The sequence below is a fragment of the Monodelphis domestica genome, chromosome 4, assembly GCF_027887165.1.
Source record: "Monodelphis domestica isolate mMonDom1 chromosome 4, mMonDom1.pri, whole genome shotgun sequence".
Lineage (NCBI taxonomy): Eukaryota > Metazoa > Chordata > Mammalia > Didelphimorphia > Didelphidae > Monodelphis > Monodelphis domestica.
In genome coordinates, this window is record NC_077230.1 from 48,166,396 (window position 1) to 48,238,484 (window position 72,089).

General features: G+C 35.8%; 1 pseudogene; it reads left to right on the plus strand.

The window, feature by feature from the left end:
• The first annotated feature begins 20,332 nt into the window (after positions 1-20,332).
• LOC103093581 (AP-2 complex subunit beta-like) lies at positions 20,333-44,380 on the plus strand (annotated as a pseudogene).
• Positions 44,381-72,089: the final 27,709 nt, after the last annotated feature.

Below are 72,089 nucleotides of genomic sequence, written 5' to 3' on the forward strand. Positions count from 1 at the left end.
GTGAATTAGAATCCAAAACCCTACCATATGCTGTCTACAGGAAACACACACAAGGAAGGTAGATTTGCAGAGAATCAAAGTAAGAGGATGGGGCCAAATCTATTGGGCATCAACTGACAAAAAGAAGGCAGGAGTCTCAATTATGATATCTGACAAAGCCAAAGTAAAAATAAATCTAGTTAAAAGAGATAGGGAAGGTAATTACATTCTGATAAAAGGCAGTATAGACAATGAGGAAATATCTGTACTCAACATGTATGCATCAAATGGCATAGCATCCATATTTCTAAAGGAGAAATTAGTGGAGCTCAAGGATGAAATAGAAAAACTATACTAGTGGGAGACCTGAACCTTCCTTTATCTAACTACATAAATCAAACTAAAAATAAATAAGAAAGAGGTAAGAGAAATGAATGAAATCTTAGAAAAATTAGAGGGAGTAGATATGTGGAGAAAAATAAATAGGGACAAAAAGGAATATACCTTCTTTTCAGCAGCACATGGTACATTCACAAAGACTGACCATGTATTAGGGCATAAAAACATTGCAAACAAGTACAAAAGAATAGAAATAATAAATGCAACCTTCTCAGATCACAATGCAATGAAAATAATAATTAGTAAGGGTACTAAGAGAGGTAAATAAAAAATTCATTGGAAATTAAACAATACAATTCTCCAAAACTGGTTAGTTAAAGAACAGATCATAGAAACAGTTAACAATTTCATTGAAGAAAATGACAATGATGAGACATCCTTTCAAAACCTATGGGATGCAGCCAAAGCAGTACTCAGGGGGAAATTTACATCCTCGAGTTCATATATTAACAAATTAGGGAGGGCAGAGGTCAATGAATTGGGTATGCAAATTAAAAAACTAGAAAGTGAACAAATAAAAATCCTCAGATGAAGACTAAATTAGAGGTCCTAAAAATCAAATGAGAAATTAAAAAATTGAAAGTCAAAGAACTATTGATTTAATAAATAAGACTAGAAGCTGGTACTTTGAAAAAACAAAATAGACAAAGTACTGTTCAGTCTAATTAAAAAGAAAGGAAAGAAGAAAACCAAATTAACAGTATCATTGATGAAAAGGGAGACCTCCCCTATAATGAAGAGGAAATTAAGGCAATCATTAAAAACTATTATGCCCAATTCTATGGCAACAAATATGGCAATCTAGGTGATACAGATGACTATTTACAGAAATATAAATTGCCTAGGCTAACAGAGGAAGAAATAGATTACCTAAACAACTCCATATCAGAAAAAGAAATTGAACAAGCCATCAAAGAACTCTCTAAGAAAAAATCCCCAGGTCCAGATGGATTCACAAATTATTTCTCTCAAACATTCAAAGAACAACTAATCCCAATATTATACAAACTATTTGACATAATAAGCAAAGAAGGAGTTCTACCAAATTCATTTTATGACATAAACATGCTACTGATACCAAAGCCAGGCAGGTCAAAAACAGAAAAAGAAAACTATAGACCAATCTCCTTAATGAATATAGATGCAAAAATCTTATATAGCAGAACCAGGAAAACATTGTACACTGAGACTGACACACTGTGGTACAATTGAATGTAATGGATTTCTCCATTAGTAGCAATTTGGAGGTATCTATGAGAAAAACCACTACCCATATTCAGAGGAAAAACTGTGGGAGTAAAAACACTAAAGAAAAACAAGTGCTTGAATACATGGGTTGAAGGGATATAGTTGGGTATATAGACTCTAAATGAATATCCTAGTGCAAACAACAACATGGAAATAGGTTCTGATCAAGGACACAAGTAATACCCAATGAAATTGCGTGTTGGCTGCGGGAAGGGTGGGTGGAGTGGAGGGAGGGAAATAATATTCTAAATTGACTTAAATATACTAATTTAAATGGAAAAATGGTAGTCATTTGAATATACTGAGTAGGGAGTGACATGGTCAAATTTACTCTTTAGGAAGATCCAATTTGGAAGATGAACTGGAGTGGGGAGAGCCTTGAGACAAGATACAAATGGCAGGTTATTGCAACAGGTCAGGCATGAGGTGATAAGGGCTTGTATGAGAATTGTGATAGTGTGGAAGGAGAGAAGGAATTATATAGGGGATATGTTACAAAGTGCAGGGCAACTGACTGGATGTGGGAGCTAAGAGTGAGGAGCTGAGATTATTACTTAGATTGACAGTTTGGGTAGCTGGGAATTTGGGACTTAATCAAATTCTCTTTCCAGTAGACCATAACTTTTCTTCCAGACTACACTATATTATAGATCCCTTCTATTCTTTAATTAATGATTACTTTTCATTTGAAGCATTAAATAAATTTTCTTTGAATTATTTCTGACCATATGAGCCAAAGTTTAAGATGGATGCAACATTTAGACACCAGTAATTTTTTTACAGTCTTAATTAAATTCTGACCATGTATGTTTTGTGTCAGAGTACTATCAAAAAAACTTAATGAGGTAGTTTTCTTTCAAAGTCTATAACTCAATACATGCATGAATGTTCTTATCTAAGAGATGACTCTAGGTTCCTGAAGATTATGCCAGTGGAATGGCACTACTGGAAGGTCCTAGAATGTTATACTAACATGATTATGGAAGACACATCACTGGAAGGATGGACTCGAGGCAAAGAAAATTTTTCCTTTGTTACTTCATGTATCCTGTCTTCTTTATTGTAAATAGGGTCTGATCTACATTGATGGAGATGGATGAAGTTATCCACTCAGAGGGTTGAAATCATGGCATCTTTGAAGTGCTGAAGAAAAGTATAAAGAGACAGAAGCAAGTTAACAGCAATTCTATAGGAAAGGAAACTTTTAACTCTGAGTAGGAAAGATTTTGTGGTGCTAGAGAAGATGTGCAAAGCTTGATGTGAGCTTTTGGGAGCCAGACAAACTGGAGAGATGTGATATTTAGGTGAATTCAAATAGTTAATCTGCTGGCTGGGCTAGTGGAGTTGTACTCTGTAGTTATAAGCAGGCACTTGCTTTAAATCTCAGCAATCCCAAGGTGGTTCTAGCAGCAACATCCTCTCTAATTAATTGCATGTGTATTTCAGTCCACTCAGGAGGCAGGTGATTACTTGCCTGTATGTTACTATGAGACATTACAATATCAATAGCACCACTAATTTTAATTAAAACTTCAAACAGTGTGCCTGTTGAAATATTCATTATTGCCCTTGATTATGTGTACATTTTAAAGTCTTGTAACACTGGGCTCACTATATAATACTAAAGCTATTTGAGAAGCTTTTACAAAACCATTTCCCCCTTTAGAGACAATGAAATGTGTATTACTTTTTATATTCCTCTGATTTAAAGTTTGGCTTAGATTTGAGGCAGATTTTTCTTCACCTTCAAAATCAGTAATCTCCACCCTCTCCATCCCAAATTAGAATAAACATGGTGGGAAGGTTTGGATAGCCATATTGTATTTATCTTTTGTGGAGAGGAAATTGAGTTCTAATTCTTTCTCAATGCTGGAAATGACTATAGTATTTTAGTCCTTTTTGCAATAAATATTGCTTTCTGTTGTAAATTCATGGCATGCTTGAGAATGAAGGCATGCATTGAAGCAGTATCTGGAGTAATGGAATATGATTTCCCCCCTTTATATCTTTAAATATTTTTATTTTTTCAGATTACACATCAATGTAATTTTTGATAATAGTCTTTCACATTTTGAGATTCATGTTCTCTCCCTCCCACCTCTTCCCCCTCTCTAAGATGGCAGCTAATATGACATAGGTTGTACACATGTATTATGTACTACATATTTCCATGTTTGTCATATTGTGAAAGGAGACATATTGCTTAAACTAGAGAAACATTCATGAAGGAAATGAAATGAATTATGGCATGATTCAATATGCATGCAAACTCCACCCCTTTATATCTTGAGCTGAAAATTATTGAAGAAAGCATGGGAGTATTCCTGTACATATGGGATATGTGTATGTTTGAGTATTTGCGTATATGTATACACATATATATATATATATAAAACAAATATACAAAGGGTATATCTATCTATCTATCTATCCATCTATCTATCTATCTATCTATCTATCTATCTATCTATCTATCTATCTATCCATCTATCTATCTATCTATCTATCTATCTATCTATCTATCTATCTATCTATCTATCTATCTATCTATTCATCTATCCATCTATCTATCTATCTATCTATCTATCTATCTATCTATCTATCTATCTATCTATCTATCTATCTATCTATTCATCTATCCATCTATCCATCCATCTATCCATCCATCTATCTATCTATCTATCTATCTATCTATCTATCTATCTATCTATCTATCTATCTATCTATTCATCTATCCATCCATCTATCTATCTATCTATCTATCTATCTATCTATCTATCTATCTATCTATCTATCTATCTATATCTTCCTGGGGCTGATTGGAGGCAGAAGTATCTCAAATTATACTTTAGGTGTTGGTTTTTATCAGCTAGTTTCTGGCCTAAATTGAATGCTAAATGAACTCTTTATTTTTATCTCTATATGAATTTGGAAACAACATGAATTAAAAGATGCATAAAAATTAAATTACATTATACACATTACTTGAAGGGAGAGAAAATTAGATTTTAGCCTTAAAGTTAATATTGTATACTAGTCAATCATTTCTATCATGTTAGTGGGGCACGCTCATCAACTAGAATTCTGAGCACATATTTAAATGCCCCTGGAAGTCTCTCAGTACACAAGGCAAGGAGTCTCTGGCAATATCAATTAGGTTTTCTTCTCTTTCTAATCACCATTTTCCCTTTAACTTTCTACTTTCTCAAATACCATAACTCCTTATTTCTTCAAGAGGATTCAGAGAGTTTTGATAGAACTTAAAACCATCTCCTCCCCAGATGCATTCAAATTGACTCTATCTTGGTTTTAAACATTATTGAGGAATGGCTTATCTAGTTTAGAATGATGGAATAAGATTCCTTCCCTGTTCCATTATAGCTTGGTCTTCATATTCAATTTTTTAAATTTATTTTTTAAAACCTTACACTTGGAATCTTTACTTACCTTACACTTTAGAATCAATACTATATATTGGTTCTAAGGCAGAAGAGTGGTAAGGGCTAGGCAATGGGGGTTAAATGACTTGCCCAGGGTCACACAGCTGGGAAATGTCTGAGGCCAGATTTGAAACCCAGAACCTCCTGTCTCTAGGCCTGACTTTCAATCCACTGAGCTACACAGCTGCTCCCAAATTCAATTGTTTAATGACCATGCTATTGGAAAGACTATTTGGATATCTGTTTTCATTTCACAGCCTAAAAAAGAAACCTCTAGATAAACTCCTTTCCTTTTCATTGCTGTAATGCTTAACTCAAGTTATATTCCTTGAAAAGTAAAATTAAATTTAGATTCATTTAGGGCTTTTTTGGAAGCTATTGTAGTCATAGCAATATGGGTGAAAAGCAGAGGCCAGTAAGTTCAACATGAGTCAAAAGTGTGATATAGCAGCCCCCCCCAAATTTAATTTTACACTACTCTGAGTGGCATAAACATGTGCTACTCCTGCTTCAGACCTCATTTGCATTATTATATTAAATTCCAGATGTTTACAAAGGACATGGGTAAATTCCAGAGGTGAGTAGCCAAATATGAAGGGCCTTGAGATGTTGCCATATTGAGACTTGTTTGAAAGAAATAGCTAAGTTTTATTTATAGAAAAGAATACTTAGGAGAAACATGACAGCTATCTTCAAGTATCTACAAGGTTGCAATTGAAAGTATAGTTGTTCTTATCTTCTCCATAAGGCAGACCTAGAAGGAATTAGTGAAATTACTAGGGACACATTTTGAGGAAAAACTGTAAACTGGAGCCTTTCACAAGAGCAACGGGCTGCCTCAGGAGGTAGTGGGTTCACTCCCACCCCCACACTCCACAAGAGTCTTTAAGCAAGTATTGAATGACCACTTTTGAATTATATTGCTTATGGGATTCTTGCTCAGGCAGTGGTTGGATGAGATGACCTCCATGATCTTGTTTTCTTCAACTCTGAGATTTAATATTTCAGTAACCCATGAACAGCATACCCCATGGTACCCTTGGTAGTATCCAGCTTCAATTCACCCTTTGACATCAAGGTATTGTGAGAGCTGAAGAGTTGAAGAGAAGGTTCGGTCCACTTCTGTCCATCAAAACACTCTCAACCTTCCCAACCTTCTCTTCAGCTCTTTGGCTCTCACAATATACATTCAAATAAATACCAGATGTTAGGCAAATAAACCATTCATTCTTTCTAAATTCATCTCTAATTTATCCCTAATTTAACTCAATTCTATATAATTGTTTGCATAGTTCCCTCAAATTAGATTGAGAGCTCTCTGAGGGCAGGAACTGCTTTTACCTTTCTTATCTCTTTAGCATTTAGCAATGGGCTTGGTACATAGGAAACAATAAATGCTTACTGATTCTTTATTCTCTATATCCCTATAAGCTCTGCAAAGACCCTTTTGTGATTTATCACTAACTTATTAACAGTAACTAATTTACTAGTTCTTAGTTTATAGGTTTGAAGTATTTAGAGCTAGAAAGTTTATTAAAGATTATTAAAACCAAACATTTTATAGGTGAAAAATCCAGAGATCAAGTAGTTTATCTAAGATCACATACATAAGGAGTAGCAAAACCAAAATTCTGACTTGGATATTCTGACTCCAAATGTCTTTGCCTTGTACTTACCAGACAATTCCTTGACTACCCCTTCCAGCAACCTTGAACCTTATTCTCCTTCTAGGTTTTTTGAAATTGACCTCTTTGGACAAAGACAGAGTCTGGTACCTCTGGCACCCTTTCCCATTGTCTATAAATGAATTTAGCCCATATGAGAATACCGTTTGGGGGATTTGTGGAATTTACAAAAGATTTTAGACAACACTTGTGATCTAATAGAGTTGATACACTTAACATACATATATATGTATATATACATATATATATGTATATATATATAAAGATATATATATGTGTATATATATATATATATATATATATATATATATATATATATATATATATATATATATAAAGATGGCATTTAGTTGATAGGGAGGGCAAAGGCATAACTGTTAATCCAACAGATATTTTAAATCAGCTCCTCATATACAAAATCCTGTGTCTACAGGATTTATTTTGGTGGGGAGAACCTCATAAAAGGAGGATAATATGTTATTGTTCCTTGATTAAGCAAAGAAGGAATTAATCATATCAATGGATATGAATTTTACTCTGCTCTTAAAATTTAATATAGTCTTTCAAAATGAACTTTGCTTTTTTTCTTCCTTGTCAGCATTTTTTCCTTTATTCTGACTTTTTGGTGGTCTTTGGATTGATAGATGAAGCAGGAATGTCAAAAAAGGAGCAGATTCTGAATTATCTGTCTATATAAGTAACCTCCCAGGCACCTGAGATCTGTTTATTGCTCTCAGGTCATCCAAGGTCTATATATCTGTCTCTATTACCTATTCAGCATAAAATAAAAATATCTTAAATAGCCAGTAGATTTCTTCCTCCGATTTTTTTTCTGAAATTTTCCTCAGACCATGGTTGTGATACTTTTTAGATGTCAGCTGAAAAAAAAATCACATTTAAGAATTGCTAGGACAGCTAACTCACTAGTCTGTTTCACTGGATTTTCCTATAACTGTAATGGGTGGCCAGATAGTCCTCTCAGTACTGTTATTTTATTATTTTTGTCAGTTTGATCTTGTTCCATTTCTCAATTGTCCTCATGTTCTTCAGAATGGACTTTATTTGTAAATGTCTGTCTTGGAGCTCATAAATGTCTCTATCTCAGACTATAGAATCTCAGTAAATTGGTTAGCATCACAAAATGGTTTATACTCCCAGAATTACAGGACTGATCAGATACCAGAATGGATTTCCTATGGTGTGGGCCTGAGGAGGTTTTTTTTGACCTCTCTCCTCCTTTGGAACAATGATGAATAAATCAATTAGTCCATTAATTGACATTTATTTTTAAGGGACCATTATGTGATATAGTGGGGTCAGAGGCAGTAAAAAAGCAGACCTTGTCCTTGCCTCTATGGCAATCTCATAGGTAAAGACAAAATCTATACAAAGGGAAAAAAAGCTATGAGAAAAATGAGAACTTAAGTGCATAGGTGTATAAAGTGTTTCTGGAAATATCTACTGACAGAGTGAAGAGGATGCTGGGCTTGGAGCCAGGAAACCCTAAGGTCATATTCTACCTCACTTACTAGCTCTGTGACCATGGCCAAGTTACTGAACCATTCTGTCTCTTTCTTCATCTGTAAAATGAAGGAGTGGAATGGACTCTAGACTGTGATCTTATGATAAAAGCAGATGAAGGAGTGATCACTCAGCTTAGAGAATCAAATAGGTTTTACCAAGTGACATTTGAACTGACGCTTGTAGAATGGGTAAAATGTCAAAAAATGGATGTAGAGAGATGTGAGACATTCCAGTTTTAGTGATTGAATGGAAATAGAATATAAGGAAAATGTGGGATCTGTTCAAGGAAAGTCCGATCAACTTATATGGACCATAGAATGTGTGAAAGTGGTTTGAGGGAAAAAGTGGGAAATACAGAATGGAGCTAGGTTTTGGAGGGCCCTGCATCATATGCCTTAACAGTTTGTCTTTTATTCAGATAAAAATTAGGAGCCATTAAAGGTTTTATTAGTTTTTGGCACTATAATAATTTTTGCAATAGGATGATTTATATCGAAGTGAATAAATTGGATGACATAACTGGAAGTGAAGAAACTTATTAGAAGACTAGTGTAATAGTCTAGGTGAGATATATAATAAGGAACTCAAAATTGGGCCAATGGGCATAAAGATAGACAGAAACAGATGTGAGAAATATTGATGAGGTAGAATGAACAAAATTGACAACAAATTGAATATTTGAGAGAAATAAGAAGAGCAGTCAAAGATGACTGAAATTACAAACTGGGAGAATAGTGGTGATCTTAAAATACCATATAACTCTGCAATTCTACTAAAGTAGGTTTAGATGAAAACATTTTTTATCAAAAGTTCAAAAACTCTTCTAAACAAACAAAATCCAACTCCAACTCTCACTGGAGTTCTCCTTTTGCCCCATGGAACAGGTGAGTGTCTATGAGATTATCATCATTTCTCTTTCCCTGATGGAGAAATAGAAGTGCAAAAAGAGAAAATACAACTTCCCCAAAGGTCATAGTACTATAGGCATGCTAAAAATAAAGCTTAAAGGTTCTAGTTTGCTTTTCTAACTATCAGTAAACTGCCAGATTATCTTTAAGATCTTTAAGCACTAACATCCTATAATTCTGACTCAATGAGTTACAAAATTGAAATTGGCTTTCTGTAATAGGTTAGACTTTTGTTTCACTAAAGCTTTTTTTAAAATTTTGAATAAATGGTCTTTTCTTTCAGTGGTCTATTGTATATCACTTCACTTTCTACCTTATCTAGGTCTCAGAACATTAACAATTTCCTCCCATACTCTTAATTTAATCTGCTGCATTTTGGACTTAATGTTTTTTATCTAACGTTTTACTCTAATCTATTCATGTTACTACCCTATCTATTTTATATGTAAGGAGAAGAAGGAAACTGACTTGCCTATAAGGAGACAGCATGGGGTGTGTGTGTGTGTGTGTGTGTGTGTGTGTGTGTGTGTGTGTGCATGTGTGTGGTCTTCAGTTTCCATCTCTACAAAATAAAGCAGTCTAATTAATAACTTCTTTGGTCTCTTCTAAGTCGCAGTCTATCAGGTTATGGTGTAAAGCCAATATTTTGATTCTTAATCACCATGTCCTCCCCCACCAAAACCCTAAAGTTGAGACTTCCCAGAAGGCTTCTTTCTCTTGGTACAGAATCACTAATGCGTTCATTCACCCTTTCCATATCTTCTGACCAACTGTGGAGGGAGGCTTTTATCCCCTTCTGTTTTCTATGTTCCCTTTTAACTTTATAGCCTTTTCCACAATCCTTGTGACCTTCTTTTCTGACATGGGGGAAAAAAAGGGTTCTGAGACCTGGTTGGAGACTGACCATGAAAAGTACTGCTGCTATTGCTTTTGAAATGCCATGATTGTGCCATGCCTTCCTGCCCCCAAAGCCTTTAATGCAAGGTCATATTTTCTGTGTCTATGAAGTGTCTGGTGGCTCTCTTAGGAACATTTCAAGTGAAACTGAATCATGTTCAAGATAGCACTCCTTTCTGAGAAAGAGCAGTAAAAATTATTGCAATGAAAATGTATACTTTGGAAAACAACAATAAATGGTGTTATCTGGATGGATATTAAGTGCTTAGAGTCTCATGAAGTGGAAAGGATAGGCTACAGTGTCCTCACAGCCCTGTTTTAGGTGGGAAGAAGAAAAAACAAGCAACTTGTCTTTTCAAATCCATGTTGGCTTGAAAGAACCTTTCAATGAAAACTCCCCCCCCCCAAATTTACAAACACTTTACAAATGTAATAACATATTTCTAGGATGTACCTCATGAAACAAGTAAAAGGGATGCTATCATATCCAGACTGAATGTGTGGAAAGCAGGCAGAAAACCCAAACTTTTTGCTTGTAGGCTCCCAGAGAAAATATGCACAAAGCTATAACTGGTGCTTTCATTATAGTATGTCAATAAGGACAGTGTGATCCAATGCACCGAACAATGACTCTTGACTAAAAAATATCACAATTATATTTCCAGCACTATTAATAACTTGCTAAATAACTTTGGGAGTCACTTTTATCTACATCATCCTCATGAGCTATAGAAAAGCTCCTCCTTCGGTCTCAACTCTCCTTCCCTCTATTGTCTTCTTTGAAACTGTCAAGAAAATTATTCTATGGAAATATCAACATTTGGTTAGGTAGTCATGGGGTTTGGACCCTTCATCCTCACAGTATATGGAGTTGTTCTGTCAGAATAAAGAAATGGCTTTTATGGTTTTCAGTTTTAAATTGAATTTGTCTGGTGAATCATTAGGACTGCCAGGCAATCACTATAGTTTGATTCCTTGCTCCAGAGTGTTTTTGGAGTCTTTCAGAGTATACTGAAATCAACTCCATCTCTTCTCCAGGGGTTTTCCAACAAAGGAAGGTGAGTGTCCTCTCTTTTGTGCTCCTTGACTTTCCCTGAAAGGGATCCAATTGGGGGTGGTAGAGATCAGCATTATCAACCAGATGTGTAGATGAAATGCCATTTTGGTCTGGCTCTGGTGTCTATCTTTGGAGTAGTATCCAGGTACCTACCTCAAGCAAAATTGGAGGAATCTCCAGACAGAGACTCTCTGAAATGACTCTGGAAGAGAAGGAAATCTGGGCCACAGTCCTGGTTGAGGAATCTACCCAATAGTTTTCATTTAGTTCTTCTCCAATCCCTGTCAAATCTTTTGCACCCATATTCTTTATTATTACTTTTCACAAAATCATTAGATTTTAGATTTGGAAGACACTCTGAGAGATCATGTAGCCTTTGCCCCTCTTAGTCAAGATTACATTTAATTTCTTGGGAGCAGCTGGGTGGCTCAGTGGATTGAGAGTCAGGCCTAGAGATAGGAGGTCCTAGGTTCAAATCTGGCCTCAGACATTTCCTAGCTGTGTGACCCTGGGCAAGTCACTTAATCCCCATTGCCTAGCCCTTATCACTCTTCTGCCTTGGAACCAATACAAAGTATTGATTCCAAGATGGAAGGCAAAGGTTTAAAAAAAAAAGATTACATTTAATTTCTAGTTCCTACATATAGAGATATGCACAGGAGTCTTTCAGAAAAACAAACTAACCAAAACCTACCTGATGATTGTATTTTCCCAGGTATATCAAGACTGCTAGTTTTTGAAGGACTCTTAGCAGCAACTCACTCCAATATTTAGCAAAATTTTCTTTCTTTTAGCTTACCTAAATAAGCAGATAGTGGTTTTGGTGCATTTCTTTCATGTTTTGTCTTTCAGTAGTAGCTTGTGGAGTTAGGAAGAACTGAGTTCCAATGTGACTTTACACATTAACTAGCTCTGTGACTCTGGACAAATCACTTACCTTTTCTTTGCCTCAGTTTCCTCAGCCATCATGAGGGAATAACTAGATGATGTGGTGGATAGAGATCTGGGACTTGAGTGAGGGAGAATCTTCTTCCCAAGTTTAAATCTGGCCTCAGACATTTACTATTTCAGCAAACTGTTTGCCTTCATTTCCTCATCTGTAAAATGAGCTGAGGGAGATGGCAAATCCCTCCAGTATCTTTGACATGAAAACTCCAAATGGGATTGCAAAGAGTTAGACTTGACTGAAAAATGACTAAGCAATAATACTTCTCCAAATGATGGGGATCGAATAAGAATAATACTGTAAAGTGCTTAGCACAATGCTTGGCCAATGCTAGATGCTTATCTACTCCCTTCTCTTCTGCAATGGAGATGGAAAGCTGGCTTGCACAGTTTTGGAATTCCCAGACACTGGGCTGCATAGGACAACCGTTTTGTTATACCGAGTAAAGGTTATCTAGTAAATGTTACTTATAAGTCCAAAAATAAATCTGAATGAAATCCTTTACGTGCCTTCTGGACATTCTCTGATATCTCACTAATATAAAAAAGCAATTTTGCTCACCAAGTCCAACGCAAGCAATTGGATTTGAACTTTAAATTGAAATAGTGCAATTCCCCTGTGCAAAGATAGCTTGGAGAGATACTGTGAAGGCATACAAGCATCTAAAGGATCACAAGTCTCGGGCAGTTTATTACCGACAGGCATGCAAATGTGTAGTTCAGTCATTGTACAGGTAGTGGTGCGCACCTATGCTGTGTGTATATGCACGTTGAGAGCCCATCACAAGGTAACACTCAGACCTAAGAGAGATCCAGAGCTCTGGGTCTCTTCCTTCCTATCTGATTACTGTTGCTGGGCAGATTGTCAGCAACTTGAATGGGAAGGGAATCTCAAGGGGAGTCCATTAGCAGGTGGCTTGGATGATGACTTGTTAGCATTTGTAATGTAATTTTGTTTGGGAGAGTTTGCTAAAATAATTGCTATGGGAGAATTTTGCATTCTTCACCCCAGAGAAGCTGATTAAACCAATTAATGGATACATCAGAAGTTCTTGGATTATGGAGGGGCCATCATTGGACACACATGGAGTCATTTCTTTCAGTTGGGACTTAACAAATAGGTCATTCCTCATGCTCTGAGAATTAGAGTTTTTTTAAATCTATAAGTGGAAAAATGTGTAGTGAAGCAGCAGTAAGTGGAGTGGAGTGAGCATTAGTTTTGGAGTTATAAAACCTAGGATTAAATTTAAGGTCTGGTCATTTAATCCCTGAGAGTCTCAGTTTCTTCAGAATTCTAATCCTACCTTCAAGTTAGTTGGGTGACAATGGTTAAGTCAGCCTCTCTAAGCTTCTGCTTGGTCATCTCTAAATGAGGACAATAATGCCAGACTACTTCTCTCACAGGGCAGCTAGGTGTTGCAGAAGATACAGGAATGGGCCACGAGTCAAGAAGACTCATCTTTCTGAGTCTAGCTGCCCTCAAAATGAGGTTAGCCTAGAGACCTCTGAGGTCCTATCCAGTTCTAGAGCTAGAATACTATGAGTTCTAAGACCCTTTCCAGGCCCAATTCTATGTTATTATTAACTTTTACAAATAGAAATGCTGGTAAAACATGAAAGAGCAATCTGTACCTTCATATAGCTTCTAAAAGAGTGCTTTGAATGATGTAGATTGTTTTGGTGTCCAATTCTTAAGTAAAAAAAAAAATTCTTTATATCTCTGCTAATCTCTATTTGGGACATCCACTAGAATGATAGGATTCTGAGAAGACCCAGTGATTTCCAAGCCCTTTGAAGATGGTCTTAGAAAACTTGCCCTGACTTAGAAATTCCAGCAATTTTCTGTGTTAAACTAGAATACACAGGAAGATAGTAAAACCAAGTTACCTTTATAAAACTCCTCTAGACGTTTGTAGACTTGAATTTGTGTTCCTGAATTAGACTAGGTCTTCTACATCCACTCACACCCAACACAGTTACCAGAGAGGCAAAAATTGATATTTAAACTTCTCGGGCATTTTTACCGAATGGATAGTACAGTCACACTAGAGGCACTAAGTTATATCTAATGGTCTAGGGAGTAGTTATCTAATGGATAGCACATGCTGATTGATATGTATAAAAAGAGTATTCAGGATTCCTGTTGGTCCTCTGACTCCCAGATTGGGAAATAGAATTGGAGGTTTCATTGTTCACATAGTGATTAGATATTGACTTGTGGAATATCTCTGCTGGTCAACAATATCTGTAGCTGCTTGGCTCTGCTCACTAGAGGAACATATATTCCAGACTAGTACATTTGGTTGATCTGTCTGAGCACAAGGGACTAAGCTCATCTAGTAATTGCAAATAGATGACTTGGAGACCATCTCTGGGGCTGCTTATCCTTATTTAGCTCTATTTTTTCCAGTGTGACTTGTAGTCAAGCCCCAGAGTAGTATAAGCACGGAATTGTGGATCTACACAGAGATAGCCAAGGAAAGGGAAGAGAAAAACACACTGATTAATGACAGCTCTTATTACTGTTATGTTACCATCTTGTGTTCTCATCTTACATTTTATGGAACACAACAGAAGCATTTCTGTTAACCCTTTTTTATATTTAATGATCTGAGGACCACTAAACAAGTAGATCACCTTTTTTATTTTTTTAACCTGTGCTACTGAACTATTGCAGTGAGGTGATATAATGGGTTAGAGTTCTGGACTTGGAGTTATAATGATCTGAGTTCTAATTCTGATTAAAAGACTTACTAGTTGTGTGACCCTAGATAAGTCCCTTAAATGCTCTCAGCTTCTGTCATCTGTAAAACTGGGATAATAATAGCCCCTCCCTGAAAGGGTTATTATGAAGATAAAATGAGATATAATTTGTAAAACTACTTACAAACCATAAAACACTATATAATGCTAGTTTGTTATTATTGCAATGGTTTTCTGGTTGGTCTCCCTCAGGTCTCTCTTCATTGCATTTCATTCTGTACTCAGCTGTCAAATTAGTCTTCCTAAAGCACTGGTCTGACCATGTTACTCTTCCACTTAATAAGTTCTACATGTTCCCTATTGCCTTCAAGATTAAGTTTTTTTTTTAATCCTATACTAGAATTCAAAATTCTTCATTACCTGGCCCCCTCTTGCCTTTCCAATCTTCTTATGCTTTACTAATTCTTATATATTGTGTAATCCAGTAACATTGGTCTCCTTGCTGTTCCTCAGATAAGATTTTCCATTTCTTAACTCTGGGTATTTTCACTATTTTGCATGCCTGCAGTCCTTTTTGTTTTCATCTCTGCCTCTTGGGTTGCTTCAAGTTACATCTGAAATCCCCCAAGAAAGTTTTTCATATCCCCCTGAATGCTAATGTCTTTCTTTTGTCAATTATTTCCAATTCATGCTATAAATATCTTGTTTGTTTATAATTGTGTACATTTCCTTCCCTATTCGACTATAAGCTCCTTGAGAATCAAGACTGTTTTTTGCCTTTCCTAGTATCCCCAGAATTTGCTGCAATGACTGGTACATAGGATATTCCTAACAAATATTGTTTGGCTGATTGCCTTTTTGCAACTGAACGAGAATAGTTGGATGTAAACTAATCTTCCAAAGGCTCACTGACAACACCTCTAGAACAAGTCTTCTAGCAGACAACAAGGGAAATTATATATATTTCATACTGTTCCTACATGGTTTTGATTTCTTCAATTAAGTATATCATAGTGATTTTCACACATTATTTCATTTAAGCCATGTGAAATAAGTTGCTGGCCAGCCATTTTCCAGTCATGTCTGACTCTTAGTGACTCTATTTATTGTTTTATTGGCAAAGATATTGGAGTTGTTGACCATTCCGTTCTCCAGTTCATTTTACAGATGAGGAAACCGAGGCAAATCAGATGATGTAACTTACCCAGAGTCACATAGCTAATAAGTGTCTGAGGCAAGATTTGAACTCAGAAAAATGAATCTTTTGTTTTCAGGTCTGGCACTCTCTCCATTGTGTCACCTAGTTGTGCAGTATAGATAACCTGATATTATTGTCATCATTTATAGATGAGAAAACAGAAATTTAGGCAAGCTGGCTTATTGTCCCACAGGTAATAAATTGGAGGTAGGATTGGAACACATGTCTTCATGAATCCAGTACTTTAATTCTTATATCACAATGCCTTAAGTTGACTTCTGATGAAAGGGAATACATTATCATTAAACCTGTCCATTCCATTGCTGTAAACTTTAATCATCACATCATTTTCCCTTTGAATCAGTCTTAAATTTGCTTCTGTAAAATTTTGTTTCTAGTTCAGTCTTCTGGGCCAAGCAAATACTTCAGTATAGCAATCATATCTCTTCTCTCCTATTCTCTTCTATCATCCTTTTTTGTCTTCCCCTTATCTCCTTTCTCCCTTCCCTCATCCAATCTCTGTAAAATTTTAACCTCTCTTAATCCAGTCTGTTACAAAATCTGTCATTTCTTATTGTCATGGAATATTAGAATTGAAAAAGACCTTTGAGCATCTGGCCCAAAATTAAATAATGGTGTATGTAGGAATCACTTTTATAGCATCTTTAGCAGATGACTCTCTACTCTCTATTCTAATACTTCCAGGGATGGGTAGAACCCTCTTTTTCAGGCAATCTATTCCATTGTTAAGCAGCTCTATTTTTAACTTCTTGCTTATAATGAAACTAAATGTGCCTCCTGCAACTTCCACCATTAGTCCTAGTTGTTCCCTACAGATAAACATCAGATAATTTTATTCCCTCTTCTGTTTTATGGGCTTCAATATATTAGAAGCATTTTTTATGTCCGTCATAAGTCTTTTCTTCTCTAGAGTACATGTCTCTGTTGCATCAGACCACATGACTTCCAACACTTTTCATCATCTTCATTGTCTTCTGCTTACAGTCTAGTCCGTCAATTTCTTCTTAAAATAATACACAAAAACTTACAAAGTTATAGATGTGATTTGACCATCAAAAGAATACAGTGGGACTGTTGTGTGACTTCCTTTATATGCTCATTATACCTCTACTAATGAAGCCTATGATCATATTAGCTTTTTAGCAGCCATACCATTAGGACCAATTATTTTTGGGTGAATTACTATGAATCCAGGTCTCTTGCATCCTTTATATATGTTATTTTAAAAAACTGAATCAAGGACTTTTTTGTCTCAAATTTTGTCTCATTTTTCAATTCATTGAAATCTTGTTGAATTCTGGCACTCACCATATTAGTTACAAGATCAAACTTTATGCTATTTGCTTATTGCGTGGTCATTCTTTTAAAAATTAAGCTTTATTGAGGACTTTTGTCTATATCACAGCCACATTAGAGGGATGGAATGCCATGGAATTCTCTACCTCTTCAGACTGAACCATCACTTATGACAAAGATAAACAACACGATCCTTTATTTTTTCCTAGGTATGTGTTTTTCCAAGTTGTTAGTAGAAATGGTGGACAGTATATTATTATAGAATATCTTTCTTCTTTCAAGACACACCTTAGATGGCACCTTCTAACAGGGACATTTCTTGATGTCCCAAGTTGATAAATCCTTTCCCCTCACTAGAATGTGAACTCCCTGAAAGGAGAGGCTGTTTTGACTTTGGGTTTTTATCCGAGGCATGGAGTACTTTGTGCATGGATGTGCTAAATGATTGTTTGTTGAACAGAATCAAATTGAATTCCAGTGAAATGTCTCTTTACTTTTTTCTCTCTATTCATACTATCACAATCCTAGTCTTGGTGACATATCACACTGTCATTATTGCATGCTTACTTATTGGTCTCTCCTCTCTTCAACCCATCCTGAATACATACTACAGCCAAACTAATATCTTCAACAAACCATCTAAATTATGCTCTCCAGAACATACAATAGCTGCCTTTTGTGTCAAATCACATTTGTTTGAATTTCGTTTTCTTTTATGTTTTCAAAGTTTCATTGATGCCTTTTATTTTTTACATAACCATCACATCTGAATTAATGCCCAAAGCCATTCTTATCCTTGTCCCAGTTAGCCTTGCCCTAGTGACAAAGAAGATCAAGTAAATAAAGCAAGCCAAAAGAGACATGTGTATGGCTAACAGCATATGAAACATTGCCTATGTATAATTTCCTGCTATTTGAACAAAATAAGCTTGGTGCATCACCTCATTTCTTATCACAAGGTGAATCATAATCACATGTGATTTTTTATTCATTTATAATTATGATAACCATGCATGTTGTTCTATTTCTTATTTTACTTTGTATTATTTTAAACAAGTCCTCTCATGTTTCTCACAATTATCTTATATAGATATACATATATATGTATAAATTTCTTAAGACTTAATAATATGCCATTATACTTCATTGCCTATGTGTAAATTGGTTTAGTCATTTCCAAAATGTTGGTACCCACTTTGCTACCAAGAAATTGCTACAGTAAACACTTTGGTATGTATGTATGTATGTATGTATGTATGTATGTGCTAGTTTGGTTTCCCATATTCCCTGCAATGTTGAACAGAGGTGAAATCAAACCCACTGAGATATATTTTAATTTTAATTTCTCTTATTAATAAATCATAGCAGTTTTTGAATGTTCATTAATAATTTATAAGCATTCAACTGCTTATATCTTTTGACCACTAATTCACTGGAGAATTGCTTACCTAACCTAGAAGGGGCTCCATAATCTAGCCCCACCTTATTTAAATATATTAAGAAATATCTATACTCTCAGTGATTTAGAAATTCCCTCCAATGATGCAAATCACAGGTTATCCATGCCTTATTATTCTGTGTTACTCTTCTCTAGCTTGTGCCAAAATTTCACCATAGGAGATTCACCCAAACATACTTTTTCTTGCTTTTAATATCCTGGGGATTCTACTGAAAACTTTAGATGTCCACATACTATTGTCCCATGACAAATATATCTTTTCTTCCTCTCTTACATTTGACAGATAATTTCTTTAGTCCTGTTTTGTCTCCAGAGTTCTTACTTATTTGTTATAGTCTACTCATAGACATCATTTCTCTCTGTGTTCTTGGAGGGAGTAGTGTTCTACATCTCATTGCCAAATAGCAACATCAGTAAAATGTTGGAATTGAAAAGAAATGTCTTTGTTTTTATTGAATATTTATGGTCAACTTTGTTATTTCCCCAAAGTAATCTATCCTACTTTTCTCTTGTTCAGCTCCAAGCACAACTCATTGCTTATCTGTACTTTCTCAGATGTACATACTGCTGGATAAGATCTATAGGGCATGTTGAAAACTGTTTAATAAACAGTTTTCATCCACTTGGTATTTCCTCTGTGGGTAAATAGGCTAAAGTTATGAGTGATTACAGATAATTTCCAGGATGCTCTGGAAGAGCAAAGTGCCAATAACACACAGCATCATCTGAAGGACCTGATTATCTACAGGGAGTTCCTATGGGTATCCATGGGTATCCATGGACTGTGCACTGTATCATTTCCATTATAACCAGGTACTCTATTGTTACAAGTAGGTTTTGCCTTATGCAAAATTGAATAAAAAAGGATGTTGTGATGCCGTGTTTTCTTTTAACTTCAGTACCTTCTTTCCTGACTTCCAAGGAAATACTTCACCTAGTGTAAGCTATTATTTAGGAAAGTTTCAATTATAAGTTGAATGCTGAGAGACCATGTGGCAAAGTGGATAGAGAATTAGTTTCAAGGGTAAGAAGACCTAGTTTCTAGTCCCATTATTAAAGAGTTATAAAACTGTGTATGCTTTTGGACCTAATAACTCTACTATTAGATTTGTTTCCTAAGGTGATCAAGGGAAAAAAAGAAATTATATGTTCTAAAATATTTAAAGCAGTTCTTTTTGTGGTGCAAAGACCTGGAAACTGAAGGAATATCCATCAATTGGAGGATGGCTGAAAAAGTTGTGGCAAATACTTAGAATACTTAGAATTGTGTCATAAGAAATGACAATGAGATGATCGTAAAAAACCTGTAAAGATTTATTTGAAGTGATACAAAGGGAAATGAGCAGAACCAGGAGAATGTTGCACATAATAACAAGAAGAATGTATGATGATCAATTGTTAACAACTTACCTATAACCCAGGACTAGTATAAGGAATTCATAACGAAAAGGATATCCACCTCCATAGAAAGAACAGACAGAATCCAAATACAGATTGAAACATTTCATTCTTCACTTTATTTCCATCATGAATTTTTCTCTAGTATAAACAATGTTTCTTGTTTTATAACACGATGAACAGGGAAATGGATATTAAACGATATGTGTACAATATCTCTCATACTATCTGCCCTCTTGGGGAGGTATCAAGGTGGGAGAAAGGGGAAAAATAACAAAAGATTTTTGAATGTAGTTAATATAAGGAATAATTTCTTTTGGATGAGCATATTTATTAAACATTATCACATGTAAATAACAAATCATATATATTATGTTATCACATTATATGTTACATCTAAAATAAAAATAAATGGTAACAAAATAGTGCTATGTCAGAAGAATGGTAATCATTTTTGGTCTTCTCAATTGCTTGAAAAAATGCTTGAAATAAACAGAAATTATCTTTTTTCTGTTTAATTCAGCAAATATTTAATAAGTTCAAATTGTGTGTCCAATTTTTTTTTAAAATGCTGACTTGTGTGGTGCTGGGCAAATTACAGCAACTAGGCAGCACTTTAAAACTTTTAAGTTGTAAAAAATAAGTATTACCTTGCATTGATAGAGGGAATTCTTACATTAATAAAATTAGAAATCTTTTCCTGTTTTCTATGAATGTGATCATTTGTTTTGTCTCATTTGAAAGCATATGTAATTAAGGAATGAAAAGCATGGTGCTCCATTTAATATAATTTGGGGTATTATTGAGCAGGTTGGAAAGATATTTTGGAGAGGATGAAGATACCTGGAATCCTGGAAACCACTTTGTAAATATGCTATTTACTTGAAAAGCTGGCTTTCATCCTAAAACAAACAACAGAAAACAAACCGCCCAATTTCACTGGCAATTAGGTATATTTTATGCTTCTGCCCAACCAATTGATCTTAATGATTTGTATATTAATTTGTGAAATGTAATTCCACCCAACAAGTATCCTACCTATCTAAGACCTACTGGGCATACAAAGACAGATATGAAAAAAAAATTGTCCAAAAAGAACTTACATTCCATTGGGAGATTCAAACCAATAAATAAATAAGTAAATTCAAGGTAATTTGAGGAAGAAGAAAAGACAAACAACCAGAGAGATAAGGAATTAGCACATGAGTCCAGTACTAAAAGTTTTTTTGATATTGTTAGTTGTTTCAGTCACATCCCACTCTTTGTGACCCCTTTTTGAGGTTTTCTTGCCAGAAATACTTGAATACTTTGCCATTTTCTTTTCAAGTTCATTTTACAGATAAGGGAACTGAGGGAAACAGTGACTTTTCTAGGACCACACAGCTAGTGTCTGAGGCCAGATTTTTAACTTAGGTCTTCTTCACTCCAGCCCAGGACTCTATCCATCATGCCACCTGAGCTGCCCTTGAAGTAAGTTAGGGATCCTAAAATTTGAAGGTAAGTCAGTTAATAAAAATTTTATAAACACCTACTACTTAGTAGGTCCCCTTACCCCATCCCATCCCATCTGTGCCTTGTTGGGACAAAGGGGCTTGCATAGTAGTGTTCACATAAAAGGTGATCCTCTGGAGAAGAAAAAGCAAATATTCTTCTATCTTTGCCAAGAAAAATCCCATGGATAATATTAAAATTCTACAAAAGATGACAAATAGGAGATGAGCCCCTGAGGTCAAAGGGTGTCCAATATGCTACTAAAGAGTGGAGTACAACTACAAGTAGCTCCAGTGCCAATGAAGTGGTATACCAAACCGAAAGGAAGCTTAGGTGGCATAGCAGAGAGATCAATGGGCATGGAGTTGGGGAAAACTAGATTTATGTCTGTCATCAGACATTTACTAGTTGGGTGACCCTGGACAAGTCACTAACATGTAGCTGCCTCAGTTTCCTCATCTAATAATAATATCTACTAGTGCTGTTCTGAGGATCCAATGAGATAATATTTATAAAGCACTTAGTATAGTGCCTGGCACTGGGTACTTATGAAATGTTTGTTTCCACACTTCCTACAAGGTGGAGACACTGGGCCAAGCACTAGGTATGCAAAGAAAGGTAAAAGGTAATCTCTCCTCTTGAGGAAACAATCATTGATACAGGAGACAACATGCAAACAACTAGATATAAACAAGTCACAAGATAAATGCGAAATAATTAGAATAAAAAAAGTCATTGGCATTAAGGGGGAATTAGAAATTGTTTTCTGTGGAAGGTAGACTTTTTATCTTGGATGTTAAGGAAGCAAGGAAGCCAAAAGTCATCATTTTAAACATTCAAGACAGCCTAGAATTCTGGTGCTGAAGTCAGAAAGATGTAGGTTCAAATCTACCCTCATAAACTTATTAGCTATGTGACCTTGGGCAAGTCATTTGTCTTCCTTGTCCCTTAGTTTCTTCATCTATAACACGGACTAGAAGACTTTTTTGCTCCCTTCTACAGAGATTTCTATGGACCAATAAAATAGAATGAAACCTCAGGGGATAGCAAATAGGTAAGGTTGGTTGCAATATCAAGTGCATTGAAGGGAGAGTATATGAAATAATTCTGGAAAGTTAGGATAGATTCAGATTGTAAAAGTTAAGGAATTGCATTTGATTCTAAAATTAATAGGAAATCACTGAAGATTGTCAAGGAGGAGAGTGAAATAAACAGATTTATACTTTCAAAATATTATTTTGATGTCTGTGTTGAAGATGAATTAGAAAGGAATGAGTTTGGAAGGAAGGGTAGAAGTCCAATTAGGAGGCAGTTGCATTAGTCTAGGCAGGTAACAAGGGCCTGAATTGGTGTGGTGGATGTATTAATGGATAGGATGTGGCAAATGTGAACAATATCATAGATGTTGAATAGCTAAACTAGGTAACAGATCAGCTTTGGTGATCAGGTGGTGCAAGAAAGAGAAAAATCAGTAAGCTTCTCATGTTATGAGCCTAAGTGATCTGAAGGATAATTTAATCCTTAACCAAGAGATGCTTGAAAGAGGATATAATTAGCTCTTTTTTGGACATGCTGAATTTGAGATGCTTATGGAATGTGTATGGGAGGACTTCCAGGAGGCATTTGTTGGAGTGGAGCTCAGCCTTTCACATTTAGTAATTGTATACATAGAAAAGATAATTACACTGATTTATTGAGTCTACTGGTAACTGATGCAGTTACCAGTAAAGAGACTATAGGGAGAGGAATAAGTGTCCAGAACAGTCTTGATATAGAACTACGGTTAAGGATTGGGGCATTGCTGGTAATCCAGCAAAAGAAAAGGAGGTGCTGTCATAGAAGTAGCAGAGGAAACAGCAGAGAACAATTTTCCCAAGACCAAGGGATATGAGATTATGTTGATGAATGGGCAGGGGCTATACGGAGGGGTCATGGTCTCATCAGATACTGCAGAAAGGTTGAGAAGAATAATGGTGGAGTTTTGTGTATCCCCAGTACCTCACATATGTAAACATTATATTTTGAGCAATTAAGAAATTGTTGGTAACCTTGCACAGGGTAGTTTCAGTTGAGTGGTAAAGGTGGAATGAAATAAATGAAATAAAAGGGGGGAAATCAGTTGTGTATTTCTCTCCTCATGTTCACATATAGTACATTTAAACAGGAAATGAGAAAATTCAGTGAGGCTTTGAAATAATCATTTGATGAATACAAACATTATTCACTTGAACAGTCAACTCATGGAAATCAGAAGAGTAGTCTTCTGAGACATATGTAGAAAGCGAATAGTTTATCAGAAGCCATTTGCCATTATAAACCATTACCTTGAAAGAGTGGGGCAGGTATTTTACAGGTTATTGCATCAATATTTTCTTTCATCTCACTTAAAAATTCCTTCTCCCCACCCCCATCTCCGCCATCTACTCTTCTTCATATTCACACCAGTGGAATGCAAGAATTTATGCCCACCATCTCATGACGAATGTCAGCTGAAAGAGTGTACGATGGCATTTCACAAAAATGCAAAATACATATTATGCAAATTCTCCTTAGCATCTGAAACATTAAAAGAATGAGGAATAGTATCTTGCCATATAAATTCATTTCTACTGTCAGAGACAAGACTTGTATGACCTTGCATCTCATAATTAGGATAGCAAAGGAACCAGTTTTGACAACCAGCCAACTCTATAAAAGAAAGGAAAGAGCAATTCTGAAAGTCAAAAATCGGCTGTTAGACTGAAACATGAGATGAAAAGGAGCTGCCTCTTCCTTTGCAAGCCAAACTCATCATTACTGACTCCCTATCGAACGACACCTTTAGGAACTTATATTTTAAAAACCAATAAGAAATAAGGAGGTGAAGTTGTCAAACAAAGCTTGGGCTTTCATGCAAATGTCTTTAGTAATTAAGGGGAGGGTGCTAAATGCATGATATTCTGTGTAAGCAGAATTGCTGCTAAATCCAGTGGTATGCTCACAATGTTTTCTATGAGGCAACAGCTGCTCTTAAAGGAGGGCTGTCAATGTTGATAAGTTACTTTTAAAACTAAATCTGCTTGCTGAGCTCATGTTCTTTTGAAAAACCATAAAGAACAAAAGCTTTAATGCATTTTTCTTTTTTTAATAATAAAAAAAATCTCTCCCAAGAATTGCTAGAAAAAGCAGAATTTAAAAAGCCCACAACCTAGTGGGATTCTAAAGCAAGCCCATTTCCAAGAGAGAAGGAACAAAACACAAAAATGAAGTTAGAAGTTGAGAGGCTTTAAGAAATTATTATGATCTGCGAGTAACATTTTAAAATTATGGAAAGTACCATGACAGCATTCTTGAAGAGAAACTGCTGTGGTCTTTATGGGAATGACTCATTTTAAAGACTGTGATTGATTTTGAATTGTTCTCCTTTGGGGCTTTGGCTCAGAATGAACTGTTTGCTCTAAGGTTGTTTGTTGCTGGTGATTGCTCTGGCCTGAGAATCCTTGGGATTGATTCTCTGTCTTTTTTTATGATGCAAAATGTGGACAGTTCATTTGGCAGAAGTAGTACAGCCAACTTCTAGTTTCTGAGGAAAGACAATGTGGTCTAGCAGAAAGTGTTTGGGATTTAGAAGCCAAAAAGCTCAGATTGAGTCCTAACTGACATAAAATGGCTCTGTGTTACATGACTAACTTCACTAATATCTGTCAGTCTTCATTTTGTCCTCTTTGAGATGGGCATCATAATACTTGCACTACCACTGTGTTGTTATATGGAAAACACTTCAGGAAATGAAAATTGCTGTATATGGGGTGTTTAGCCCAGACAGGCACATGATACCTCTCTTCCATTATATGAAGGGCTTTCATGTGAAAGAAAAGGATTTTCTTTGGTTCCGCCGGCAGAACTAGTGCAACGAGAGGGAAGTTGCAGTTAGGCAAAATTTGGCTGACAAGGAAAAAAATACTACAGATTAGAACCTTCGCAATAACATTATTAGAAAGCAATTATCAAATACTTTAACATTCACAAAGAATTTTACAAATAATTTCTTATTTTATCCTTATAACTCTGGGAGATGCATACTATTTTTATTCCCATTTTACAGATGAGAAAATTGCAGTAGAGATCAAGTGATCACCAAAGATCACAAAGGAAGTAAGTGTTGATGGCAAGATTTGCACTCAGTTCTTGCCACTTGGTCAGCACTCTGGCCACTGTGCCATCTAGCTACTTAGTTGAAGGGGAACTGGAATAAGATGCCTTTGGAACTCATAAGTTTTTCCTTATTGGACATCATCTCCTAGACCTATTAGAGAGAAAATTTTTGTTTGGACTGTACTAGATGGCTTTTGAAATTCCTTCTAATTATGAGAATCTGAGTCTGTAAAAGTGTGTGGACTATATTTATCATTCTACGATGAAATACAATGTACCCTTTGTTATTCCACTTGATTCCCCCATTCCTCATCCATGTTGCTGTCATTTAGATACACTTGATTCCTTGGCTCCATTAAACTTTTCCTCCTCCCCTCCATTCCATTTTCTAGGGACTGTTTTTCAAGGTGATGGGCAGATCTGATAAAATTATTGAGTATTAGAGTTGGAATGAGATTTAGAGATCAACTAGTCTTATTTCCTTCTCAATGTAGGAATGCATTCGATGACATTCATGGCCATGGCTACATGCTTCAACAAAGATATGAGGACTCATTACTTTTCAAAGTAACTATTTCACTGCTGCATAGCTCTCATTATTAGAACATAATATTTTTCTTTATGTTGAGCAAAAATATTTCTCTTTATAACTTTACCCAGTTGTTCTAGTTTTGCCATTTTTAACCATGTGTATTCCAAACATTGGTAATTAAAATAGAAAACTATAAAATATAAATATAAAAATAAGTAGGCAGACAATTTTACCAATTCTTGATGGGACCTGATTAATTACCAGAATGTGGTCATTAAATTATCTTGTTCATAAAAATCTATTAACTTAGTGGTGGTAAATACAGTATCCTATACTCTGGAAACCATTTCATAGCATCTTTAGAGTATATTATAGCATTCTCAGTCAAGTGGAAGATATGGGTTATGCTTTCCTGTTACAGATTGCATATCTACTTCAGAGGGAAGGGATAGTAGTAAGGGGATAATTCAATTTTTGAGATATCAGTTGGAAGTCTCATCTTACTAAAACAAGAGACTGACAAATCCTAGACGTGCTGACCAAATGTCAACAGGTAAATGAAAGAAAAGAGGTACGACTGCTCTAGATTTAATTTAAATAACAAGAAAGAAATGATTGTTGATGATGAAATGATGGGACATTTGAGAGAAAGTGACCATGCTAGTTTAGGGTTTACATTCATGAAGGAAGGATGTTCAGAGCATTTGTATAGTAGGTTGACTAGTAGCTGAGAGGTAGGTCAGGGCCAAAGGAGGATAAAAAATAAAACTACTCAAAATTGAGAAAATCCAAGAATACCAGAAAAATAGGGAAGCGATCTGTTTCTTCATTTTTGCAATGTTGTTGTCAGAATCATTACATTTACCTTGGAGGCCAGGGTCTGTGGGGCAGGAAGGTGGCCGGTGTTTAAGGTTCAAAAGTGTTTTAGTTATTGGATATGAGACTGAAAGGGTTTGGAGACCACTAATTGAGAGTGTTGCTAGTGTTATGTAACTTTTGCTAATAACATGCTTTTGTAGAGAAAGTTGCTTTTTGTTGTTGTTGTTTTTGACATTAAACCTTTCTCTTATTAGCAGGTTAGATTTCTCTCTTTTGGTTAATAAATCCATTGCTGCTAATAAAAGATTGTTAAGTCTCTATTGCTGTGATAAGATCAAGAAGGAACTGCTCTGTTAAAAGTGAGTTGAAGTAGAAGAAGGTGTTTGTTCTCCAAAAAAAAGGTCTCTTAAGCCTCTCTCATCCATACTATTTCAGAGGTTGAGTGGAGTACTTAGCATTTTCTCTGTAATTGGTTCCTGACAATTTTCTTCCCACCTAACTAATGGTGCATTTAAAATTTTGAACATATTCAAAATTAAGTTAGGGAATTGGCACTGTACCCTATAATTTCAGTGGTGCAAAAGAGTAGCTTAGCTAAAAGTAACCTTTTACATAAACTGAAAAATCAACCCACCATAAAATAACAATGCAATTTTGAGTGAACAAAAGTTTTTTCTCAGTCTTTGAAATTCCCATCTCTTTTGCTTCTGTCAACTACATCGCCACTTCTCTTTGACCCAATGCCTGGAACACAGTAAGTAGTTAATAAATGCATATTCCCTTCCTTCTTTTTTTCCTTCTGTTTAAGTTAAAAGAAGACAGGTCCCTATTGGCAGAAAGCACATTGAAAGATTACTTTCTTTTTGGCTTTTCTTTATGCCTCTAATGTAACAAATTTGATTTTATATTTTTAGGAAAAATGTCATCTAACAAGTATATGGTGAATGTCCTTAATGTTCCTACCATTGTGTTCATACTGTTCTGAACAATATAAAGGATGTATAAAATAATTCTTACTAATACAGGGTTTCCAATGAAACACAAAGGAAAAGAAAATGTATTGGAGGAGGTTCACTATTGGACCATAATTAAACTTGTCCTTATTTCCCTGAGGTGTATAACTTATGTATGTATATAACTTATGAGTCTGTTTTAAATTTAGTGTTTTGATATATTTTGTATCAGAATCAATTTTAATTTTTTCACACACCCGATGTAAATACACTGAAGGGGTTAGAAATCGGAGAGGGGAGAAAATCTAAACTTGTTTTTGTAAGCTTGCAATTTGGAAACAGGAAAATTGTATGAATTTATTATCTTTCATTGGCTTCTAGATAGTTTTTCTGGCTTCCTTCAAACTCAGCTAAAAGCTCAATTCCTGCAAGAAGCATTTTCTGATCCCTCAATTCTAGGTCCTTCCCGCTTGGATTATTTCCAATTTATAATCTATACACTTCTTATATATTTTTCTTCCCCATTAGAATACGAGCTCCTTGACGGCAGAGACTGTTTTTTTCCTTTGTATCCTCAGCTCTTAACATAGTGCCTGTGAGAGAGCCCCTTAATAAATGTTTCTTGGCAGACTGACCAAAGCAATTTATAATCAAGTATTCTTACTCAAATGCTTGTTTTGGGAGTGACTGAAAGATAGCGCAAAAATACCAATTTTGGAAAGGCAGTGATTTTAGTCATGGGCTAAAATTAGTTATGGGGAGAAAATATATGGTGTCTTTAGGTGAAGAAAAGCAAGGTGAACCAAAGGGACAGTCTTGCTTCCATCCTTTTAGTGTAGGTCTCTGACTAGTTTCTGGTGACAGGTGTTATAGGAAAAGAAATGACACCTAGTGGGCATAATCAATGGAAATGGATCAAAGTATATCAATGGCAGGTCTGGATAAAGCTTTTAAAAAAGTTGTTGCTCTTGACCTGCAAAGGTCTGACATTTTTTCTTCTACTGTTAACCGTATTTGCTCAAATCTCCTGCTATGTTTTTAATCCTATATTTTCCCAAGCATTGCTAATGGTTTGGATTCAGAGTCTGGGTAAAAAAAGTCAATTCAAGGTTATATCATGTTCATTTCACTTTGGTCATCTCTTCTTCTTCAGGGAAAAGATTCTCAACTTGGATAATAGGGTCACTTGCCTTCCCGCTCTACCCCTAATTCCTTTTGGGGATTTTAAAATGGGACAGGGGTACCTGAGCTTGTCCTTCTCCCTACCTCCACTAGGCTTTCCTCTCTGTTCCCCCCCCCCCAGACTGAGGGGAAGGTTTTCTCTTTTAGGCTCAGGGCTATTTTTATCCAGTTATTCCTGTTCTGGCTAAATGGTCAGATTTCAAAGTGGTCTATTTTGTGCCAGGCGACAGAGCCCTCTGAAGCAGCTCCAGAATGTTTGTCTTTTCTATCTAGAAATGTGAGGTCAGCAAGGCAGGGAATGCAAGAGAGATAAATAGGGACAGAAGAATGCCTCAGCAAAGAGGTTGCCAGAGGACTGCAGTAGGATGTCCTTGAAAATGTCATTGTGCTTGAGGTAACCTTTGAGAAGGAGTGTGAGCTGCCAATGCAACATAATGGGGTTTCTGTCTTTATTTATACATTATTAAAATGAATGTAAAGTAATCTGCTCTAATGTCTTGTCTTTTTCCTCACTGAGTACACTTGACAATGCTGGAGAGGGGCGAGAAGGCTACCTTTATTTGCTTCTGATGAGTAAATGCAAAAGTAAATCTCGGTTATGAAGCTCTTTCAGATGTGGGTGTTTCAGATATTAAACCTTTACATCTTACCTCCCAGCTCAACCACGTTGCAGCCCAAGTGTGCACTGAAAAACTTTATAAGATGGTATTTCACACTGCACATTTGATTTCAAAAGTCTAAATGTGTTTATAAGTATTTAAGTGGTTTGGGTTCTGAGAAAAATCAACCACATAAAGCATCCGCTGCTCGATTAATCATAGGAACAAAGAAAGTTACAGTTGGAAGAGCCTGAAAGGAGAACTATTTTTGTTTGATCCCCTCATTTTGAAAAAGATAAAACTAAGGCCCTCATGTGTGAGATACTTCGCTCAAGGACATTCAGTGAATGTCAGAGCCAGGACTAATTCTCCAAAAATATTAATGCAATGTTACTGTGAAGTTCAGGCATGGAATGTGTACTTAAGAAATGTCTTGGGTCAAAATATGAACCTCATTTTAGTGGGCCATTCATCTTGTCCAGGAACAAAGAATTAAAGTTGGAATGGATCCCAGAAGTCATCTAGTCACACAGGTAGTAATCGTGAAAGTCCATGTTTGAAACCAGGTCTGTTAATGCCAAAGCCATTGCTCTGTCCATTGTAGTACACTACCTTCCTTCTTAACTAAAGGAAAAGCATAGACTGTAAGCAGTTAAATAAGTATAAAACTAGAGCTGGAAGTGAACATTGAAGCCAATTAAGTCCATCTTCCCCATTTCACAGGTCGGTACTTACCAGTGTCATATGTGTATTAGAAGGCAGAGGTTGCTTTCATATTTGTAGTCTATCATTCCAAGTTTGGCAACATTTCCTCAGCCACACATTTCATTTTGGGTGGAGATGAGTTTGTTTTTATTAGATTAGGGAACACGCCACACAGATTGGTAGCATTAGTATTGCAGAGTCTCCTGGAGTCCTCAGAAGTAATTTGTCTGTGATCACAAATCTAATACGTCAGAAGCAGAATTTGTATCCATATCATCTTGTACTACAAAGCCAGACCATGCTTTATCATGGTGCCTTTTTGCTACCTCACTGCACACAGGAAAATGTCTGGGAAGGCCTAGAGAAAGGAATATCAGTTTTTACACAGGAAGTCACATGCGATCAGACATGGAAAACTTATATAGGTTTGAAGAGGCTAAAGAATTAAAGGATGCTTTTTTTCCTTTTGTGTGACAAACATTTACTAGTGGCCTAGAGAAGAGATGGTGCCTAGATGGAAATATAATATCACAATTTACCCAGAGCTCTCAGCCCTATTTTTTTTTTTATTGCTGCTTAAAACTTTTCCATTAAAGTCAAACTCAGAAATAGGCATTTTGCTGCAAGGGAATTCTTTTTGCAAAGAGCTAGGAACATGTAGATGTTGTTTCAGTAAATCATCATCTTGAATATTGCTATAAAATAAAGACACTTAAAAATAATCCTCCAATAATTTACACATCCCAAATGAGTGTTGCCCTTCTAAGGAAGCACCTTGGTTGACCATATCCTTATCTTTTTGGGAATTATTGACATAGTTTTTAAAGCCCATGGGTAACATCTCTCATGGTATTTGCCAGGATCCAAAAGGCCAGGCAGGCACTCGGGCGGCTGCGCTCCAAAGTCCTCCAACACAGCGGTGTAAGCACTGCGACGAAGCTCAAAATGTACAACGCAGCGGTCCTCAGCTCGCTCCTGTACTGTGTGAGACATAGACACTGTACCGGAAGCACATGAAGCAGCTGGAGCAATTCCACCAACGCTCCCTCCGGTCAATCATGAGGATCCGATGGCAGGACCGAATCACCAACCAGGAAGTCCTCGACAGAGCCAACTCCACCAGCATCGAAGTCCTGGTCCTCCAAACCCAGCTACGATGGTCTGGACACGTCATCCGCACGGACTCACAGCGAATACCAAGACAGGTATTCTATGGTGAACTGTCAGCTGGACTCAGGAAACAAGGCCGACCAAAGAGAAGATTCAACGATCAGCTAAAGTCCAACTTGAAGTGGGCTGGCATGACACCAAAGCAACCAGAACTCGCTGCCTCTGACAGAAGCAGCTGGCGAACCCACATTCACCATGTCGCCACCTTTGAAGATGAGCGACGTCGACGTCTTTCCGCTGCGCGTGAACGCCGACACCAGGCCACAACCGCACCTCCCGTAACAACTGGCGTCCCAGGCCCCAAGTGCCACAGACTCTGCGCCTCAGCCTTTGGACTCCAAAGCCACATGAGGGTACATCAATAGATGATAATGCACAAAGACAATAGTCATTCTCGATCACCGAGAGACTACTATATATATATATTTATATATATATAATAACTCATATTTCCTCATTCTTACACAACTGTGTAGATTAAGTGTGGACAACACAAGGGAATAATAAAAATTGTTTGTGCTTTCTTGACATGACAAAAATCATTCCAATAGAGCACTGAATATGACAAACTCAGCAATGTACAGAAGATATGCTCTCTTTAACTGCATACTCTCCTCAAATTATGGAGCTGAATTTTATCCCTTCTGAGATCCCTTTTCTTTACCAAGGCAGGTAATAGAAAAAGAAGGTAAAGAATGAAAAGAAAAAACTTTGCTTTGGGAAAATGTATAGACTCTATTCAACTCAGTGGATATATGTATATTACCCCAAAGATAATGTGTAGATACAATGTTTCTGAAGCTATACAAAGCTTATTTTACCATGTTGACCATAATGGAGCAAAATGAAAGTACCTGAAACTATTTCTCTAGTAGAATTTCTGAGCCTTAGTTTTATTTCTTTTGATATTGATATACAAATAGCTACTGCTACATATTGGCTCTGTTGGAGGGATCAAGGGAGCTCCAGGGAGAGAGATCATTGTGTTACTCATCCATTCCAGGAGCATGTAAGCCTCTTGAGGAAGAGGATAGTGTTGCTTTTCATCTTTGCACAGGGTAGGCGATAAAGCTCGTAAGTAATAGATTGAAAAGAATTAAGATCTAATTATATTACTTCAGTTTAGAACACTGGAGAAGAGAAGACATGTGAAACATGATTGCTCTTTTCAGTTATTTGAAAGACCATCATGTAGAAGATGCATTCGATTTCTTCAGTGTGGCCTCAGAAGACAATACAAGAGAAAGGGGTAAAAACTGCAAAGAGGTAAAGTTAGGCTTAATGGAAGAAAGGCTTCCTAATAATTAGTGATATTCCAAAGTGTAATGGGTCTTCTCAGGAGTTTCATCTTATGTTCTTTACAATGCTCTATGGAAATCCTAAAAAAAACAAAAACAACTTGGATTTTTGCTTATCAGGTATATTGTAGAGAGGATACTTATCCTTCTCTCACACCTCTTATACAAGGTGAATAGACATTTAGACACTGAGCTAACTTGTTCACTCCAACTTGCCTTTATACAGGCAAATATCACTTTTCATAGAAAGACCATCACCTTTCTTGGGGGGAGAGGTATCATGAAATAAATTTGAAAAAACAAAATAGCATATACACTGAATGAAGATAACAAAACTTGAAGTGGGATTTTCCTTTTATTTACATGAAGTCCATACCTTCTTTCATATGGAAAACATCAATATCATGAAACAAAAACCCATCCACATGCACTGATATGTAAATCAGAATAAAAACAAATACAGGTTAAAATAAAATTTTTAACCAAAAATGCTCTGAATAAAATATGTATTAGGTTGACACATATAGGCATACTTCACTTACAAAGAGGTCCAATGACATCAGGATGTGTCATTGATGTGTATGATATGCAAATTGGATTTAAGTGGGACAGAGTTGGACAAAGTCAGCAGTCTCACTCTCTTCCAGTCAACCATGTCCAGTGGTAAGCCACTAATAATGGCCTGGGATGCAGTGGATGACCTTGGCATTTTCCATCTCTGACCAATCTCTAAATTTAAACTACCTTCATGACTAGTGGAACAAATTGTTCTCATCTGCCCATCCCACTGGGGGAAGTCTTCACATGCTTGGGGTAGACAGCCCTCTAACTCACTGATGCATTTGTGGCCCATCAGTCATCCTCAATCTGGATTAGCCTATCGGCCATGATGGCCTACCAATGTGTGTGTGGCCATTGCACATGCTACAGTTTCTTGGAGCCACAGGTGAGGGTTGGGCGAAAGGTGGACTCGAAAGTTAGATAAGCAACCCTGGAAAGGGCTTGGCAGGCCTTCATACTAGGGGTGCTAGTCCTAAATGAATACTCCATATGCTCCTTGAGAAGTTATCCTAATCAGAATGTTCTACAGAGACTCACATTAGTTCTTTTGATGGCACTTGTAGGTTTAAAAACATAACTGTTAATTAACCAATAAAGCAAAACAAATGGTAATAATTTTACAGTCATTAATTTATTAAATAAAAAAACAGGAATGATAATATAACTATGTACTATGAATTTGTGTCATGTTTTCCTTCCAAAAAACTCAATATCTCTGAGTAAGACTGGGCACACAGATCCCTAGCAGTGAGAAAAGCTGATGTGTAGAGGGTCACTTACAACTCTGGACTACAAACTCTGATGTCATTGGTTCACCCAGGAATATTAGTACCATTCAGATCTAACTTCTTGCCATACTGTAGTTGGGAAAATCCTCTTCTTTTTTGCTCTGGAATAATTACGACCTCTTTCAACTTACCATCACTTTCAAAAAGTGATGTTGCTGAATTTTAGTTCTTAAATTAAGTTGAAATTCCCTTTAAGCCAGGGAACTGTAAATCTCTACAAGTTGGCTCTCTCTGGGCAATTCAGAAAATCCCAGCCAAATATTTACTCACCAAATGCCGCATCAACCAATCAGTTTGTAGCAAACAGAGCTCTTAGAAAAAAAAATGGCTAAGGTTAATACTCAGCAAGGCAGACAAGCCCAACTAGCTTTTCACTCTCCAATATGTCATGCCAACCAAACAGCTTGTAGCAAAAAGAGCTTTCTGTAAAGTAACTCCCTCTCAAACTATTTAGAACAGAAGAGGGCAACTGGCACTTCTGAAAGGCTTCAGTCACTGGTCTCAGTCTAGATGGTACTGACAGGTATTATCTGGCACTAGATACTTATACAATGAATTTTCATCTCTTTTCAGGAACTAACAATTGAAGCCTTCTTGTCAGCTGATTAGTGCCCTTACTACCAGTTTCTTCACACAGCTCAGACATAGTTGGCTTTTTTACTTCCCTCTCAGTCTTTATTCTCTGGCTCCATTATAGGCAGGATTCTTCAATTCCTTTTCACCTACCTTCAGCAGCTCAATTCATTGCTTCCTAGTAAGTTCTTTGAGAATCCCATTTCCCTTATGTGGCAAAATCTCTACTAAACTATCCTATGAAATCAACAGTCCTTATTTAATCACCTCATGGTCTCCGAACAGTAGCAAATGAACTGAGAAACCACGATGCCTTACAAATTCAGCAACTCTGTAATCCTCAAAGAGGTTCCTTCTAGCAGTATGTTTTTCTGAACTGTATTCTTGTTTACATTTCATCAGTTTTTAATGCAAAGAAGTCCTTTCTATGTCCCCTTTGAGCATCAAACTGCTTATATACAAAAGAGGCATCACATAATATCACTTATAAGGTGATTTAAGCCTTTACATTTACATGAGTTAATTTTCCATACCTTTTGCAATCATATTCATGGGTAATCTGGAAAATTTAACACAAATTTTAGAAATTTTTTTAGACAAGAGTTTTTCCTTAATCTTAATGAACTCTAAATCTAGAAAGTAATACCTCAATACTTTACTTGTTGATTCAGTTCTTTTTCTTTATTCAAAAGTACTTGTTCTGACATTTTCAATAACCAACTTTTCCATCTTAAAGTGTAGGACACTAAAGAGATACCATTTTACAGTGAACTAGGTAATTTGCATCTCTGAAGATGAATTATGCTATTCTGTGATGATGAATGTTTGTCTAATTGAATTGAATTTTCAGGAGTTCAAGTTGATATTTGTTGGAATTGACTGAGATGTTAGGTTCTGGACATGTCACTTTGGTAGAATCTTATAAATAAACTAGTGTTCTTGGGATTATTTAAGGGGTTAAGTCACATTGTAGAACCATCAAAACCACTTATGTTGTGGATGGTCATCTAGGGAAAGCCATGATGAAATTGCTCCCATCTCAAGTCCAAGGGAGTTCACCAGTTTCCAGAAAGTAGCAAGTCTAACAGCTGTTTGACTCACTGCATTCAGCTAGTTGGGCTGTTTCCTTGGTTTTTACCTGGCACTGAGTTGAAGAAATTGGAAACAATGCTATTCAAATTTGTATCTCTATGTGCTATAATTCCCAGAGAACCTAGTAGCTTTCCAGGAGTCCTTTCCAAGTTGTAATGAGCCACCTGCTTTTGGTAGACAGAGCTCAGTTAAGTAAAATCCTGGCCAACAGCTATCTTGGCATCTTGTTTTCTTTGACTACATATACAGCCTAATCTCTTCTCATTATTTTATAGCAATATTTTTTTTCTCATGACTAAAGTGTGTATGTAAATAACTTTCTCTCTCTCTCTCTCTCTCTCGCTCTCTCTCTCCCTCTCAACATGACTCTTTTTGTATCTCAAATGCTTAGCATAGTGCCTAGTACATTGTAGGTACTTAATAAATATTGGTAGATTTATTGTCATTTTCTCATCTAATGTTTTTAGTGTTATCAGGTTATTATTTATGATTCATTTTATATTCTCTCTCTTTTTCTCTCTATATATGGATGGGGATAATGTACCTGCAATTCCATCAGTGTAGGGAACTCCAGGAGTGGGTATATTGATTAAGATGAACAATTCATTTGTAACTAATCATTGTGGCACTCTGAAGAGCCAAGAGGTTAAGTTATCCTGGACCACTCAGCTAGTATCTATCAGAGGCAACATTTGAATTAACATCTTCCTGACTAAAATAAATTCCTCTAGCCCTCTACCATCCTGAAGGGATGAGTGATGTGCAAGTACTTACTTAGGATCTCTTTTATTCAAATACAAGGCCATGAATAATTATTTCCAAAATGAATGATAGTATAGTTTGGAGTCTGTATGTGTAGAGTGAATGAATGGTGGAGGGGATTGGCTAAGCAAAACCTCCAGATAAGACTTAAATATTAAATAGGGTCTTGAAGCTTAGGAAGGATTCTATTTTTATGTCCAAAAGGATAAATTGTGTTTTGACATGACAGACGTAAGTAAGTTCATGAAGAAAACACCCACAAAGTTAAAGCAAGATGTGTATGTTTAGATAAGCAGAGAGAAGAGACATACAATCTTAGACAAGAAAGAAATATTATGGTATTGATTAACCAATTTTCCTTATTAGGACAAAACTCCATTTCTATGACCTATGTGTTCATCATTGAGGAGGTTAAATTCTTAGGAATCCATGCCCCAAATTAGATATTTCTTGCCTTGTATTTTTTAAACAGAGCTTGAAGGGAGGCTTGTTTATTTTGAAAACCATATATAACCAAAATGATGTAATGTTTTTATAAAATATATTACAGACTTTCTATGCCATGACTTCTATTGGGTTTACCCTTTATTTTGAGATGGTGAGTTTAGGGTAATACACATTTGCTTTCTGATATATACATGACTTTTTAAAATCCTTTTTAGGGGGGGGGGAATCTAGGAGCTGACTAACCCCAACAAAGTAGTCTGACCCCTGGAAAGCATAGCAGAAGTGCTAGGGAGTTGGGGAGCATGTCATTAAGAAAGTGGTTCCTTAGGGAGAGATCTGGTTAGTGAATTTCTTATTTGTTAGTATAATTAGGTCTCTATGCACTCCCATCTTGCTCTGGAGCAAAGGAATAAAATGATTTTTAATAATAAATGGAAGGCACAGATATTGAATTTCATAAAATGATATGTTTTGACCAGTTAAAGCAATTGAGTGAGAATTAAGCAAAGCTGATGCAAGATGAAAATGGTCAAATACATTCTGGGTATATGGATTGACCCAAGGAGAAGCAAAGAGAATATTTTTTTTTTTCTTTAGGAAAGTTTGACTGGTCCAAATACAAGAAATGATAAAAGAGCAAAGACACAAGAAAATAGATCCTAATGTCTGATGTGGTGATGGGAAACAAGAGAACGGAAGATATTAGAGAAAGGCAGGACTTGTATTTCCTTAAGAAATCTTATCCTAGATAACACCTGAGTAGAATTAATGCTTGCTTTAGGGTTTCCTCAGGAATCTGCTATTTACAGAGCAAATGCACCTTGACAATCAGATAAAAGAAAAAAAGCCAAAAGTTGAGTGGTCTGCTATTAAAAGGAAAGAATTTAGAGCTGTAAACGGTACTGGTAAATGATTGTGGCAGTTAACAAGACAGTTAACAACAAGATACCTAGAAAACTCAGGATCTTAATTTCACTGAGTTTGGGAGATGAGGAGGAAATATTTCAGTGACCTTGCAGAGATTGTTCTATATTGGTGCCTTTGTCACTATCAAGTTAACTACATGGGTGCAAAATGTAGGTTGATATTCATGTTATATACAAAATTTGAAGGACTGGAGTGATTTTTTCCCCTCTTTTCAGGTTAAAAGAGAATGACATGTTCCGTTAAAGAATTCCTCAGGAAAATAAAAAGGGAAAATGATTCTGAAAATTTCTGAGCAGTTTGATGATTTTTTGGAGTATAGTATCTGAGCTCTTTTTTTTATCATAGATTTCTGGGAGTCCAACTATTCTTATATTGTCTTTCCTTGATCTATTTTCCATGTCAGTTGTTTTTGTGATAAGATACTTCATAGTCTCTTCTATTAATTAATTCTTTTGATTTTGCTTTATTATTTCTTCTTGTTTTATGAGATCATTAGCTTCCCCCTTTTCAATTTTAGATCTTAATAAATTATTTTCATCTATGATATTCTGGATCTCTTTTTCCATTTGGGTAGTCTTTTATAATTTCCTTGTCTTGCATTCCTTTTTTTTATTTTGAGTTTTTCCTCAACCTCTTTCATTTGGTATTTAAAATCCTTTTTATATTCTTCCAAAAGCTCTTTTTGAATTTGTGGCTATTTATTGTGTTTTTCTTTTGTTGTTGTTGTTTCTGAAATAGGTGCTTTCTGAATTTGAGTTGAGTTCTCTGTACCCCATAGTAGTTATGAACAGTTGGGGTCTTTCTCCTTTTTTAAAATATATATTTTAGTGGCCAGGTCAATAATCTTAATTACTGATTTTTTTCTGGGATCAAGAGTTCCTATGCTGTTGGAGTATATTATCTTAGGTTATAGGGATTTTTATGTTTGTTTTTTTCCTTGGACCTATTTAGTTTTTCTAATTTTTATGGTACAGGGTCTGATGTATTCCCAAGGTCTCCTGTTCAAGCCGCAGTCTATGATTGATCTCAGGTTCTCCAACCTGAGCCAGTGGACAGTTTTGTACCTGCAAACTGTACTCAGACAGGCCATCTCCCCACTGTGGTGACAACCAGTGACCCTGTTCCCTTGGTTGTGATCACAGCTGACAGGGACCCAGTTGCTTAGCAACCACATTCATAATTGTGGGCTTCCTTTTCAGTCCCCCTTTCCCACCACTGCTGCCCAAAACAGAGCAGTCATCTAGTTTGCATTCCCTAGTCCTCCACTGTCCCTTACCTATCTGCAATAAGCCTTGATACCTGCCCTTAGAGTCTGGTGTCCATGGACTTCATAGTATATGTTTCCTCAATTCTCAGCTGTTAGCCATAAAGGACCATGACTGCAGATGCTGCTGTAGTCCTGTAATAACAGACAGAGCTGCACCTTAAGACTGCCCTCAGTGGACATGGAATCCAGTGGTGTCCTCCTGGTTGTAGGTTCTGGATTTTAGCAAATCTGGGAAGATTGCTAATCCTTCCCTCATGTGTTATATTATTGATATCAAGCAGTTTACTCAGTTTCTTCTTCAGGTCTGCTATGTGACTAGGACTAGAAAAGTAATCCCCCCCCCCAGTTGTCCTATCAACTCTTTTCTGCTTTTGTTGCTTTTAGAATTGATTTTGTGGATTAATTTTTGGTTGTTTCTGGATGGTATTAAGAGGGCAAGGAAGTTTTACCCCTAGTCTCCCATCTTCCAGTAATGCATACATGAATATTTTTGAGTGTACCAATTTATAAGATACAAATATTTTAGCTCCAAATCCTCTATTTGGAGAAAGAAACATTAAAAATTCCAGACAATTATGTTTTTACTATCTATATCTTTTTCAAATTCAGTTAACTTGATATCTTTATAAATTTAAATATGGTGACACTTTTGGGGAAAAAGCTTTTAAAGTAGAACTTTGCTTTACAAATCAAATTTTAAATAATTATTATAAAAGCCCAATACCTGCAATGGCATCATATGTTTATGTTTTTAGTGGTAGTAAAATTAGGATCTATTACAGAATACCATTTACAAAATCTTGTTTGTTCCTTACTAATGACAATTTTGAGCATACCCTCAGGTATATGTTCATGTGTGTAGATGATTCTCATAAACATTTTATAAAGAAAGTAGGCATAAATATAAGTAGATGCTAATATTTCTACTATATTTGGGGGGTATTAAGAAGGTTCAATAATTTTTCCCCATACAGTTAGTTTCTTTTTTTCCTTTAGTTACCTTGAGAATTGATCCTTAAAATTATAACTTAATCACCTCCAGATCAGATCTCCCTTATGACTTGGTCTAGTACAGAACCAACTTTTTTTTTTATCTTTGTTAAGTGCTATTTATGTATCATTTAAAAATTCATTCTTCAAATTACAAAAGGATTGTGATGCTAGAATCCAAGTGTGGGTGGTGGTATTAGCCTTGTTGGTTAAAAAAAATAAACATATTATAGTTATTTACCTTTTTTCTGTGTTTTTACTCACAATTCTCATCCTTTAGCACTCTTTGGATTTATTGGTTTTCGTCAAACTTTTAAAAAAAAGATATAGTTTTAGCTTTCATCTCTTTTCTCAAAGAAACTATTTCTTATTTGTAGATGTAACATTTCTATACTCTGCTAGCCTTAGGTCTCATTACTTTTTGCTTGATTCAAGTTTTCTAATAAATTTTTCTCCATGTTCACCTATTCTTACCTTTACATTGAAATCATGAAACTTTGAAAAGTTCATTTATTTTTAGGAGTCTGATGTAGTTCTTAAATTTTATCTATCTCAATACATATTGATTGAGAAGGTGAAATGTTTTTCATGATAATGTATTTGCACAATCCAATGTCAAATGAAACTTTCCCCCCTTCTTACCTTTAGACATATGATAAATCAACTCATACAGTTCATTGTTTGCCTTTTTCAAAACACTTGTGGGTTAGGTGTGCTGCATTAAGAGAATCTGTGTGGCAGTTTTCCTTTTGGTTATCTAGTGTAAGAGAGGGGGTAAAAGAGGAAAGATTTATGACAAAGGAAGAAAGCAGGAAAAGGGAATGGAGTCTCTCCCCTCTAAGGCAGAGTGAGGAGGTGATGTTGATATGCCAAGGGAGAGAAGGAAGGATGGGTTTGTCAATCCCTCCTCAGCACTCTCTGACAACCCCCCTCCCCCAACTATGGCTGCCTTCAACTCTTTATCTGCTGGGTTCTCTGAAGGATCTTGTTTGAAGAGACTTATGGTGATAAGTCTCATTCTTTCTGGGGAGAGAAATGTCACTTCTCCCCCCTTCAATCTCAAGCTTCCTTCTAATAAAGGTTTGAGTCAGTTTCTGGGTCCTATTAACTAAGTTTATTTGAGGGAAACAGAAAAGGAACAAGGCAGATGGAGGGTAGGAACTTGAGGTTCAAGAAGGAAAGAGGGAGAAGGGGTCACTATCTAATTACTGCCCTTCCCCCCATAGTCAGGAAGATCAGATTTTGGTTCACCTGAACCCTTGGGGTCAGAGTAAAGAAACTCTGGTTCTTGACTGCACAGTGAGTGTCCCCAAGTTCAAGGTTCAAGGAAGTTGATGGAAAACTTTTTCTTTAGTGGACAGCTTGTGTTTCAAAGTCCTATCCAATTGGCTTGTCTTCTTGTGAGGATCTGGGATCAGGAATCACAGGGAAAGAGATCACTGGATCAGAGAATTAACTGGAGCCAATCTCTCTGGTGTGTGTTTCCAGACAGAAGTCAATTTTCAACTCCTGGATCAGCTCACTCCTCCCTTTCTCTCCAAAGTTCTGTGTTCCTTTTTGTCCATCCCCCACTGCTGTAGAATCCTCCAGCTCTTCCAAATTCATTTTCCTTCCAAGGTCTCAAACCTTCTCTTACACTAGTGCTTCCTACTGTTAGATTAAAATTGGTATTTCCAAGATGTTATTTTTCATAAAGTTTATTACTAATCACTTGAAATAAAGAAAGCAGATGAGCATAGATTTAAAGTTTCTTTCCTACTTTATGTCTGACCACGTGTAGCTCATCCTTTAGGATTCTCATTCTGCCTCACCTGCAGCACCCAGGGAAGTAGAGACAGGTGGGGTCCACATACACCCTTTTATTTACATTTATGGATGCTGTGCTGGCATGCAAAAAATGGAATGAACAGAGTTGGCAAACCAGGAGGGGAGAGGATGAAACTCCCTCTACACAATCCCCTCTGATTCTATTGGGAGACAAGCATGTTGAAATCTCCCAGCTTTACATGCCTATTCTCCCCAGTGAACCATTTCACATAACTAGCTTATGTCTCCAAAGATTCAGACTAGAGGTACACAACCTATTGCACTTTTCAAAGGGCAAATCACAACAATTTGGGGCTAAGAGGGAAAGAAAAGAGGGAAAAAAACACAAAAATATGATTGATAGATGCATTGACAAAATGCCAATTAGGGGGCAGTTCCCTATGGCATAAAAGTTTATATTCAGATTGTGTATGTTTAACCCCCTTCAGTTCAGTTCATTATATCTCAAAGTTCATTCTAGATCTTTTGATGCAGTGTATGGTCTCTGCAGGCATCCTTGTGGTATCTTCTCCAAAAAGATCTGCTTTCATGGTAGATGAGGGAGAAAGAGAATCCTGCAGGATGAGGTACACTTGGTCAGACTTAGAGTGGCAAAGAGACTTTAACTCTATGCTTTTCTGCTTTCTCTATTTCAAGTTATTAGTAATAAACTTTATGGAAAATAAGAACTTGGAGATATTAATTTTAACCGAACACTACATTTTTCTGGTTTAATTTATAGCAAGAAATTCAAATTGATATGACTCTATTCCTTGAGAAGCTTGTCTACTCATTGACCATTTTATAAGGATTGTGTGTATGTGTTTATGCAGATATATACACACAAATTTATATATTTATATATATATATATATGTGTGTGTGTGTGTGTGTGTGTGTGTTTGTATATATAGACCAACAAGCAATTGTAATTTTATGGTGATTTGAAATCTATTATACTTAGTACCATTTTCCACTCAATGCAAAGACTGAAAGGCACTACACAGGACTGATCTTATATCTTATATCTTTTGTATGCTTCATGTGTTGACATGTTCAAAGAATTCATAACTAAGAGGCTAGGTAAGGTGCTTTGCTATACGTTTTCAGACTGGTCTAGGGAAAGAAGATTGTTTCTTGCTGAGGTTAGTCTTGAAACCTCCTAAGAGTGATAAATCCTGCCAGGGTTTACACTACATTGTGATAGCCATTTAGGATCCTGGGTCATTTTTTTTAACCCTTACCTTCTGTCTTGGAGTCAATACTGTGTATTGGCTCCCAGGCAGAAGAGTGGTAAGGGCTAGGCAATGGGGGTTAAGTGACTTGCCCAGGGTCACACAGCTAGGAAGTGGCTGAAGCCGGATTTGAACCTAGGACCTCCCATCTCTAGGCCTGGTTCTCAATCCACTGAGCTACCCAGCTGCCCCCTCCTGGGTCATTTTTACTCTGTGAAGGTATAGTAGAGTAGGTCTCTGTATATGATGATAATGCTTATACATCATCTGTATCATAAGGATTTGATAAAATAGGCTGACTGGGATATGGAAACAGAAGGGTGATGCTTCATTTGAAAGCAATCAATTAAACAAGAACAGCTTTGGTGGCATCCCTAACTCTCCTTTGGCTATTCACACTCCATTGATGCCAAACCAGAGCATGGATGTGTATCTTTCCTTCAATACTTTATGTCCAGTTATGAAGATGGAACCTCTCAACAATCTTTGGTGACTGCAAAAAATAACATTGACTTCTTCTACTTCAGCTGCCTCATCCCCACTCAATGTGTTCTTTGTTGAGGATGGAAAAATGGAGTGCCAAGTCTTCCTGGTGACATGGAAAGACATTCCCAATGAGAAAGAGCTGCAATTCCAGATTAAAGAATGCCACCTGAACGCTGACACAGTTTCCAGCAAACTGCAAAACAACAATATTTATACCATTGCCAAGAGGAATGTGGAAGTGGAGGACATGCAATACCAGTCTCTGAAATTCATTAATGACATTTGGATATTGATAGAGCTCCATATCCAGCCAGGAAATCCCAAACTACCTACTGTCTCTGAAGTGTCGAGCACCCGAAGTGTCCCAGTACATCTACCAGGTTTAAGATGGTATTTTGAAAAACTAAAAGACTAATTGAGGGTCCTCACCACCCTCACCATTTGTGCAAACTAAGAACTCTTTAACTAGAAGCAATTGTATTCATGTGTAGACTCTTGAGTCCAAACCACCCTGATCCACTAAAGTAGTGACTAGTGTACATGTGCTAATGTTAGAACACAACCCTGTGGATAGTTTTATCTGCTCATGAACGTTTGTAAACCCTGCTTTGGCTACTCCCTGCCTCTGCCACCTGTGAGCTTCTCTATTCTGTGACAATGGCTATCATTTTCTAAACCTGTTTTAGGGGTATAGTTTGTTATTTTGTATTTGAAAAATCATTTGAAGAATCAAAAAAGGGAAAGAAACTTTATTAAAGCAAAGCAAGGTATCATTGGGGAAAAAGCAATTGATTAGATAAAAGGGGAGTGAGTAACATGATATATCAAGAACACATGTTTTTGAGGGAATCTCTGAGTGGTGACAAGGCATAGAAAAAAGTTTTTGGTTGAGAATCAATGTTGGGAAAAATAGAAGCAATATTATTGTGAGGATATATCTGGCCAGAAGGAAGATAATAGTTGATGAGCTTGGGAAACAGATCACATATATGACCTGGATATAATAGTGATGGAAGACCTCAATTATTTAGTTATTTGCTGAAAATCTCTTTGCTAAAAGTGAAGCAGTTAATAAAATATTGACTTACTCTGATGACAATTTCATTCTTTAAAGGGAGATAGAATGACAAGGGAAACCACTATTTTGGACCTGACTCTGATCATTAAGGAAGAACTAGTTGCCAAAGGAGGAGCTTTAGGAGAAAGTGGTCCTTCAATCTTAGTGTTCATGATAGACAAGAAATTGGATATCAAGCATAGTCTGACAAACAACTCAGATTTGGGGAGATGAGATTTCAAAGAATTGAAGAAACAATCGGTAGGATCACATTGCCCAAAATTCTGAGTTGTCAGTCTCCCAAACCCATAAACACAAATGATTGCCATACAAAATAAGGAGGACCTGTCCAAAAAGATGTATGTGGATACACAGGAAATTCATCAAACAGCTTAGCTTTTTAAAAGGCATGGGCAGCAAATCACTGGCAAAGTGGGCGATAAATTTGTTTATACAAACTTTTCTAATCCCAGAGACTTCAAAAGATATGTACCAGGTTAAAAAAATATCAAATTCATAAAATAAGACAGAAATCCTATGCGGAGTAAAAACTTCATGAAATAATATGAGTCTTTAAATATTTAGTACTCCTATTCAACACCCTCCTTCCAACCCAGTGGGTATAAACTTCTTCATAGTTTAGTGTTGTGCAGTCATTCTGTGAGGATTTTTCCCCCATTCTCTACTTCCTCACCCCTTCTGAACCATTACCTCTGATAGTTATTTAACCTATACTCAGGCTATAAAAGGAGGTAGACATTAATTTTGCCCAGCTAGACAGAAAAGCAGTTGGATGATTTGAGTGTGGGTGGGGTGGAAGATGGGCATTTTAGAGTTGTAAAACAGAAGGGCCCATATTCTCACTAATAAGAGACAAGGTCTTCTCAAATTCAGTGATACTGAGACTGTTCAAAGATATTAGGGAGAAAAATGTAAGAAAATAAATTAAGAGAGAAGCTCACAAGATGAGGAAAGATCAGAATGAAATCAAAGACCATAACATTGTGAACAAGTATCTTGATATGAAATGAATTCCTAATTCCCTGATCAAGAAGAATTCTATATACTGGCCAGATATCATATAACAATAGAAAAAATTGAATTTTTGTACAAATAAAACAAATGTTGCCAAGATTAGAAAGCAGAACAATGAGGAGAAAATAATAGAGAGACTTTCAGATAGAAGTCTCATCTAAAATATATAGAGCATTTTATGAAATTTGTGAGAATAAGAGTTATCCTCCAAATGATGAATGGGCAAAAGATATGAACAGAAAATTTTCAGATAAAGAAATCAAAGAAATATATAGGTATTTGAAAAAAGCTCTAAATCATTACTGATTAGAGAAATGCAAACCAAAATAATTCTGGAATGTCATCTCATAACCATTGGACTGGTTAAAATGACAAAAGGGCAGGATAACAAATGCCAGAGGGATTGTGGAAAAACGGAGACAATAATTCACTGTTGATGGGCCTATGAATTTATCCAACCATTTTGAAGAGCAATTTGGAGTGACTTATAAAATCATGTATATCTTTAGACCTAGTAATACTATTGCTGAGTCTGTTTCATAAAGTGATCATTGAAAAAGGAAGAGTCTAGAGGTCCCAAAATTTTCATAGCAGCTCTCTTTGTAGTGGTAAAATTTGCAAACTGAATCAAGCCTATCAAATGGAGAAGGGCTAAACAATTTGTGGCATATGATTGTGATGAAATGCTACTGTACTATAAGAATAAATGAGCAGTCTAATTTAAAAAATGGAAAGAACTTGAACAGTAGAGTGAGTAGAACCACAAGAACATTAGACATAGGGAAAGACAATACTAGAAGAATAAATTGTGAATGGTACCTTCAAAGAGTATGCTGAAAGGGAAAAATGAAAGACAATTTGTATGAATAAGCCTTTCTCCTGGATGATACCTTTTGTGTTGTGGGGAGGGTAGGGAAGGACTGGGACAAGTGTGGATAAATTCTATTAATAAATTAACAAATTAAAAAAAGAGAATGGGATATCCAGAAAGAAACATAGATAAGCAAGAAAGTGTTGAAAGTTTCCTGTCAGAATTATTATGTAGATATGAGAAAAGTAAGCTAAAATATGAGATTTGCAATGATATTTAAAAAAGAGGTACACATCCTACATGACAAAGGACTTATATGCAGAGTGCTAGATTAGTATAGAAAGGGATTTGAAAATTGGTCTTTCATATAAATGTATATATATATGTATATGTGGAAAGGTCACTCATCTCTTCAATTGCTTACTACTAGACAATTTTCCTTAACAATTCTCATTCCACTTTTTAAGACAATGAAGAGAAAGAAAACTTAAAAGTAAGTATTAATAATGAAGTGGAGATTTAAATCTGAGCTCTTAAAATAGTATTAAAAATAGAAAAATATGTAGAATTCACAATGACATAGTTTCTAAAAGAAATAGAGCCTCTAACAGTAAAAATGTGCACAGAAATAGAAACTCATAAGAAAGTTTGGTAGGAAAAAAAGCAAACTAATATTAAAAATAGATTGACTTTGAAGACAGATTTCAAGGTTCCCAGGTCTCTCAGAAGAACATATATGAAAAGAAACTGAATATTATAGTTCAGGAACAAGAACATTATCATGCATTTTTGAATAAAGACAGTACAACATGGATCAAGTCCACAGCTGTTTAATAGAAAAAATCCTCAGGTTTCCACCTTCAACTCTTGTAGTAGTTAGATTTCTGTAAGACATAAAGGTTTTGTAAGCAAACCAGAAGATTCTCAGCTCTGAAACAGTGCCAATTGGAATAATCCAGTATTATTTTACACTGATAAGAAAGAATTTGAAATCTGAAATAGCATAGCCTCTGAAGATGAGCTTGATCAATAAAGATGGTTACTTCTCAAAAGAGAGGTAATTAAGGCCTTCTTGAAAATAGAAAAAAAGAACACTCATTAAACTTAAAAACACCTTAAAGAAAAAAAGCACAAGAAAGCTAAATAAATAATGAGTAGATGAATTATTAAAATTTATTCTCTTATCTATAGACTATTATTAAATAAAAATCAAGATATTGAACTCAGGGATAAAAGAAAGAAAAAAAGGATCATCAAAGAGAAAATGGATTCAAAGAAATGAAGATTAAAGAAGAACATAAAGAATCAGAAGGAAAAGGAATATAAGAATCAATATTCTATGACTGAATTCCTTTTGACGCCTCCCTCCCCACTCCCAATTTGCCTATTAATTTCTTGTATGAGAGAGACTTTGTCATGGAAAGCTGTGAAACCAGGAGAGAATGGAGAAGAGATACTAAATAACTAGCTGAGACAATCGACAACTTTAGTAAAATTTCAGGATAATAAAACAAACCCCAATAAATTACCAGCAATTCTATATACTATCATCAAAATCGATCAGGAAAGATTTCACTTAAAATAATTGCATTTAATATACAATTCTTTGGAGTCTCTCTGCCAAGAAAAACCAAGGCATTATATGAACATAATTATAAAACATTTCACACAAATAAATATAGTTCTAAGCAAATGGAGAAATATTAATTGATCAAAGGTAGGCTAACCCAATATAACTAAAATGACCATTCTACCTAAATTGATTTACTTATTTAATGTCATGCCAAACTACCAAAGACTTATTTTATAGAGATAGGAAAAAAATAACAAAATTTATATAGAAGAACAACAGTTCAAGAATCTCAAGGGAGTCAATGAAAAAATGTGAAGGAAAGTGGACAAGCAGTACTAAATTTCAAACTATATTATAAAGCAGTAAGGCTCAGTACACAAAAAGTTGCAAATGACAACAGTAATTTAGTATTTGATTAACTCAAAGATCAAAGCCTTTGAGGGTAAGAACTCACCATTTGACAAAAATTGCTGGAAAACCTGGAAAGCAATATGGAAAATATAGACACATTAAAATCTCATGCTGTCTTTATTACCAAGATAAAGTCAAAATACACAAATAATTTAGAAATAAAGGGTGACATTATAAGCAAACTAGAGTAGTATGGAAAGCATATCCATCTGATTTATGACTAAGGGTAGAGTTTATGACCAAACAAGAGAGAAGATCATGAGAAGTAAAACTAATAATTTTGATTACATGAAATAACAAAACAAATATATCTCATGAAAATAGGAAACAGAAAAAAAATTACAAGCTTCTTTGATAAAAGTTTCACTTCTCAAACATATGGAAAACTGACAAAAATTATAAAAATAAGTCATTTCAGCCCTCCTCCAACCTGCACAATGGTCAAAGGATATGAAAGGTAATTTTCAGATGAGGAAATCAAACCATGAATAGTCACATGAAAAAGGCCCGGAACAACTTTCAATGAAAGAAATGCAAATTAAAATAACTCTGAGATACCATTCATACCTATCAGATTGATTAATATGATGGAAAAGGAAAACGAAAAATACTGGAGGGGATATGGAAAAATTTGAACACCAATGCACTGTTTCTGTAGTTGCAAACTAGTCCAACCATTATGCAGAAACATTTGGAACTATTCACAAAAAGCTATAAAACTGTGCTATCCTTTGACCCAGAAATATCTCTAGTAAGTCTGTATCCCAAAGAAATCAAAGAAAAGCGAGAAGAACCTATATGAATAAAAAATATTTAAGCCATCTCTATTGTGATGGTAAAGAATTGGAAATTGAGAAAATGTCCATCAATTGAGGAATGGCTGAACAAGTTGTGGAATATGGTGGTGGTGGAATACTATTGTGCAATAAGAAATGATGAGTGGAATAGTTTCAGAAAAACTTGGGAAGACTTATATGAACTGATGCTAAGTATAGTTAATAGAACCAAGAAAACACTGAGCACAGTAACAACAATATTGTAAGGATGAGCCACTGTGAAAAACTTAGCTAATATTCTCAAGATGATGGTCTAAAAGAGTTCATGATGAAAAATGCTATTTGCCTCCAAAGAGAGACTTGGAAAGCCCTGAAAATAAATTAAAATATGTAATTTATACTTAAAAATCAATAATATGGCATAGAAATAATAAAGAGTAAGCTACATTTTCAAAAATGGAAAGAATATGAAAATGAAAAGAAGTGGCTAGAATGAGGGAAGTAATGGTCCCAGTATCAGAAGCCTCTTATCACTGATGATATAAGTACAACTTATAAAATTATCTTCTACCTATTTAGGATGAAAAGAGGGGAGGTAAAGTGGCATGGGGCAGTTATCTAATGACTTATGTGTTCTCATTTTGTTCCTGTTAAGCCAATAAGTTTCGCAAGAACATACTGGGTTCTACATTCTAATCCTTTCTGTTTTCCTTTTTTTGTGGTAATAATAATAAAGAATAGCTAGCATTTATGTCACACTTGAAGGTCTGCAAAGAACATTAAAAATGTTATCTCATTTAACTCTCATGCAATTCTGTGAGGCATATTATATTGTTTCCTCCATTTTCTATGGAGGCACTGAGGCAAGAGAGATTAAGTGACTTGAGTAAGGTCACATTGCTAGTAAATGAGGTTGAATTTGAACTCTGGTTTTTCTGACAGCAGGAACCATGATTTCTATCCATTGTGCAACATAGATGCATATTATTATTATGGATGAATGTATCCTGTTCACACTTCCAGTGATGACTGCTAAATTCGTATTTCTCCATTTTATTCTCATATTCTTTTCCCTCTCAGCCCTTAGAATGAGCCATAGAGACACCAGGTGGGTACATTATTTTTCCTGCTCCTTGCATAGCATTACACCCTTCAGTGTTAGATCTAGGATCTTTTCTTGCCCTAATGTACAACCACAGACCCCTTTTCATTCCCCATCTTGGTTGACTCTTCATGGTGGCCTTTTATTCAATTCTCATCCTCTTATCCCTGTCAGACCTTTTGTTTCCCTGGTTTGACCTGGGCTGGAAAAAAATGACAGTGATTTTCCTTTTAATTTCCCCATCAGGATTTGGCCTCTTATCTTTTGTAGATCCTTGTAGAATAGTTCTCTGGGAGTGTTTAGCTGTACTTCTTCCCCTTACTTTACTGTCTTGATTGGTCTTCAGTCCAATAGGTCTCAGGAAAGTTTGCCCCAGAATAGTGACTAGATAAATGAGGCAATTACTTGTTTCTTAATAGAGAAGGACCCCTTTAATTCAAACTGTGTTATTCTTTGAATAGGGATACTTCTCTTAGCCTCTGGAGTTTAGAATGCAAGATTCTTTGTTTTTTGTTTTTCATTTCCCAGGACAGCCCAATGGAGGAACAGTTATTGGCACTAATGTGAAGCCTGACAAACAGAAGTAGTTGATGGAGACTCTCCCAGATGGTGGAGTGGCACTTGAACTGTTATTTTGGGGAAATTAATGGCAAGCCCAATGATGGATTCGATAGAGAGCAGGTCTTAGAGTTAAGAATACCTGAGTTCTAATCCTGCTCTCTGACAAGGTCCCAGCTAAAGTTCTTTAATTTCATTGTGCCCTAGACACTCTCTAAAACTGGCTATTTCAGACCTCTTGTCTGCCTCCATTCTTAGGTGGAGTTTCCTCATGGGAACTCTTTACATCAACGAAATTCCATATTCGTTCCCACTCAAAAAATATAGCATCTGCAAGTAGGAATTTGAGCAGGGGCCAGCAGTGGAGGATGCTGGACGCATGCAAGGGTTCTTAATCTTTAATCTATGAATGAACTTTAAAAATATATTTTCATAATTATTTCAATTTAATTGCTTTCCTCTTAAATCCAATGTATTCTATTTTATTTATTTAAAGACATAAGACTAAGGAGTCCATAAGCTCCATCAGAATGCTATCGGAAAACATAAAGGAAAAACTATTATAGTTTTTCTAGAAATTACTTAGTAATATATTATAATCTTCCAGGTGTTAAGCCCAGATCTTATTGACCCAAATGAACACAAAGAAAACCAATGATTTGCACACAATATGTAGTCAAAAATAATAGTGATTTTTTTTTTCATGTTTGGAAACTGCCTATTTTGGTTGTGTATTCATCTCCTGGCTCTGTTTCTGATTTTCTGAATTTCTATTCCATGCCTCACTCTGAAATAGTTCTCAGTGCCTAGGGCCTCCTGACCCTGCAACATCCATCCTTTCCTGTGGCCTTCTTACCCAGGAACATTCCTTTGAAATGTTGACCTCCTTTCTCTTCACCACTGCCCTCTCCAAACACTTTCAGCTCTCGTGTGTGTGTGTGTGTGTGTGTGTGTGTGTGTGTGTGTGTGTGTGTGTGTGTGTGTGTGTGTTGTCTTTCCCTATTAGAATGTAATCAGTATGAGGTCAGAGACTTTTTGTTTTTGCCATCCCTCTGTGGGACAGTGACTAGCACATAGGAAACACTGAAAAATGCTTGTTGCCTGTCTATGGAAAAAGAATTCAATATGCAGTCAAAGCAAATGAGTTCAATTTAGAACTCCGCCATTAAATATCTAGGTGGTCTTGGGCAAGTCACTTAACTTCTGGGCCATACTTTCCTTATTTGTAAAATGAAGAAATTGGAATAGATCCATCAGTCAAGCATTTGTAAATTGACTTCCATGTGTCAGGCACAATGTTAGGAGTTAGGAATATAAGTTCTAATGGTGAACTACATTTTCCTTTGCACTTTCTGGACTGATTCAATGTGTTCTCTAATTCACATTGTTGCAGGAGAAACAAATGTATTCCTTGAACAACTGTTTATCGAGCCTTGGTAGGACGATACAAATGTCAGAATCCCCCTAGAAGAATGAAAACTCCATTGAAAGTTTAGGGATAAAAAAGAACACATTTTAGGGAGCTCCTAAAATTGTGTATCCTGCTGTACAGACTCTGGATGCTTCTCATACGTTTTTTTTGTGTGTTCAAGGAAAATGATAGTCCTGAATGTACACTGAGTGTCTACTTTGTATCACACATTCTCTGTTCTATCTGTAATGGAGAGAATTTGTAAAAATCTCCCTATTGTTTAGATTTTTGGCCATAGACTATCTTTAAAAAGACCAACTACTTTTAGTACTCAGTTTATTTTTTTTCTATCCCTCATTTCTAAAAAAGAAGAAAAAGTTTACAGTTTCTGTTATCTAGATTAGGTTCTCTATTTAGACACTAATTGTGCTATTGTAATAGCCAATGACTTCACTAGCCATTAGGCTTTGTTGCCTAAATGCACAATTTTTATGCTGCTGAAAAAGAAGGGTATTATTGAGTGACTTATTGTTATTAGCACTAAATGTCATATCAGCACACTCTTGGAGGAACATGAGCAAGTGGCCAGATGTTTTCTTTGGGGTTATATGTCAATGTTAATTTTGTGTAACATTAACCTTTGTTTTATTTCTCAGAGGCAACGGTCCTTAACAGAAGACATATTGTGCAGGTTATTCTCAGGCTCATTACCCTTGACACTGGTTGCTCTTTGTAATTTGAATCAACATTTATTGACCAACATGATCTAATATTCACTCATCCCGATTCACTCAATGGGATTGACCTGATATTAATCTCAATGGAAGTCAATAAATTTTGATTCAGACATTAATGACATCACTTTGAAAGCTTTATGAAGCAATTCTAAGCAATACCTTATTAGCTATGTCACTACTGTCATTCAGATGACCTGGTTTAAGTGGCTTTGGCTAAGCAAAACTTTAGTTGTATCTGTAGTCTAGAACGGGACCCAAAGCTATGACGTCAAGCACTAGACGACTAAAGCTTGAGTGAGGATTTCTTAAAGGAAAACAGATTTTAATGATGGAAAACTTAAAAATATTAAAGGAAAACTCAAGGAGTAAAAAGAATCTACTTGAATATTTGCATGAATTTCCTTAATACAGGCATTTCTTTTTTCTTTTTTTTTTTAACCCCTACTTTCCATCTTGGAGTCAATACTGTGTATTGGCTCCAAGGCAAAAGAGTGGTAAGGCAATGGGGGTCAAGTGACTTGCCCAGGGTCACACAGCTGGGAAGTGTCTGAGGCTAGATTTGAACCCAGGACCTCCCATCTTTAGGCCTGGCTCTCAATCCACTGAGCCACTCTAATTACAAGCATTTCTTAAGACAGTATAGATTGTAACTCCTCCATGTCTTCTCAACTTGTGGAATTCTTGCCTATATTTTTCATATAGCACCTGCTGTGCTTGAAGGCATCCTGCAATTCTTTTAAGATCTTGTAATGTATAGGTACATAAATACTGACACATTCTTGTATATATGGGTATGTACCTACATATACAAATGCTGCAGATGGAACCACAGCTGGGTTGAAGGAGAATAGGCTGAAATACATTTAGGGAATTGATTTGTGTTTTCATGGATCTTCACTACTTCAAAAATTTAATTATTCAACATCAATTTTCTCCTGACATGGTAATGCTCTATGAATGTGAGTCACAGAACAATATGATTTCACAAAGATCAAAATTGTGATATAGCCTATAGAACAATGGAGAATTTTGATATAAATTGGATATAGCATATTCACGATAATATATTAGAGAATTGGCATAGAAGACTTCAAAGATAAATATGGGTAGCTAAAAAAAATGGCTGGCTATACAGTGAGAATTAAAAACAACAAAAATATACCCCAAATGCTATGTTGCTAGATGTATTTCTTAAGATTTGAGCTGCACATAACAATCCATGTATTTTTTAAAAATCCATTTTGTTTCTATTTCAAGATTTCAATTTTAACTTTTTCGTATTCTTAACTTGACACACATCAATAAATTTGAACATTTTAATATTCAAAGAACAGAAAAAATACTTTGCTTACAAAACTACAAACTTCTTTTACACACAACTTATTTTAAAAAATAAACCCATCTGTTAGCTCCAGTTTTCATACATCTCTTTCTGAACTCTCATTTTCTTTTATATAACTGAATTTTTCATTGATGCTCTTTTCTTTCTTTCTTTAATTTTTTGATTTTGACTTCACTATTTCCATCCGTTGCTTAAAACAAAAATTCAGTCAAGCAAAAACAAAAACAAACAAAAAAAAAACCACCTGTTAGCCCTGCCTGGAATTTTCTGCCCCATTCTATATCTCCAGTCTAATATCTCTGTCAGAGAGTGACTCATTTGCTTGGACAGGTCACTGGTCTTCTGGAGTTGTGAATATTCATTGCATTGATCAGTCTTTCAATGTGACCTTTCTTTATAATGTTGTAGTAATAAAATACATTATTTTCCAGATTTTGCTCCAGTTTTATAGAGATATTCCTGGTTTCTCAAAAACCTATCCCTTTTTATGATTTCTTATGGTACTATATTTCATTACATTAATAAAGCAGTTATTTGTTTAGCCATTCCCTAATGGATGGGCACATTAGTTTCTAAATCTATGCTACAATAAACAGTGCTGTCATTAATATTTTTGTGCATATGGATTCTTTATATCTTTGGTTTCCTTATGTTTTTATGTCAGAGATAAGAAATGCCCACTTTAATGACTTTTTCAAGGTAGTTCCAAATCACTTTCCATACTGACTAGAGAAATTTACACTCTACCAACAGTGCATTAATGTGCTAGTCCTCTAATATCCCTTCCACCAATTATCACAAACCCCCATTTTTAGAAAAAAGAACCAATATGATGTTTTTAAGGTGAAACCTCAGGGATGTTCAACTTGCAACTCTTATTATTGATGATTAATAGCATTTTTCCATATGATTGTTGAGATATTGATTTTCTTTTGAGAACTTTTTCATATCTTTTGAACACTTATCTATGAGAGAATGGTTCTTGTTCATGAAAAATTGAATCAATTCCCTCTCTATTTTGGGTATCAGACCTTTATCAGAGGACCTTGCTGCAAAGAGTTTCCTGGGCTGTAATGATTTTGTTTGTTCAAAATCATTTTAATTTAATGTAATCAAAATTGGGCGGCTGGAGCAACTAGGTGGCAAAATGGATAGAACATTGGGCCTGGAGTTAGGAAGACCTGAGTTCAAATCAGGTCTTAGACAGTTACTGATTGTGTGATCTTTAGGCAAGTCACTTAACCCTGTTCATCTCAGTTTCCTCCTATGGCAAAAGAGCTGAAGAAGAAAATGTCTTTGCCAAGAAAATCCCAAATATGGTCATAAAGAATTGGGCATGCATAAAATGATTGAACAACAATAATAAATCACAACTGTCCACTATATCTTCTGAGATCCTTTCTCTTCTTCATTTGGCCAGAAACATTTTCCCCTTATTGTTGTGAAATATATCTTCTGTAACTTATTTATAATATGAATCTTCGCATCTAGATCATATATGCATTGGAAAAAAAACACACAAACAATGTTACCTTCTTCCTTAGAGTCAATACTGTGAATTGGTTCTAAGGCAGAAGAGCAGTAAGGACTAGGCAATGAGGATTAAGTGACTTGCCCAGGGTCACACAGCTAGGAAGTGTGTGAGGCTCAATTTTAACTCCTGATTCTCAATATTCTGAGCTACCTAGCTGATCTCTCATATATACATTTTAAGTTTATCATAGTATATTGTCTGAGTTCTTGGTCTAAATCTAAGTTCCACTAGATGACAATTTTTCTAGAGTACCATTTTTTCTCCAAATAGCAAGTCTAGTGGTTAGTATCTTTGGGGTTACAGAATACTCTGTGCACACATTTGTGGTCTTGTATACTGCATCTTTTATTGGCCAACTTTATGTAATTTGTCTGGTGCCAATAACAAAGCTTTCACATTACTGTGGTTTTAATCGATGAGGCTTTATAGAGTCTCAGGATTGAGAGTAATTAGCCTTATGTCATCTATGAATAGAAACTTTTAGATAACCTCACTATTACTAGAAATCTTTCTTTTGTTTGGGTTCTATATAGGACCTATTCCATGACAGTGATGTCTACCTTAGGTGAGCACATGTCTTCCTTTTTTACACTTTTGATTATACTAATATTCAATGGATTGTCAAACAAAGGTAACCAGATAATAAAATCTGTCATAGAATCTTGCATAGTTATAATGTATTCAGTGAAGGCACTTTGAAAAGAATCTCTATGGTTGCATTCTATTATTCTATTCTAACAAATAAAGTGTTTTTTTTTGCTTAAATTAATGAACAGTGAATGAAATGGGATCTTGTGCTCCCTTCTCATGTTTCACATTGCCATAAAGATGTGATCTATCATAGAAAATCATCTGCAAAAGATTTACATGATCATTTCTAATATTTTAAATGACGCTAGCTTTGATAAATGCATAATCCATTCTATTAAAATTATAGAGATGAAAAAATAGGCAAATGAGTCAGTAATTTTCTTTTCAGATACCCTTACTGGCTCAATGTACTATGTCCTATTGTTGTTGTCTGGCACATACTAATTAATACTAAACAATACTTATTGCTTTTTAAATTTACTTTATTTACATTTTTGAGGTCACTGTGTATATTATTTTACCAGATCTGCATGCTAAACCCAGCATTAATTTCTATTCTTTATAGTTATCATTCTAATATTTTATTACATCAGTGTGCTGACTATTCTTAAATTATTGGACACATTTTTGTTTCTAAATTATTAACTTGTATAATTCTGATATGGTCATTGTTCATAAATTTAAAAAAAAAATGTATCAGCAACTTTCTTGAAATATAGTTCTGAGGCCAGGCAGGTGGTTCAGTGGATTGAGAGCCAGGCCCAGAGATGGAAAGTTCTGGCCTCAGGAACTTCCTAGCTCTATGACCTTTGGCAAGTTATTTAACTCCAATTGCCTAGCTTTTACTGCTCTTCTATTTTGAAACCAATACTTAGTATTGATTTTAAGACAGAAGGTAAGGGCTTTTTTTTAATAAATATATTTCTACTACTAAATGTGTAAGTCACAGAAAAAATTTAGAAACTTTTCTTATATAATTCTAAATTGTTTTCAGCAATAATTGAACCAATTTACACTGTATTATCCTTAAATTAAAGTTTTCTCCCCATATCTCTGCAAACAATGAATTCTTCCATTCTACAAAGTTTCATCATTACCAACTTAATGAGTATGAAATTATACCTAAGGTCTCTGATTTTGAACATTTTTTTACATAGTGATACTATTTCATCTTTTAAAAATTCTTCATAATCTTTAACCATTTGTCTTTTCAGAAATAAAACTCAAGTACATTTTACTCAAAAGTGTGTGTATTATTGTTGTGTGTCTGATTCTGCATAACCACAAGGATCATAGCTACCCATGAGGTTTTCTTTCAATACTGGAGTGGTTTGCCATTCTCTTTCCCAGTGCATCCAGTGAATCCAGTGTATATTATATTGCCTTTAGACTTTAGATTCCAGAAAGAATCTGATAGTTAATAAGTATTTTCTCACTCTGTATTCTTTCTTTTGATTCCCAGAATGTTGATTTTATTTAAGTGCTTTTAATTTTAGAGAATTAAACTTGTTGGTTGTGTTTGATTTATTCAGTTGACCTCTTCTATGCCTACTTATATGTTTTCTCCCAACATAGTGAAAAAAATGTTCCATTATGCCTTTTTACTTGTATGACTCTTTATATTTAGCTTACTTCCCACTTGAAATTTATTGTGATAAATGTCATGAAATGCGAATCTAAACTTGTTTTTCACCAAACTCCTTTCTTATTTTTTCCAAAGTACTTGTCAAATTGTATTACTTCCTTAATAGTTTGTGCTTTGGGATTTACTGAACCCTAGACTAATTTTTTTGTTCTTTTTTTGATGATTTAATAGTTTTAAAGTTGTTATATAACACTTAAAATAAGTATATTCCCAATAGTCTCATTTAATAATTCCCAATGATTTTTTACATATAATTTTTCTTATATTACATCAAGATCCTTAAAATATCTTTCTCTTACAATTGCCCAAATCTCAGAGGCACAATGAAGTCAACAACAATTATTGTTTCAATATTTACTTTTCATTGTAATGTAATTATTCTACCTTGAGCAGTTGTTTTGAGAATCATTTGATATAATACTTCTATTGTTATTAACATAGTTCCTGAAACATATAGTAGATGCTTTTTCCTTCCCCATATCATTCCTCTCTATTAAGTACTGACATGATATGTCATTTGGTACATGCATTTAATATTGATATGCCATTATCTTTACTATTTATATGAATAACATTTTCTTTCTTCTGTTTTCTTGAAGAGAATATTTGATATTTAACACTTAAAAACAATGAATAAAATTCCAACATTTAAATATAAATTTTATATAGTACTATGATAAAACAGTGACAAAATGATTAAAATGTAACTAACCCTGTCCTTAATGAGCATTTGACTCAGGAGATATATGTAATTTCAGAGCTTCTGGTTCTTATACTTCTTTATCCAGAGTCATATTTTTGATGGATGAAATGGACAAAAAATACAAAGGCATCTACTGCCAATTAATGATGTGATGCCTTTCCCCCATCCCCATAAACCTTGTTTAGAGGAATACTTACATACATTTCTTGCATCAGAATTTCCCTCTTTTATCTATTGTTTATGATTCTGTAGATTTCTTCTAGGCAGGAAGAAGTAATCTGATTTACTTCTACGTTGTATATTGAATATTCATACAGATAAATTTTTTTTGAGATTTCAGTTTGCCTTCTGCTTCCTACAGTTTTACTATGCTTATAATTCCTATGAGGTGACTAAAAGAATGACAACACAATAAGTTGATAGGCATTTCTTAATCATTTACCATGTACCAGGTACTCAGCGCCTATGTTAAGCAGATGAGAAAAAGAAAGATGTCCATCATGAAGGGCTCACATTCTTGAGAGGGACACAATATACAAATAAGAGGTGTATATATGTATATATATATATATATATATGTATATATATATATGTGTGTGTGTATGTGTGTATATGTGTGTGTGTGTGTGTTTAATGAAAGGTAAATGCAGAGGAGATGGCACTATCAGGTAAAGAAGGGCAGGAAAGGTTAATTGTAGGAGGTGGGATTTGAAATGAGTGATTCTTGAAGTCAGGGAAGCTAAAGAGTTAGCAGTAAGGGGGGTCATTAAAAGCTTGGGAAACAGCAAATTAAAAGACCTATAACAGCATATGATATCATGATTGAGAAACAGTAAAGATTCTAGTTTAGCTAGATTGTAGCATGCATACGTGGCATAAAGTATAAGAATACTGGAAAGGTAGGATGGGCTACACTGTGAAGGACTTTAAAGGCTAAACAGAGGGTTTTATATTTGATCCTCAAGATAAAGGGAATCATTGGTGTTTATTTAGTAGAGGAATGGCATGGTCAAAACTTCACTTGGAATATTACGTTAGCTTCTGAGTGGACAATAGATTGGAATGAGGAAGAACCTTAAGACAGGGAAACCAACTAGAAGGTTGCACAATATTGTAGATGAGAAGTGATGAGGGACTACACTAGATTTGTGGTTGAGTGAATGGAGAGAAGGTCATTCAGTCATTTCTGTCATGTCTGAGTCTTGGTGGGCTTTACTAGGCAAAGATATTGGAGTGGTTTGCCATTTCCTTCTCCAGCTCATTTGTCAGATGAAAAAAATATGGTTAAATGATTTGCCCAGCATCAAACAACTAGTAACTATCTGAGGTTGAATTTGAACTCAGGTCTTCCTAACAGCAGACCTAGAGCTCTATTCCCTTTGCCACCTAGTTGCCCCAGATGCTCAATTTTGATCACATTAAATTAAAATGATTTTGTACAAACAAAATATTTAAGATGGAGGGAATTGATTCAAATATTCAAGAGCATAAACCATTCACTTATTGGTAAGTGTTCAAAAGATATGAAAAACACTGCTCAAATGAAATTTTGCCCACTAGACCAGATTTGAAGTCAAGAAGATATATTTTCTGACACCAGAACTAGCATTCTATCTACTACACCACCTAGCTGCCTGTAGGAGAAAACATTATTTATATCTATATTCTCTATTGGTATCATCCAACAGACAATGTAAACATAGAAACAATAAGTTTTGACAACATTTGGAACATGTGAAGTACCTGAGAATGATAAGGATTGAGAAAAGGCCATCAAATTAGGCATAAAGAAATCTTTGGTAACTTTGGAGAGAGCAGTTTCATTGGAATGAGGATGTCTTAAATCAGATTGTGGAGGGTATTTAGAAGCATGTGAGAGAACAAGAAGTCTTCGTATAGATAGACTTAGGGAGTTTAGCCCAAGCATGATAGATAGCTTAACAAGATGGTTTTGTATAGTGAGGGTTTTGTGTGCGAGTGTGTGTGTGTGTGTGTGTGTGTGTGTGTGTGTGTGTGTTTTTGGTAGGATGATGGAGATAAGGATATGTGTGTAGGAACCAGTGGATGGGAAGAGATAGAAGATTAGAGAAAGTACAGAGGTAATATGCTAGGGATGGGACAAAGATAAGTTTAACTTGACAAGAAGAAGGGCCACCTCCTCATGAGATGCAAATGAATAGGAGGAGATAGTAGGGAAATATGTCTAAGTGATGTGGGATTAGGAGGGAGAAAAGGGACATTTCAGTGAATCTCTGAGAGAAGTCAATGTATTGTGAATAACCACAATTTTTTTCAGTGAAGTATGAAATGAGGTCCTCAAATGAGAGGATTTTATTTTAGTTTATTTCTTAATTGAGATTTTTCTCATACAATTAATTTCTCGAATTACAAATCTTTTTCTTCTCTGAAATATTCCCCAATTGGAAATGGAATCTAGGCATGTTCTAACTTACCTTTTTAAACTAACCAGTGAAAGCAATGAAAATGAGTCTGAACCTAAGCCTTGATAAGGAAACCCTGTCAGTGGCATATGGAATCTGCCTCCATGCGTTACTTGCCATGCTATCATGTCAGCCTTACCATCCATTAAAAAGAAACAGCCTTTATTTTCCTTTGGCTGTGGTCATTCATAAGGAGCAGCTGAGATTTCTTTCTCCAGCAAACACATTATGCAGTCCCGTTTTTTAAATCCAATCTGTCTGTGTCAGATACACAGCAGTAAGTCTGCTTCTCTGTATGAGGGAAATTGTTTTCCACTAACTGATGACCTCAGCTTAGCAGTTTCTTTTCCAGCACATCAAAGCTCACAGTCAGACTTGCTGCAGCAAGTGCACTTTTGAGTGGCTTTATGACATATAAAGACCCTCTTTGGCATTCATACTGTGTGGCTCTATTGTTTACAAGCTAGCACTAAATTATTTATGGAAGTTGCAGGAGATATGGCTTTTTTTAAAACCCAAAAGCTGTATTTTATCTTGTGGTGTGATTTTATGTGAAAGCTATTTTGGGAGGGGAGGAGAGGGGTGGCTTATGTCCTCTTTGCATTTATTTGACAGGTTTTATAGTTCTACTTCCATGTCTTCATTTTTATTATGGTTAAGACCTGTCTCTGAAAAAAAAAAAAAGATTATTAACTGCATCATGGACTGAACTCAAGTGATTTCTTTCCTGAAATTCTTATTTTTAACATGAGTTCAGAAAGTGTCTCACTGAATCAGCTAGTGCAAATAGTCTAAGAAATGTAATTTTGTTTGCCTAAAATAAAGCATACGATCTTCAGTTCAATTTGACAGTGTACAAATAACTATGCCGGCTGAAATGCTGTGTGTTTTTTTTAAATATTGCAATAGACAGTCAATGTAATCAATATAGATGGAGTGCTTTGCCAGAAATTGCCATATAATTGCCAGCTTTTGTTATTATTATCACTTTCTAAGTGCCTTGGTATCATATTTTTGATATCATGAAGGTAGGAGCAATCGTAAACTTATCTGTTCATGATGTTAATTTGGCCACAATGGTGATTTAAGTGTCAGTTTGAGAAAATTACCTTCCACTTGATTTCTGTTTGAATATGTACTGACATATATTACAACCCTCTAATTTTTTTCCCGTTCATAACAGAGGGCTCTTAAACAGCAGAGTCAGATAAGATTGATAGTCTTGTTATTACATACGACCATAGTGAAAGTAGACATGGAAAGCAAAGAGACTAGCCATACTTGAGTTCAGTCAAGACTACTTGCAACTATCTGTGGTGATCCTACATGTTTATCAGGCCCTATCAAACAGCAAGAGAAACATGACAAATAGCCTTTTTATGGGCTGAGTGACAATGAGATTCCTCTGCAGATAGGATTTCATGGGTGTAAATGAATTTTAGTCAGGCAATAATTGTGGCCCTTATGAAACTATTCGTTTGTGGATACCATACTTTAGAAGCAATGGAGTCAGGGTCAATAGACCTTTGATCCCTTTTCCTTAATTTCTACATGGCACAGAAGATAGAGTGATGGACCTGGATTTAAGGAGGTCAGAATGAATTAGGCAGAGACTAGCCAATTCCAACTTGTTTTGATGGTGCTGCTTTATAAGACAGTTTGAGGAAATGTTCAGTTAAACCACTTTCCTTTACTGCCCCCCCCTTTAATTCCCTTAATATTCTTGGCCTTTTGTTCTTCTGAATGAATTTTATTATGATTTTTTCTAGTTCTGTGAAGTAGTTTTTGAAAATTTGATTGGTATGGCACTGAATAGGAAAATTAATTTAGGTAGAGTTGTCCTTTTATTATATTGGCTCAGCCTATCCATGAACAAGTAATGTTTTCTAATTGGCTAGGTCTCTCATTATTTATGTGGAAATTTATTGTAGTTGTAATCATATAGTTTCTATTGTCTTGGAAGATAGACTCCCAGGCATTTAATAGTTAAAGTTATTTTAAATGGGATTTCTCTATCTCTTGCTAATGGGCTTTATTCATAGTATAGAAAAATGCTGATGATTTATGTTGGTTTATTTTATATCCTGCTATCTCTCAGATACACTTTAGCATTTGGGGATGCAAGGAGAATATCATCCACAAAATGCACCCATTTACTTTCTTTGAATGTTATAGTTTTTAGATCTCTATTCAGAATTTGTGAAAATCGGCTCAGCAAATTGGTGAATCCCTGGGGCAAACAAGTCCAGGTCCACTGAGTTTTTTCCCAGGTAAAAGCAAAGATCTTTTGAGAATCTTCATGAATTGGAATTGAGAAAAAAGCTGAGCATAAACTACGACAGTGAAATATCTTGCCCTAACTTAAATGGAAGAGATTATAGCAGCTGGACTTGGTACAACAGGGTGTGTTTTTATTACATAATCATTGACTACTCTTAAATCCTGTATAAAATGATATACAACTTTGCCATTTTGATCTAACTTTGGCTTTTTGATTGGAAGTATAGGGGTATTGACTTCTGAGAAGCAAGGTGTTATTATCCCTGTTGGATTAGGGATTCAGTGATTGGTCTAATGCCCTCAATTGCTTCTTTAGTCAAGGTATATTGAGGTACACAAGGAACTCAAGGAACTGGTCCTTTTTTAATCCTCACCCTTACAGGAGTAGCTGATTTCAATAGACTTACATCTGTGGAAGACTTTGAACAAAAATCTTCAGGGATATCCTCAGATATAGGATAGATTAAATCTAAGTCACCCTCTGTACTGACTGAATCTAAGAACAACAATGGAAAAGCTTTCAGAGATTCTTCTGGTAGATTTAATAAGATATTACCAGTATCAGTACATTGAATTGTTGCTTTCAATTTACATATTAAATCTCTACCTAAAAGATTCATTGGACAGTCTGGCATACAAAGAAATGAATGTTCCAAAGATAATGGACATAAAGTAATCTACTCTTTGTGGTTTTCTAGTAACTCCTATAACTTTCATGGTACCAACAGCTCTGCAATTCTTAGGAAGACTTTGCAAAACTGATTTACTGGCTCCAGTATCAACCAGAAGATCATAAATCTGATCTCCAATAGTTATAGATACATATGATTCTGTACTATTTGGTGGTTGGAATGTTTCCAACACTGGTGCAAGCACAGTAAAATCCATACAAAGCTAAGTCATTTCCTATCCATCCAAATTTACATCTGCTTGAATTGCATGATATTCCGAGCATTTCACATTTTTAACACCATCATTAACTTTTTCATTACAGTCATTGGTCTTTATAATCTCTACCTTGGTATCATTGCTCTCATTTACAATCACATTATCTTTATCCAATTTACATTCTTCACTATTTTCCCATTATTACAGTCATTAGAATTTTCCATTAATTTTCCATTACAATTTTCTTTTTCCTCAAAATTTTAACACTAATCACATTATCCTTTGCTTCAATCACATCATTTATAATTTCATTAACCTTATCTCTATCTTCCCTTCATTGTTCAAATACAGAAGAACTCTGGGTACACCTTCATAATGAACATGCCCCTTTGTTCTGATCACCCTAAACTATTTGACTGTATTTGGGTCTTGCTCCAGATTTAACCCACTCCTGCATAATGTTTAAATCTGGTGTCTGAGCCCCCTGACAGCAAGAATTTTGGCAAGTGTTAACATTATTTCTCCTTTGGTAATTGTTCCAATTATTATTATTATTATTCCAATTATTCTGTCTATTGTACTCTCCATTTCTATTTAATTGCCTGGAAAATTGCCCTTTGTATCTACAGTCCCTGACAAAATGTCCAACATGATTGATTACACAACTAACACCTCTGGGGTCCAGATCTCCTTTCTCTAAACTTATATTGGTTACTCGGTTGCACAGATCTTAGAGCTGCCATAGCCTTCACTTCCTTTATATCACTGTCTCTAGCCTTATTTTCTGCATCCCTCAATTTCTTTTTTAAATCTTCTATTACAGTGTCCCTTTCATCATATTTATCCTCATTGTCAATACATAAATATGTTGCATTTCTCCTTAATTTTTCTAGTCTCATTTCTTCCTAATCAGGGCAATTATTCCTAAAGAATGACTTAATTTTGGGGATTGCATTTTTCACAAATATCCTCTTAGTATGAGTAATTGTGCCTTCTTTTTTTTTTTAAATATATTTTATTTGATCATTTCCAAGCATTATTCATTAAAGATCATTTTCTTTTCCTCCCCCCCCACCCCCCATAGCCGACGCGTAAGTCCACTGGGCATTAGATGTTTTCTTGATTTGAACCCATTGCTTTGTTGATAGTATTTGCACTAGAGTGTTAATTTAGAGTCTGTCCTCTGTCATGTCCCCTCAACCTCTGTATTCAGGCAGTTGCTTTTCCTCGGTGTTTCCACTCCCATAGTTTATCCTTTGCTTATGAATGGTGTTTTTTTTTCTCCTGGATCCCTGCAAGTTGTTCAGGGACATTACACCGCCACTAATGGAGAAGTCCATTACGTTCGATTATACCACAGTGTATTAGTCTCTGGGTACAATGTTCTCCTGGTTCTGCTCCTCTCGCTCTGCATCACTTCCTGGAGGTTGTTCCAGTCTCCATGGAACTTCTCCACTTTATTATCCCTTTTAGCACAATAGTACTCCATCACCAACATATACCACAGTTTGTTCAGCCATTCCCCAATTGATGGGCATCCCCTCGTTTTCCAGTTTTGGGCCACCACAAAGAGCGCAGCTATGAATATTTTTGTACAAGTCTTTTTGTCCATTATCTCTTTGGGGTACAGACCCAGCAGTGCTATGGCTGGGTCAAAGGGTAGATATTCTTTTGTCGCCCTTTGGGCATAGTTCCAAATTGCCCTCCAGAATGGTTGGATCAATTCACAACTCCACCAGCAATGAATTAATGTCGCTACTTTTCCACATCCCCTCCAGCATTCATTACTTTCCTTTGCTGTAATGTTAGCCAATCTGCTAGGTGTGAGGTGATACCTCAGAGTTGTTTTGATTTGCATCTCTCTGATTATAAGAGATGTAGAACACTTCTTCATGTGCTTGTTAATAGTTTTGATTTCTTTATCTGAGAACTGCCTATCCATTTCCCTTGCCCATTTATCAATTGGAGAATGGCTTGATTTTTTGTACAATTGATTTAGCTCATTATAAATATGAGTAATTAAACCTTTGTCAGAGGTTTCTATGAAGATTTTTTCCCAATTTGTTGTTTCCCTTCTGATTTTAGTTATATTGGTTTTGTTTGTACAAAAGCTTTTTAGTTTGATGTAGTCAAAATTATTTATTTTACATTTTGTGATTCTTTCTATATCTTGCTTGGTTTTAAAGCCTTTCCCCTCCCAAAGGTCTGACATGTATACTATTCTGTGTTTACCCAATTTACTTATGGTTTCCTTCTTTATGTTTAAGTCACTCACCCATTTTGAATTTATCTTGGTGTAGGGTGTGAGGTGTTGATCTATTCCTAGTCTCTCCCACACTGTCTTCCAATTTTCCCAGCAGTTTTTATCGAATAGTGGATTTTTGTCCCAAAAGCTGGGATCTTTGGGTTTATCGTATACTGTCTTGCTGAGGTCGCTTTCCCCCAGTCTATTCCACTGATCTTCCTTTCTGTTTCTTAGCCAGTACCAAATTGTTTTGATGACTGCTGCTTTGTAATATAGTTTTAGGTCAGGGACTGCAAGGCCCCCATCGTATGTGTTTTTTTTCATTATTTCCCTGGATATCCTTGATCTTTTGTTCTTCCAAATGAACTTTGTTATGGTTTTTTCTAAATCAGTGAAGAAGTATTTTGGTAGTTCAATGGGTATGGCACTAAATAGATAAATAAGTTTGGGTAGGATGGTCATTTTTATTATATTGGCTCGTCCTATCCATGAGCAGTTAATGTTTTTCCATTTGTTCATGTCTAGTTTTAGTTGTGTGGCGAGTGTTTTGTAGTTGTGTAGTTCCTGTGTTTGTCTTGGGAGATAGATTCCTAGGTATTTTATTTTGTCTAAGGTGATTTTAATGGGATTTCTCTTTCTAGTTCTTGCTGCTGAGCTGTGTTGGAGATATACAGAAAAGCTGATGATTTATGTGGGTTTATTTTGTATCCTGCAACTTTGCTAAAGTTGTTGATTATTTCAATTAGCTTTTTGGTTGAATCTCTAGGATTCTTTAAGTAGACCATCATGTCATCTGCAAAGAGTGATAACTTGGTCTCCTCCTTGCCTATTTTGATGCCTTCAATTTCTTTATCTTCTCTAATTGCTACTGCTAGTGTTTCTAGTACAATGTCAAATAGTAGGGGTGATAATGGGCATCCTTGTTTCACTCCTGATCTTATTGGGAATGCATCTAATTTATCCCCATTGCAGATGATATTAGCTGTTGGTTTTAGATATATACTGTTTATTATTTTTAGGAATGACCCTTCTATTCCTATGCTTTCTAGTGTTTTTAATAGGAATGGGTGTTGTATTTTATCAAAGGCTTTTTCTGCATCTATTGAGATAATCATGTGGTTCTTGCTAGTTTGCTTGTTGATGTGGTCAATTATGTGTATGGTTTTCCTAATGTTGAACCAGCCCTGCATCCCTGGTATGAATCCTACTTGATCATGGTGAATGATCCTTCTGATCACTTGCTGGAGTCTTTTTGCTAGTATCCTGTTTAAGATTTTTGCATCTATATTCATTAGGGAGATTGGTCTATAGTTTTCTTTCTCTGTTTTTGACCTGCCTGGTTTTGGAATCAGTACCATGTTTGTGTCGTAAAAGGAGTTTGGTAGAACTCCCTCTTTGCTTATTATGTCAAATAGTTTGTATAGTATTGGGGTTAACTGTTCTCTGAATGTTTGATAGAATTCACAGGTGAATCCATCAGGCCCTGGGGATTTTTTCTTAGGAAGTTCTTTGATGGCTTGATGGATTTCAATTTCTGACATGGGATTATTTAAGAATTCTATTTCCTCTTCTGTTAGTCTAGGCAGTTTGTATTTTTGTATATTTTCATCCATTTCTCCTAAATTGGTGTATTTGTTGCCATATAATTGGGCAAAGTAATTTCTAATGATTGCCTTAATTTCCTCCTCATTGGAGGTGCTGTCCCCCTTTTCATCTTTAATGCTGTGAATTTGCTTTTCTTCCTTCCTTTTTTTAATTAGATTGACCAGTACTTTGTCTATTTTGTTTGTTTTTTCAAAGTACCAGCTTCTTGTCTTATTTATTAAATCAATAGTTCTATCACTTTCGATTTTATTAATTTCTCCCTTAATTTTTAGGATTTCTAATTTGGTTTTCTGCTGGGGGTTTTTAATTTGATCGCTTTCGAGTTTTTTCAATTGCATTTCCAATTGATTGATCTCTGCTCTCCCTTGTTTGTTAATATAAGCTTTCAGGGATATGAATTTGCCTCTGATTACCGCTTTGGCTGCATCCCAAAAGGTTTGAAAGGATGTTTCGCCATTGTCATTTTCCTTGATGAAATTATTAATTGTTTCTATGATTTCTTCTTTAACTAAACGGTTTTGGAGTATCATGTTGTTTAATTTCCAATTGGTTTTAGATTTGGTTTTCCATGTACCATTACTAATCATTATTTTTATTGCCTTGTGATCTGAGAAGGCTGCATTCATTATTTCTGCTTTTTTGCATTTGTGTGCTATGTTTCTGTGACCTAATGTATGGTCAATTTTTGTGAATGTGCCATGTGGTGCTGAGAAGAAGGTGTATTCCTTTTTATCCCTATTTATTTTTCTCCATATGTCTATTAATTCTAATTTTTCTAAGATTTCATTCACTTCTTTTACCTCTTTCTTATTTATTTTTTGATTTGATTTATCTAAATTTGATAATGGTTGGTTTAAGTCTCCCACTAGTATGGTTTTATTGTCTATTTCTTCCTTCAATTCGCCTAGTTTCTCCATTAGAAATTTGGGTGCTATATTATTTGGTGCATACATGTTGATTAATGATATTTCCTTGTTGTCTATAGTCCCTTTTAACAAAATATAATTACCTTCCCTATCCCTTTTGATCAGGTCTATTTTTGCATTGGCTTTATCAGATATCATGATTACCACTCCTGCCTTCTTTCTATCAGTTGAGGCCCAGAAGGTCTTACTCCATCCTTTAATTCTGACCTTGTGGGTGTCAACCCGCCTCATGTGTGTTTCTTGAAGACAACATATGGTAGGGTTTTGGATTCTAATCCATTCTGCTATTCGTCTACGTTTTATGGGTGAGTTCATCCCATTCATGTTCAAAGTTATGATTGTCATTTGTGGACTCCCTGGCATTTTGATTGCCTTCCCTAATTCTAACCTTTTCTTCTTTGGCTCTACCTTTTAGTCCAGTGATTTACTTTGAATCAGTCCCCCTTGTCCCCTCCCTTGATGTTTCCCTTTTTAGTCCCTCCCTTTTTCTTCCCTCCCCCTCCCCCCTCTCTTTCCCTCCCTTTTTGTTCTCCCTCTCCCCCTCCCCCCCTTGGTTTTCCCTTCTCCTTACCCTTGTTGGGTAAGATAGAATTCAAGATCCCAATGGATCTGGATGTTTTTCCCTCTCAGAGTTGATTTCCCTGAGATTGAGGTTTAAGTAAACCCCCTCCCTCTTCCTCTCCTTCTTATAGGAGTTTTCTTCCCCTCCCCTTCCCCTGTGAATCTTTGTGTGAGAACCATTATTCTATTTGGTCTTTCTTTACCCCCTATTTATACATTACATTTTCCCCACATGTTAGTATACATAGATTGATATAAATGTAGTCCTTATAGAAGAGAGTTTGAGTAAAAGAAGAAGATAACATTTTTCCCCTTTCCTTAATATTTACCTTTTCAGGTATTCCTTGCTCTTTGATTTTCGGTATCAAACTTTCCACAGAGCTCTGGTCTTTTCTTTGCAAAAAGTTGGAAGTCTTCTATTTTGTTGAATGCCCATACTTTCCCTTGGAAGTATATAGTCAGTTTTGCTGGGTAGCTGATTCTTGGTTGGAGACCCAGCTCTCTTGCCTTTCTGAAGATCATGTTCCATGCCTTACGATCATTCAGAGTAGAACTTGCAAGGTCTTGTGTGACCCTGATTGGCATTCCTTTATATCTAAATTGTCTTTTTCTGGCTTCCTGTAGGATTTTTTCTTTTGTTTGATAGCTTTGGAATTTGGCAATTACATTCCTGGGAGTTGTCTTTTGGGGGTTTAGTGTAGAAGGTGTTCTGTGAGCTCTGTCAGTGGCTGTATTGCCCCCTTGTTCTAGAATCTCTGGGCAATTTTCTTTGATTATATCTTGTATCACCATGTCCAGTTTGGTGTTTATTTCTGGCTTTTCTGGGAGTCCAATTATTCTTAAATTTTCTCTTCTCCCTCTATTTTCCAGATCTATCACCTTGTCGGTGAGATATTTTATGTTCTCTTCTAATTTCTTGGTGTTTTGGCTTTGCTTTATTAGTTCTTGCTTTAAAGCCTGGTTTTCTTTTACAGTTTGGTCAAACTGGTTTTGTAGATGCGTGAATTTCTTTTGCATTATTTCCCACTTTTCCTCCCAGAGGGCTTCCATCTTTTTGGTCATTTCTGATTCAAATTCTTCATGGGTTTGTGGAGAGTTTCTATTTCCTTTGGAAGATTTTGGAGAATTTTCTTGTATATCTTCTTCTATCTGCTCTGTATTTTGTATTTTGGCTCCATAGAATGTGTCCAAAGTTGCCCCTTTCTTCTTATTTTTCTTGGTATTTTGGGGCTTCTGTGCTTCAGTGGAGTTTGTCATCTCTGAATGTGGAGGATTAGCTTTTCTTGTCTCTGTCTGGTGTTCAGAGACAGTCCTGGGCAGGACTATGATCTTTCCCTGGGTTAAACTGAATATGCCTCACTGGAACTGGAATGGAAGGGTCGGACCACGAGGCCACACTCTCCCCACGGCTCACTTTCCGGAAGTTGCCTTCAGAATCGCTGGCCGTGAGGCTGTTTCTTAGGCATGCGGGGGGGGATGGGCTGCAGCTTTCCCAAGCTCCGAGGGCGAGGACTTTCACTGAGACTTGGATAGCAGGATCCAGCCCTTGAGGCTGTCTTGCCCACCCTGAGGGTTGCTGTTGTTTAGACCAGCTCTCTGCAGCGGAAGCCCCAGGCAGTAACTTTCACTGGGACTTGGGTAGAAGGCCCTGAGGGTTCTGCTCTCTGAGCCCGGGCTGCGGCTTCCGGGAGCCTTGGACTCTGCGCTCCTACCCCTGAGGTCCGAGTGATCTCGGGTTCTGGCTTTTAAGGGGAGCCGTACCTTTTGAACCGGGTCCAGGTCCAGGAGGAGGGTTCCCAGGGTCTGTGCTGTTGATCGTTTTGAATTTCGGCGCCTTAGGAGCTTATCGTTTGAGATCGGTCGGGAAGGGTTTTCCGGAGATCT